The 72,089-nt window shown below is 34.9% G+C and overlaps 3 protein-coding genes and 1 pseudogene across 9 annotated transcripts in view; 3 read left to right on the top strand and 1 right to left on the bottom strand.

The window, feature by feature from the left end:
- Positions 1 to 4,897, top strand: part of LOC115976398 (beta-glucosidase 12-like) — a 10,404-nt gene extending 5,507 nt beyond the window's left edge. For all 7 annotated transcript variants that reach the window (XM_031097663.1, XM_031097681.1, XM_031097672.1 and 4 more), the window contains 7 exons: positions 535 to 790; positions 1,151 to 1,266; positions 3,427 to 3,644; positions 3,744 to 3,775; positions 4,090 to 4,192; positions 4,310 to 4,418; positions 4,537 to 4,897. In XM_031097663.1, the coding sequence (XP_030953523.1) occupies positions 535 to 790; positions 1,151 to 1,266; positions 3,427 to 3,644; positions 3,744 to 3,775; positions 4,090 to 4,192; positions 4,310 to 4,418; positions 4,537 to 4,705 (1,003 nt within the window). In that variant the 3' untranslated portion in view covers positions 4,706 to 4,897. The remainder of the gene's footprint in view (positions 1 to 534; positions 791 to 1,150; positions 1,267 to 3,426; positions 3,645 to 3,743; positions 3,776 to 4,089; positions 4,193 to 4,309; positions 4,419 to 4,536) is intronic.
- Positions 4,898 to 40,962: 36,065 nt separating this feature from the next.
- Positions 40,963 to 53,608, top strand: LOC115976379 (beta-glucosidase 12-like; the record flags this gene model as incomplete). Its single annotated transcript, XM_031097616.1, has 14 exons — positions 40,963 to 41,115; positions 41,270 to 41,339; positions 45,804 to 45,862; positions 47,327 to 47,402; positions 47,567 to 47,644; positions 47,733 to 47,820; positions 48,310 to 48,568; positions 48,988 to 49,103; positions 49,835 to 50,052; positions 50,150 to 50,181; positions 50,762 to 50,864; positions 51,010 to 51,118; positions 51,247 to 51,412; positions 53,582 to 53,608. Coding segments are annotated over exons 1-14 (1,554 nt in total), but the record flags the coding sequence as incomplete, so codon positions are not given.
- A 13,290-nt stretch (positions 53,609 to 66,898) lies between these two features.
- LOC115994366 lies at positions 66,899 to 68,005 on the bottom strand. Its single transcript, XM_031118490.1, has 3 exons — positions 67,619 to 68,005; positions 67,453 to 67,503; positions 66,899 to 67,273 (listed from the first exon to the last, which is right to left on the bottom strand). Exons 1-3 carry the CDS (start codon positions 68,003 to 68,005, stop codon positions 66,899 to 66,901), a joined length of 813 nt encoding a protein of 270 aa, XP_030974350.1.
- A 3,441-nt stretch (positions 68,006 to 71,446) lies between these two features.
- Positions 71,447 to 72,089, top strand: part of LOC115976386 — a 7,404-nt pseudogene continuing 6,761 nt past the window's right edge.

Here is a 72,089-nt window from a genome sequence, read left to right as displayed (position 1 = left end):
ATAGTGACGTTTTTAAGGACTTATAGTGACATTTTAAAAACCTATAGTGACGTTTTATAACTTGATATCCATGAAATCGAGTTATAGGCAATAAAATTGCCTATAACTCGATTTACAAAACGTCACTATAGGTCTTTATAAACGCCACTATATGGCTTAAATCGATTTTGAAAAACTTGATTTTCAAAAGAGGGGTATATCCCTATTTAGTTTGGGAAGAAGGGCAAAAGGCTAATTAATTTGCCCCAAAAGGGTAGAAGCCCATTTTGTCCTATATTAACCACATAATATGTAATTATGATTTTAAACAACTCCAATTTTAGGGTTAAAAATAAAAGGAAAGATTGAGGACATCGATATTAAAGTGATAACCTACCAGGACATCGATATTAAAGTGAGAACCTACCATTTGTGTCAAAACATTAAAGTTTTAAAATTTTCCATTATTTTGACATTTCATGTATGGATTTCAAATCTCCCTAATAAATGGGGCCCATTCTTCGGTGGTGCCTAATATGCGCGTCTAATATTCAGTGATGATTTTCGGGACTATGCGGAACTTCTCTTCAAGGAATTTGGCGATCGGGTAAAGCATTGGATCACACTAAATGAGCCATGGAGCTATAGCTATGGTGGTTATGCAGCAAAAGCGTTAGCGCCAGGTCGATGCTCTGCTTGGCAAAATCTAAATTGCACTGGTGGGGATTCAGGGACAGAGCCATATTTGGTGTCACACCATGAGCTGCTTTCTCATTCAGCTGCTGTTGAATTGTACAAGAAAAAATATCAGGTTCGACTTACAAAACTTTAACGTATTAAATCCAAATTTTTTTTTTCAAGTTATACTAAATGGTATTAAATGTATGTCAAAAGCCTTGTACCTCAACTTATATCTCCTTGTGTCTCAGTGGGAGACATTTAGGATTTAAATCACCCTCTCCATTGTAACTATATCAAATTTATAATTTATTTGTTTTTTTAAATAACTCCTAAATGTACATGGTTGGTTAAACTTGCTTTACAAATGATACAAGAACATATGAATAGCAATTTCTGAGACTGCTTTGAACAATTGTAATGAAGTTTAACTTAGATAAATATACAAAATCTCATGCATGATCTTTGAGTGTAAAAAATGTTCACCATGCAGGCAGCACAGAAAGGAGTGATAGGGATAACGATTGTGAGTCACTGGTTTTTGCCATTCTCTAATGCAAAGAGAGACCAGAAGGCTGCGGAACGTGCTGTGGATTTCATGTTGGGATGGTAAGTTATGCTTTATGCCTTTATGGTTTTTGTTTTACATTTTCTAATTCAGCACTTGCCATTTGAAGGACGTAATTAGTGTGTAAAATTTGTTAATCCTGCCCAAATCACAAAATTTCTCAACCCAAATGAAGGGAAAATCAAAAGTAGATCTCCAAATGATTAATTATATACTGAAGTCAGGGGCAAGATCCGGAATTTGTGCTAGGGGGTAGGTAGCACCTATGTATATACTTTTTTTTTCTTTTTTCTTTTTTTTTAAGGATAAAGTCGTAATTTTTTTAAAATACTAGAGCATTCATGTCGGAAGAGCTAAAAACTTTAGCATTTACCAACTTAAAAAACTATTTTATCTATTTTAACACACAATTTCAGAACACACCTTGCATCAATTCTCCTATTTTTCCATCATCCAAATACTATTCATTTTTTTTTATTCATTTTTTCTCACTTTCTTTCACTTCCTCTTTGCCACAAAAACCTAAAAAATATAATAAAATAATATATATATTTTTTATTCCTTATTGTTACTATGAATTGCTAGTCTTGGCAGTTCACTGTAGCAAGTTGCCAAAAAAACTTTAGCTTTGGCAATTGATGTTGGGCATTTTTTTTTTGGAGTTTGAGGTGTTAAAAATAGCTTTATAGCTTCTTAACACCTCTATTGCTGATTAGTCATCATTCATAATAATAGTGAATATAAAATTTATCAAAATAATTAGGTCTACAAAACAATCCTAAAATGAACTTTATACTTGTTAGGTTCTAAAGACTTAGGATTTATGTATTTAGAACTCTAATTTGTATTGTTGGCAAACCATGATCAAAACAATGTGTTTAGAAGTGTTTAAGTCTAGCTCAAAGTTGTGCATCTATGTAAAGTTGGAATCGAGTTATAGCAGGAAAGGATTGTGCCTTTCGGCCTAGCTCAATCGATCGAAAGACAGGCTCGATCGATCGAAGCTCGAGCAGAATGTTTTTCTGCAGAGTTTTCCAACTCAGCCCTAAGTGTTTTTAAAACGTTTTTAGGGTTTCTTATTTGTCCTAAGTATAAAAGGCAAACCCTAGCCACGTTTTAGTGTTGCTCATAATTGCGATTTGTGTAAATCTCTTGTGAGATATAGATGAGCTTTTCTTTACACAAACTTAGGGTTTTCAAGGAGAATATTTGTCTACGCCTTGATGATCAATTCAGTTGCTGCCATTGAAGCTTAAAGAAAACACAAGTGGGTGTGCTTGTATCTGGTGGTGAATCAAAGAAAGAAGGAGTTCGTGGATTCAGAGCTTGCACGTGGTCGTGTTAGTAAGTTCTACTGGTTGGTAGCAATAAGAATTCGAGCGTGGGGGCTTGTAAGTTTTATTGTATGAACTTCCATTCTTTCAAGATAGTGGATTCAAGTTTACCTTAAGGATAGCTAGGTCAAATCCTCCCCAGGTTTTTACCGGTTTGGTTTCCTGGGTGATTATATCTTGTGTTATTTATTTTCCGCTGCTTTGCATGATTTGATCTTTGTTATTGTGATAACCTAGACTTGTTTAATTGGACTAAGTAACAACTTGACTAATTACCTAGGTTAAATCAATTGTTTAAGGGGTCTAAAAACTATCATATTTTTTTAAATTCTAATAAATGTACAAAATTTATCTAATTTGATATAGATAACTTTTTATTTATTAAAAAGAATAATTCTTTTGGACTTTGGAGGGTCCACTCATTCTTAGTGGTCAAATAATTCTTTTTCAGTGCCTAAGTACTAAAAAGTTTAATTTCCCTTTTCCTTTTCCTTTTTCTTTTCCTTTTCCTTTTCCATGTTGTTTGACCTAAGGGTTCATTTGGCAAAGTCCGAAAAAAAAAATAAAATAAAAAGAACTTTTTAGGATTTTTGAGCTTAATTTGATGGACTACACCCTAAAAAAGTTATTTTTACCCCTTGTTTTTTTATTATACTTTTAGCAAATAAGCAATCACCCAATTATGCATCCAAACGCACAATATTTCTTTTAATTTTCTTTTTTGGCCATTAAGATGAAGTTGTTGCTTTCCAATCGAATCACACCACCTTTTTGGTTTCTTTCTTTAGAATTTGTTCAACTTAAGTATGTACAAATTTAATAAATTAATAGTATGCATAAATTTTAAAATTTTCATTGTTGTTGCAGGTTTTTGAACCCATTGATAAATGGTGACTATCCACAAAGCATGAGATCTCTCATTAAAGATCGATTACCCAAGTTCACCAAAGAGCAATCCAAACTGGTAAAAGGTTCATTTGATTTTATAGGATTAAACTACTATACTGCTAATTATGCAGCTTATGCCCCTTTACCAAATGGTGATAGAGCAAGTTTCTCAACAGATTCAAGTGCTAATCTTACTAGTACGTACAAATTCAACACCCAAAGCCATGCTTATGAGTTTCTTATGTATCTAATATGGTAATAATAACATGACCATTTTTTTTCTTCTTGTTTTTCAGCTTCACGGAACGGGATCCCCATTGGTCCACCGGTATGTAGAAGTTAGCAAAATACATATCAACATTTTTGTTCTAGTAGTTAGAGGGAAAAGACAAACAACATTTTTGTTTCAGTATATTGATGTTACTCAATGGCCTAGCCTTCTAGAAATTTCATTAAGAAAATAGTAAAGCTACAATCAAATATATAGGAAAAAAAATCATTTTAAATTGACGCGGTAATAAATATGGTTGATGTCATATCATTGACATAATGAATATCTTAATTTTTTTTAACTTTTATCTTGTAATTAAAGATAAACACATTCTGTTTTACCCTTACGTTAGTATCCGTAAAAAATCTCAGGCTGCTTCAAGTTGGCTCTTTGTTTATCCTAGAGGATTTCAAGACCTTTTGCTCTACATAAAGAAGAAGTACCACAATCCACTAATTTACATCACTGAGAATGGTGATTTCCTCTAACTTCTTTTTTCTTTTATTATCCCATAAATTCATGAAAATCGGTATGTTATTGGTAGTTATTAGATTTCCATTTGAGGCTAAATTCCCCCAACTATATTTATAGGAATTGATGAGTTCAATAATGCCACCTTGTCGCTCAAGGAAGCCCTCGTTGACCCCCAAAGAATTGACTATTACCATAAACATCTTTTGTATCTTCATAGGGCTATCAAGTAAGTGCAATAGCTCTCTCTCTCTCTCTCTCTCGCTCACACACACACACACACACACACACACACACACAATTATAGAATTCTAACTAGATTTCACTTCTTTCTTTGGTATATATAGGGATGGTGTAAATGTTAAGGGATACTTTGCATGGTCATTGTTGGACAATTTTGAGTGGTCCTCAGGTTACACTGTTCGATTCGGAATCAACTTTGTAGACTACAAAAATGGGAATAAAAGATACCCTAAACATTCTGCCCGTTGGTTCAAGAATTTCCTCAAGAAGTAGACAAGAACTATGCTCAAATTATGAACTATCTATTAGCATTGGACAGTCTCCAAACAATAAATTGAAGATTATTTCTTCTCCATTTTTATGCTCTTTAAATTATGTAACTTGTATGGAGTACAAGACTTTAATGCAAAAATGCTTGTTAAATAGTATATTATCATATGAGTTTTAAACAAAAGATTTTTTATTTTTGTTTTTATCTCTCACTAATGACCGACTAGTGTGTAGCCTTGAGCATATGTACGGGTACAATTAAAAATAATCACAATTATATGGTTCAAATTATACATGGCATTAGCTTACAGTTTTTTTAAATCATACAGTTCTAAAATATGTAATGGTTTCTCATATATATGATTTAGAATTTAATTGATTTTAGATTTTTTGGTTTTTGTACTCAATAATTCACTTGCCACAAAAATTAAAAACTTAGATGGACATGTGATGGAAAATTGGACTCCAATTAAAATCCAATTTAGAATCTGATTTGATTTGGACTCTTTGATTTATACACTCAATAATTTGGCACAAAATTAAAAATTAAATGGAACACGTGGTGCAAAATTGAGAATTCTATTAAAACCTAATTAGATTTTCTCGGATATATATATATATATATATATATACATATTACCCAAGTTCACCAAAAGAATCCAAACTAGTAAATGGGTTATTTGATTTTCTAGGGCTAAAAATGCATGCTACATATCAAATTCAGAAGCTAATTGTGTACAACTGCCACGTGACAACACCCCTCCAGAAGGGATTTTAGAAAAAAGAAGAAGTTATGTTTGAGAGTTTTAATTAGAAATCGTGGGTTTTGATAAGTGAAGGATTCATCATTTATTTATTATTATTTTAAAGGGAAAATAGAATAAGAAATACAAATATTTTTTTATTTGATTGAGTCAATGGATAAGAAAAATGGTCTACGTCCACCAAGGATGAATTCGGAGGTCAAATTTAGCCATGGAAAAGTGTGAGACACTTACGCACGCCTGGTATGTTTACCAATCTCAACAAAGTAAGTAAGGGATATTTTGATATTCAATTAATTAATCGATGGACACAATATTATTAACTGAATTCGTTACATCAATTCAAACAAATGGTAAATTTTATGATAAGGTGGCCTAAAGCTAAATCATGTGACAAAATAAGCGATAATAATAAAATTAGCATGATAATGATAGAAACAAGGTAATAACAATGAAATTAACAACAAGATCAAGCAACTGAAATAACAATTATATTATATAAACCAAGTCTAAACTTAACTCTTATTTTCAATTTTTATTTGGGAATAGAAAATTTAAATTTATTTTCACCTTGGAATTTATTCTAGAGAAAATATACTTTAAAAGAGATCAAACTTGTTTGTTAAAAAACGGATCAGCCCATGAACTAGTTTCGTTTTTCATTTTCTTTGCAATGCACGTGCTCTTTTGTTTTACCTAAACTCTTACTTCAATCATGGCCTAAACTACGAGACTAGCTTAAAGAGAACCCAACCCGTTGACAAGTCTATAATTAAGACTATTGAAGACTTCGAAATCTCCTTGTTTTTTCTACTCTTAGGACTTTCTTTAAAAAAATTTCAGTGGAGCCTAATGATCAGAGATTCTCTTGAGACTCTCTCCCTTAAAGATTTTCCTCTTCGAAACTGGAGAGCCTCCCTAGTCCCCTCACTAGCATCACTCATTTCACTACAAAACGCGAGGGCATTGGGCCGCGTTTTTTTAGGCCGCGGCTATAAAAAACGTGGCCCCAGATGGACTAAAGCCGTGTTTTTCAAAAATGCGGCTTAAAGGAAAAACAAAAGTCATGTTTTAAATGCGAGGCCATAGAAGGGTTCTGAAGCCGCGTTTTTTTGAGCTTCAGCCGCATTTTTGAGGGTGGAGATATGGCCGCGTTTAAAACACGCAGCTACAGCACCTGAGTATTTCATTTTTTTTTTTTTTAATCTTAACTATGGCCGTGTGTAGAAATCGTGGCTCTAGCTTTCCTAAAGCTGCATTTTTTAGCCACGGTTTTAATTTTAGTCTGAAGCCGCGTTTTTTAGACGTGGCTTTAAATTTAGTCTGAAGCCATGTGTTTAAAACCCAGCTCTAGTTCGAGATTGAGCCACATTTTTTAAACGTGGCTTCAGATTTTCCCTATAGCTGCATGTTAAAAATGCGGCTTTAGGGCAAGTATAAATATTAAGGTTAGAAATTTCCAACCCTCTCCCTTCGCGCATCATCAACCTCCATCTCTGAAGCCAACCATCTGATCTCAACCCTCACCCTCCATCCGATCTCAAGCCTCCATCTCTCAAGCCCTCACCCTCCATCCGAACAGAACCTTAGGCCGCGTTTTAAACGTGGCTATAGCTTTTACCTTAGGCCACGTTTAAAATGCGGCTAAAATTTGTCTCAGAAGCCCTCACCAAGGGAGCTATGGCCGCACTTTTAAAACGCGGCCTAAGAGCAGTACCTATAGTCGCATTTTAAACGCGGTTTAAGGTGAAAGCTATAGCCACATTTAAAACGCGGCCTAAGGTTCTGATCTTAGGCCGCGTTTTAAGCGTGGCCTAAGGTTAAATTTGTAGCCGCGTTTTAAACATGACCACAACCTTAGGCTGCGTTTACAACACGGCCTAAGACCAAAACCTTAGGCCGCATTTTAAACGTGGCTATAGGTCTTGGTCTTGGGCCGCGTTTGAAAAAGTGTGGCCATAGACCCATCAGTCCTATAGTCACACGTTTTAGGCCACATTAGAAAACGCGGCCTAAAAAAGCGCAGCTATAGGCTATAGCCACGTTTTTTTGACATATAGCCACATTTTAAAAACATGGCCATAGAACCTTTTTTTTGTAGTGTTTTTGTATTATTGTCTTTTTAATTTTCTTTCATTTTTAAACACTAAAATCAAATGTTGGACAAACGAGTGAAAAAATGATTTGTGATTAAACTTTGAAATAAAACACAATTAATTTAGATTAAAAAAAGTGGGATTTTTTTCATCAGAAATAAAATTTGAACATTTCTATATTTTGAAATTGAGAATTTGATAAAATAGAGGTCAAGAATTATATTTATATGAGTAAAAGTAAAATTAAGGGCAAAGTTAACACAACAAATGAGAGTGTTGTGGTAGTAGAGCGCAATGGGATCCCCATCAGTCTAGAGGTGTATACAAAATATTGATATGGATCCTAAAATGGTTACAAAAGTTTGATGCAATTTTTTTTTTTTTTTGGATAATTACACTAAACCCACTTGTGGTTTGGGCGAAAATCACTTTGCCTACCTGTGGTTTGAAAAGTATCACTTAACCCACCTGAGGTATGATCCGTTTGTTTTCCGTAACCCACCTCTGTTAAAATCAGGGGTAAATAGATATTTTTGCTCAAATTTTATGTCTCTCTCCTCCCAAAACAAAAAATAGCACAAAAATATAAGAGAAACAAGATCAAAAAGTGGTATTGATCTCTCTTAATTCACATAAATCTTGAACATGAAGAACATATCCAAAAAAATAAAACCCAAATCAACCTACATAAATAACCAAACTATACAATATTTCCCTTCAAAATAGGACTCTTGTTTCCTATATTGCACTGAAGTATACTTCTTTCTTCGACAGTACCAAGCCCCAATGTGCCTGAGTAAACCCAAATAAACATCATCATTCACAATAACAGTCAAAACCCAGTTCAGGAAACCTCAAAATCTCTTCAATACTCACATGGCACAGAAGATTTAAATCAAACACATCCCATACCATTTCTATGAATCAAAATGAACAAAATTTTCGAAACCCAGTTCAAATAAAACTCAAACTCTTTACAAAAAGCAGCCAATACCAACAAAAAACATCAAAACAGGAGCTATAAATCAAAATAAAACCCAAGACATCTTGAGTGTCGTCGTCACTCCTATGACTTCAGCTCCCTCTGTGACCGCACCAAGGACATCTTGAGTGTCGTCGTCGCTCTCCTCTTCGGTGTTGGCTGCGGAGCCCTCACCGCCGCCACCATGTACCTCACTTGGTCTCTCTTCTCCCATCGCTTCTCCTCCTCCGACTACTTTGCTTTCCCCTCTTCTTTCTGCCTTTTTGGCTTCTGTACTTTACAACTTGTGGCCTGCCACTAACGCACAAGCTCTTCATTCTCTACCCACCCTTGATTTTCTTGATCTCCCCATATCACCCTCCTTTAAGCAGTACCATCTTCCCTTGGTGTGGCACCTCTATAACGAATCCAACCCCAAGACCCACTTCATCAAAGATGGTGAAATTTTGAGAAAACTCTAATTACGTGGGTGGGTCGCGATGAACAGCAGTCACACATACCTTGCCTAGCTTCGATGATGCAAAACAAGTGTTTTCTCCTCCTCCAAATGCTTCAAACCACAAAGAACAAGTTGATCTCACCTCAGGTCCCTCTCTCAAAAAGTTTTTGATTTTTGGGTATTTTGATTCGTGTTATGTTCTGTTTTGGGGTTAAAAGGTGTTTTTGTAACGGTAGAGACCGAGGTGGGTTATGGAGATTGACGGAAACATACCTCAGGTGGGTTAAGTGACACTTTTCAAACCACGGGTAGGTAAAGTGATTTTCCGGAGCTTGCATGTGGTCAAGTCAGTAAGTTTCTACTGGTGGATAGCAATAGGATGTTAGTGGTCTAAGTACTATTGTAAAATTTCAATTCTTTTATAGTGAATTCAGGTTTACCTTGAGGATAGTTAGGTTAAATCCTCCCCAGGTTTTTACCGGTTTGGTTTCCTGGGTCATCATATCATTGTGTTATTTATATTTTCACTACTATGCATGATATGATTGTTTGATTGTGATAACCTTGATCTGGAATTTAGACTAAGTAATAACTTGGCTAATTAACTAGGTTAATCCAATTGTGTTTTAAGGGGTCTAAAACCTCACAAGTGGTATTAGAGCGGGTAGCTCTCTTATTGTTGATCTTTTGATCACTGAGCTGATCCTTGACCCCTATTGTCATGGAACATGGACATTCTCTTGTTATTCCTCCTTACTTTGATGGGAATAATTATGCTTATTGGAAAATAAGGATGAAAGCATTCCTAAAATCAATTGATGTGAGAGTCTGGAACTTCGTCGAATACAGATGGGAGAAGCCTACTACTCCTATTAGTGAGTGGCAAACTTCTCAAAAAGAAGCAGCCGCGTTCAATAGCAAATCTATGAATGCTATCTTTAACGTTGTTTCTATGGAGGAATTTAAGAGAATCTCTAATGTTGAGGTTGCTCATACTGCTTGGAATATCCTCCAGATTGTGCATGAAGGCACAAAGGCAGTTAAAATTAATAAATTGCAACAATTAACTTTTAAATTTGAAAGCATTATGATGTCTGATGATGAATCTTTTGATGAATTCTATGCTAAACTCAATGATATTGTTAATTCTGCATATAACTTGGGTGAAATCTATGATCAACCTCAAATTGTTAGGAAGATTCTTAGATCTTTGACTGAAGATTTTAGACCCAAAGTGACTGCCATCACTGAGAGCAAGGATGTGGACTCCATCCTTGTTGATGAACTTGTAAGATTTCTTCAATCCTATGAGTTGGACCTACCTAAGACTATCAAATCCAAATCAATGGCTCTTAAGTTAGTTGATGATGTTGATGTTGGTGGATTTGATGATGAGCTCTCTGCTACAAAGATTGCTTACTTTGCCAAGAACTTTAGGAATTTCCTTAGAAACAACAACAGAAGGGTGAGAGATAAGAACACTGCTGAACCTAGAAACTTTAGGAAGAATGATCCCACTAAGGTTAACAACATTGATAAACCTAGAGAAAAAGTAGTTCAATCTTCAAATAGTTCTATGGTCCTCAATGTTTTGGATGTCAAGGGTATGGTCACATGAAATCTGAATGTCCTACTTACTTGAAGTCTAAGGATAAGGCTATGGCTGTAACCCTTAGTGATGGTGAAGTTTCTGATGATGAGTCTGGTTATGATGAGGATGGAAACTTCATTACTTTCACTGCTACAGCTGTAGTCAATGAAAGTGTATCTACTGAAGAGAACCCTTCTGATGGGAAACTCTTTGAGGATGAAAATCTTCAAGAAACCTACAATAAACTTTGCAAAGTTGCTGCAAAGGATGCTATGAATGTTGAATTAGGCTTGAAGAAAATTGCATCTCTTGAGCTTGATAAGAAAAATTTGCTTGTTAAATTTTTTGATGCTATTGAACTTTTGAATAATGTGAAGACTGGGAACATGCTTTTGCTTGATAAAGTTAAGAATTTGGAACATGAGCTTTCTGTTGCTAGAGAACAATCTAATAAGTCTGCTAGTTCCAAACTTGATCATATGCTTAGTGTTCAAAAGTCTCATTCTGACAAAATTGGGTTAGGTTTTGTAGAAAGCATCAATGTGTCTGCACCCAATTCCACTATCTTTGTTCCTTCATCTTCTTCTGAACCCCCTATAAGTGAGGTTGTCAAACCCTTAGAAGTTACATCTCCTAGGAAGATTAGGGTTGAACTGAAAGAGTCTAAACCTAAGCAGTCTACCCTTTCTAAGGATAAGTCACATGATAAGCCTACATGGGTTTGTCATTTTTGTGGAAAGTCTGGACATATTCGTCTAAACTGTTACAAGCTGCAAGCTGTTAAGAGAGCAAACAAGCCAAAAGTACTTGTGCCTCAAGCACAAGATCCTATGGTACTCATTGGTGAATTGGTAAAGGCTTTAAACCTTTATTCCACTCCTGGAGTTGGAACTCATTCCCATGTGAATAAGAACTACAATGCTCATGGTGCATCTAAAAAGTTTTGGATGCAAAAGGCTCAATCTAATTGAGTCATTTTGACATGGTCCTTGTGCTTCATTGCTATATTCTTTATGACCATTGTTTTTTTTTTCTTTTTCTTTTTCTTTGTTTCTAGGAATTGCATTGCATAACATTCATGCATTTCATTCTAAGTTGTTTTTTTTTTTTTTTTTTTTTTTTTTTTTTTTTTTTTTTTAAATAAAAAAAAAGGAAGCAAATTGTGTTTTGCACTATTTTCTTGGTTTTGAAAACAAAGTTGGTCAATTTATTTTCACATAACATGTCTTTTGTACTTTGTTTAGTTTTGATAAGCTTATTTATTACACTTTACTAGTTGAAACTTTGTAGTGCATGTTGTGTGGGATAGATATTTATGGTTTTGATCACTTTGTATTGATCTTGAAGTCACATGTTTTGACTGTCAAACTTGAACCTTTTGAGTAAGGCATAAATAACCATTTTACCACTGTTCACTAGCCAATCATGAACACTTTAGTGCATATCGTAAGATTTTGTGCTCGAGAAAGTGTAGCACTTGCACAAAAAGATCATAAGGTGTAGCCTCGGTTTATATGCTAAAATTGGTGTGTACATTATTAGACTTAAAGTTAAATAAAATAAATGCTAAAATTGGTGTCTACAATATGAGGCAAAATCAAGAAAGTTAAATGATTGCAAGCTTATGATCTAAGAGATGTAACTCTTTAGGTGATAGTCTCTTTCAAACTCTATGTGATGAATTTTGTAGACCTTGTGATTGATTGCTATTCACATATCACCTCACATGTATCTCAAGCTTTTGCTAGTTGCACACACCACACAAGTTACTCGTTGCTAAACATCGTACATGTTATTGTGTGTTTTTTGTCTAACCAACCGAGTTTGCAAATACTTTGAGTTTTTATGCAAAACGGATTTGATGCTTGAGAACTTATGGAAAATGTTTGAAAATCCTAATTTTGGAAAACTGGGTTTAAAATTGTTGTTTTTGAAAAACATTTCATCACATACTCATGCATTTTGTTCATCAATTTCATTGCCTTGAGGTGTTTTCTAAAATGTGTCTTGTTTTTTTTCAAAATTGTGTTTTTCTCAAAATTTTGTGAGCCTCTGTCTGTTTCAATTGATCGAGTCTGTTTTTCGATCAATCGAAATTGTTTTTAAAAAATTTAAGGGAGTTCGATAGGCAAGTGAAGCATGATGGCTTTACGAACAAGTACTCTTTTGTACTTAATCAATGATCAATCACTCTTGTACCATTGACACCGCAGCAAGTATACGAGGATCAAGTAAGATTGCAAAAGGAGAGTGATCAAAAGAAAAAGAATGAGCAAAAGAAAAAGAGTGAAAATCAGAGAGAGGCCGAGAAAAATGAGGGAGAAAAAGAAAATCAAAGTTCGGCCCTTGAGAGAAAATTAGAGAGAAAACAAAAGAATTTCTATGCAAAAGTGAGTGAGATCAAGCAAGTAATGTTTTCAAATAAGCTGATGATTGTACTTTTGTACAAAGAGGCACTTTTAAACACTAAAGAACTTGACCTTGCTTGGCCTAGTTCTATTGTTTCTCTTTTGCAGGAGTACGAGGATGTCTTCCCCGAGGAAACACCACATGGGTTACCTCCAATCTGAGGGATTGAACATCAAATTGATTTTGTTCCCGGTGCAACCATTCCAAACCGACCAGCTTATAGGAGCAATCCCGAGGAGACAAAGGAGCTTCAACGGCAGGTAAGTGAATTGTTGGAGAAAGGGCACGTGAGGGAGAGCATGAGCCCATGTGCAGTTCCGGTCTTACTTGTACCTAAGAAGGATAGGACGTGGAGAATGTGCGTTGATTGCCGAGCCATCAACAACATAACGGTAAAGTATCGTCATCCTATCCCACGCTTAGATGATATGTTAGATGAGCTGTATGGTTCTTGCATATTTTCTAAGATTGATTTAAAAAGTGGTTATCATCAAATTAGGATAAAAGAAGGAGATGAATGGAAAACCTCCTTTAAAACAAAATATGGTTTGTATGAATGGTTAGTTATGCCTTTTGGTTTGACTAATACTCCGAGCACCTTTATGAGACTTATGAACCATGTTTTGCGTGCATTTATAGGCAGATTTAGATGTGCTAAGGAAAGAAAGGTTGTTTGCTAATTTAAAGAAGTGCACTTTTTTCACCGATAAGCTTGTATTTTTGGGATTTGTTGTTAGTGCACAAGGTATACAGGTTGATGAAGAGAAGGTACATGCAATCCAAGATTGGCCGAGACCCACAAGTGTAGGAAATGTTCGTAGTTTTTATGGACTTGCTAGTTTCTACCGGCAGTTCATGAAGGACTTCAGTAGCTTAGCCACACTGCTTACCAAAGTGATCAAGAAGAACATTGGATTTCGGTGGGGAGAAGAACAAGAGAAGGCATTTCAATTAATCAAAGAGAAGCTGACTAACGCACCTTTGTTGTCTTTGCCCAACTTTTCTAAAACGTTTGAAATTGAATGTGATGCTTCAGGTATTGGTATAGGAGCCATTCTTATGCAAGAAGGACAACCAATTGCTTACTTTAGCGAGAAACTCAGCGGGGCAGCCTTAAACTACCCAACTTATGACAAGGAGTTGTATGCATTGATTCGGGCTTTAGAGACGGGGCAGCACTACCTATGGCCTAAGAAGTTCGTGATTCACACCGATCATGAGTCCTTGAAACACTTGAAGGGCCAACACAAGCTAAACAAAAGGCATGTGCGATGGGTGGAGTTCATAGAGATGTTTCCATGCGTCATTCGGTACAAGCAAGGTAAGGAGAATGTAGTCGCTGATACACTTTCTCGCAGGTATGCCTTACTCTCCACACTTGATGCAAAATTGCTTGGTTTTGAACACATTAAAGAATTATATGCTGAAGACCATGAATTTTGTGAGGAATATCAAGCTTGTGAGAAAATCGCTACTGGTAAGTTCTTTAAGCTTGATGGATTCTTATTTTGAGAAAATAAGCTATGCATGCCTAATTGTTCTATAAGGGAGTTATTAGTGTAGGAATTACATGGTGGGGGATTAATTGGACATTTTGGAGTTGCAAAGACTTTTAGCTATTTTGCAGGAACACTTCTATTGGCCTCACATGAAACGAGATGTTGAACGGATTTGTGGTAGATGTGTCACATGTAGGCAAGCTAAATCCAAAGTGCAGTCCAACGATTTGTATACTCTTTTACCAATTCCTAGTGAGCCTTGAATTGATATTTCAATAGATTTTGTGTTAGGATTTCCTAGGACTAAACGTGGAAGAGATTCAATTTTTGTGGTCGTGGATAGATTTTCTAAAATGGCACATTTTATTCCATGTCACAAAACGAGTGATGCTTCACATGTTGCTGATTTGTTCTTTAGAGAGATTGTGAGATTACATGGCATGCCTAGGACAATTGTTTCAGATAGAGATGCTAAGTTCTTGAGCTATTTTTGGAAGACTTTGTGGTGTAAGCTAGGTACTAAGCTATTGTTTTCCACTACTTGTCATACATAAACTGATGGTCAAACTGAAGTAGTAAATAGGACTTGTCTACTCTATTGAGGGCAATCATTAGAAAGAACATCAAAACATGGGAAGAATGTTTACCACATGTCGAGTTTGCATATAATAGAGCTGTTCATTCTGCTACCAAATTTTCGCCATTTGAAATTGTGTATGGGTTTAATTCTTTAACTCCATTGGATTTATCTCCTTTACCTTTGACGGAACACGTTAATTTAGATGGCAAAAAGAAAGCTGACTTTGTGAAGCAGATTCATGAGAAAGCAAGACTTAACATTGAGCGAAGAACGGAACAATATGCCACACAAGCCAACAAGGGATGTCGTAAACTGGTTTTTGAACCCGGAGATTGGGTTTGGCTGCATATGAGAAAAGAAAGATTCCCGACGCAAAGATGTTCCAAATTGCTCCCAAGAGGAGATGGTCCCTTCTAAGTCCTCGAGCGTATCAATGACAATGCTTACAAGCTAGATTTACCTGGTAAGTACGATGTAAGTGCCACTTTTAATGTTACTGATTTGAGTCCTTTTGATGTAGGTGATGATTTGAGGGCAAATCCTTTTCAAGAGGAGGGGAATGATGGAGATCAAGGCACTAATTCGAAGGATCTCGTTCAAGTACCAACTGGGCCAGTTATAAGAGCACGAGCAAAGAAGTTGAAGGATGTACTCAACGGACTTATCCAAGAGTTATGGGCTTAAACAAATTCATGGAGGCCCATTGAGCATGATCCACGTGAGCAACAAAAAATCATCACCTTGATTCAAGTTCTAGAAGGATCCGGTCAAGCCTAACAAATTGGCATGAAATATTTTGGGTCTATGTAAAAAACGTTATTCTAGGTTTAGGTGATTTATTTCCTTGTTTTTAGGTGCATTTAATGCTTTTTAGGTCAAACTTTATTCCTAATATGGTTAGGTATCAATTATGAGTTATTTTAGAATATATTTTCTTGTTTGTCAAGTTTTAAGGAGCCCTTAAATAGTCATCTAAGTCTGTAAATGTTTTTCAGACATTATTAATAAAACTTGTGAGGTTTATTCTCTTTGGTTCTTTGAAGAACTACTCGAACTTATCGGGAATTCCCGTGGTGTTCATCTCGACTTATCAAACGGAGTTTCCACCACCGTTTGTGGCGTTTTCCTTATACCGAGGTTCTTATTTGTCATAAACAACGGGTCGAGGTGTCAAGCCCCAAACCCGATACCCGGATTTGTGACCATGACCGGCATGCTAATATCAAGTCTAAACCTGATATTAACAAGAACCAACTTAACTTTTTGAAAACTTTTACAAAAGCTTTCCTCATTCTTTTCATTTTTGTTCTTTACTTAAATTATATAACCTTTCACTTGACATTCAGAGCATCTACATTGTACTCCAAAGAATAACATAATCCACCAATCATTTAAGTTCCACAATTTCACATAATACATCTCTTAATACTTTAAGGTATACACTTTCAATAGATCCTAAAATACACAATACTACAAAGCTAAACATAAAATTGCTAATTTAGGATCTATACATATAAAACTAAAACTAGCTCCTTCCAAACTCGACTAAGGCTCCCTCTGCTCCAAAATAAAACCTGCTAACTGAAAGAGTGGAAGGGGTGAGCTACACAGCTCAGTAAAGGTAAGATATATGAGAATTCAATAAGGATGCATGTAAATTAGATCATTTCATTCTATGAATATTCGAATAGGAGAACATCTTTTCATGCATAGTATTTAATACTATTCATAATAATAACTTATACGCTCTTCATAGAAAACAATTTTTCTCCTTTTCTTATTAGGTTAACATTACCAAACCTTTCAAATTAAACTTCTTTCATTTCCTACAAAGTCGCCATATATATATTCTCATTACAAAATACTTATTTTAACTTAAATCAAATAATCGGCAACTTTGTATTAAACTAGAAACATCTTGACTAATAAGAAAACTTTTCCTTATAAACTTCTTCTCATAGAATACTATAACTTTCATGATCATAAAACTTAACGTTTCATAAAAACAGATATCTGATAACTTTTAAACGTAAACTTGTATTTTCATCAGAAGCTTTATCATTATAGTACAACAGAACTTCAAAAACTTTTATCTTTAATGAACAGCTTTCTTTTTATCAGAAACTTCTTATTTTCATGAGAGCTTTTAACTTTTCATAATGCATTTAAACAAAATAATTCTCTCATGATTAATAACATAACATAGCTGTTCATATCATATTGGTTAGTCCATTTCTGATAAGCTGTACAGAAAAGGCCTCATCACATTTGGGTGCCCCCGTGTGTATGATATTGTCCCCTTTGGGAGGCCTGATGGCACATCCCCTCCAGGTTTTGTTCCTCCCCGCCGTCCGTACACATTGGGGAGAAGGCCTTAGTCAAACTAGAGTTACGGGCAACCCCATTTCCTCTACTTTAAATGGCCAAACATATAACATTTTTCCATGGAAAGCTAGTAATTAATCCCTACTAACCGAGTTCAGATTACCAGAGGACATAACCCGAAAACATTTCATACTTTACATCATACTGAAATTTCTTCTTTTGCATAACATTTCATAATCATAGCATTTCCATTCTTTTCATTAAACATCATGTTCGTGGAACCAGTAATAGCATCAATATGCTTAATCATATACATAAGTTTTTCGAAAGCTCACGAACATATCTTTGTCAGAATAATGAATATATGCCATATCTCTAATCAAAAACATTTTAATGCATAATATACTTTAAAATAACCTCATGACTTACCAAATGCCCATATAACTTATCCCTTACCTGAAAGCAGAGGAACTGAGAGCCTAAAGTTGAAGGAGCTTTGACTTGGATACTGGTAACACCTAAACCAAATATCAAAGCTTATTACTATCTATAATTCCTTATCATAAACTTCACATTCATCTCAAAGCCTATCTCTTAGAATCAAGGAAGTCCTAATCCCACCTCAAAGAGGTTCCCACAAACACAAAATGCATTCATCAGACAACATGATGTACTAAATCATAGAGGAACCAATTCGTAAAATTTATATATGATTCTAACATACCAAAGGATGAGCGTATTAAAATATAGCTCAAAACATACACCCTAACTTGAGAATTAAATCCACAAAGTCGGGTGTAGCATATGTTGTTCACTGCTCATTCCAGCAGCATATGCCTCATTTGTAAAATACAAATGGGTTGTTCACACATATCCAATTGTCATGAAAATTTACAGAACTACTCCCCTGTATTTCCAGTATATACCATAAAAATTTTGGAGTCAAAGCATAAACCCATGATTTACTAAAAATCGTGCAAGACAGCATACTCAAATCTGTCCTGACAGGATTTCATGCAAATTATAAATTAAACCATTATTTTTATATTAATCCAAATTCTGTGAGACCAATTCAATAACAACCACAAGTGTCTTAGGTTTCATAGGAATTATCTCTAGCATCCAAATTCACTATATACAATTTAATACATAATTTAACATGCATGAACACAGAATCTGTCACAGTGACAGCTTTGCAACGTTTTATCGTAAATTCATAAACAATTATCAAACGATGGTATTTTCATATGGGGATTTTTATACACTCATAAGACATGTTATAAAACAGTTACATATAGTCATTTAACCATTTAGAGCAAAAATACACACAACAAAAATCCCAGCAGCAGCATCAACAATACTCATCCTAACTTTTTCTTACTTCCTTAATCATACAAAATCATTAATTAATAAAAACCCTAATCTACCTTCAACAAATCACCAACACAATTTCAAGGCTTCTTAAAAAAGCATATATATATATATGTAGACTTAGATGAAAGGATTTCCTTTTCCTAGTGGCTAGACCAAAAGTATTAGAGGTAGAGAGCTTGAGAGAGTTGAAAGAAGCTTCCTTCTTGCTGCTGGACTTGTAGGTGTGGAAGGGAGAAAATAATTGAGAGCTTTTCCTTCTTTTGTTGTTGGATCCGTAGTAATGAAAGGGGGAGAGAGCTCTTAACTATTCTAGTTGCTTTTAAAAGATTAGAAAGAAGAAAAGATGATGAAGCCTTATCTCTCTTTTAATTTGTTGACCCATGGCCTTGACAAAGTGGACCTAAGAGAGCTTCCTAGCTCTTTCCTTAAGAGAAAAGAGTGTAAAGTGAGGTGCAAATTTCTGATTTGCATGGATCCGTGGGAAATGGGAGCAAAAGAGTTTCTTAAGTATTTTTTTTTTTTTTGAGAAAGTCAAAGAAGAGATAAAGGTGCAACCAATAAGAACAAAGAAGGAAGAAAACAAAGAAGTAAAGCAAGAATGACCAAGGGAAATTTCTGGTGCAGCCAAGAAGTCCAGTAAAAATATCTTGGGTGAACTATCTTGGGTGACATACGTATATTGCTAAGGAAAGGGAGGATAACTCATCTTTTCAACTTTCTTGCATTCACACTCACTTTTCTACCAAAATAATATCATTTTGCATATACATACATATATATATATATATATATATATCTCATAACTTAACCACCTAATATAGTTTTGTACATGCTAAGTATATATTTATAATACAAATAGTCATTTCAATTGTTTATAATCTTTAAAATTCTTATTCAATGACATTACAAAATAATATGTTTATTAAATACTCTTATATTAATTTTTGTAAGTAAGTGGCTTAAAATATTAATAAGACTTAACCACTTAAACACATAGTTTAATTATAAAAATTGGGTTGGGGTGTTACACGAGGTCTCCCATTTGAATCTGTCCATAGAACGATCTTGGATTCCTTTTCGTTGTTGGGTCTCGTTATTCTTGACGGGGTTCACATCAATTTCATCACATACTCATGCATTTTTTTCATCAATTTCATTGCCTTGAGGTGTTTTCTAAAATGTGTTTTGTTTTTTTTCAAAATTGTGTTTTTCTCAAAATTTTGTAAGCCTCTGTCTGTTTCGATTGATCGAGTCTGTTTTTCGATCAATCAATATTGTTTTTAAAAAATTTAAGGGAGCCTCTGTCTATTTCGATCAATTGAAACTCACGAGTTAGGTTTTTTTAAAATTGAGTTGACTTGTTCAAACTCACTTTTCAAAAGTTTTTCAAACTTTTCTCTCTCTCTCCAATTTGGACAAGGCTCATCATCAATTTTTTTTCGTTTTCCTCCTGTCTTTTTGCAAGGTTTTCCTTTCTCTAAGCTGGTAAGTCTATTATACCCTTCCTTTTGCATTTATTTTCATGTTTTCATGCATTTATTCATGCCTTTTGTTGGGATTTTCGGACCTATTCAAATTTGGGGTTTTTGATGATTCAAGTCTTCTTTTCTGAAATTGATCATTGGGTTTTGTTCCTATAATGTTATAAACATGATCTATGATGTTTAATTTGACCAATTTGGTGTTTTGTGAGAAATTGAAAATTCTAGGGCTTGTATTTATCCGAATTGGGGAGTTTGTTCAATTAGGTCCAAATTGATAAAATTGGCTTGTTGGATTGATGTATTTGATCATTATAAATTGTATTCTATCTTATGTGATGATCAATTGATCAATTTTTTTTTTTTTTTTTCAAATTGAACAAGTGGTTTTCTAAAATTTTTGGGGGTTTTTGTTAGAAACTTTATGCTCAAGCCAATTTTGTGAATTTGAACTTAATTTCACTGCATTAGAGCATGCATTATGACATTTAACTGTTCATGCATCATATAGATTTTTGTTCTATATGTTTTTTGTGCTAACTTGCAGTTTGCCCTTGGTTTTTCTTTCTATTTTTTTGTGTTTTGTTTTGCTTTGTGTCTTTGTCCTTATCCTAGCACCATGCCTAGAAAGACTAGAGCCCATAGGACACCCTTCACTTCCTCTGAGTCTCCCTCTAGGAGTGAGTTGTTTCGGAATGACAAAAGCATAGAGGTTTATGAGAAGCTGAACAGTAAGAGAAAGATTTGGGCTGAGCGTTTTGTTGTGTTAGATGAGCTTGATCCTACCATTAGGGCAAACTTTGATAGTAGAGGCTGGTTGTCTTTGTTGGAGGTAGATCATCCACCCCCGACCACCCTGATTAGAGAGTTCTTCCCGAGTCTCTCTTGCCACATCTATGATTCCAACACCCTTGTTAGGAGTTGGATACGAGGTGTTGAGTTCACAATTACCCCTAGGATAGTGGCTGAAGCTCTTGGGGTTACGGTCATTAGGGAGCCTGTCTATCCTTATGAGGAGTCTCCACCCTTGATGACGTTATGTCATACATCACTGGGTCTTCTATCCAATGGGGTTCTGATCCTCAAATCATGTCCGCTGAGGTTACTAAGACTACATATCTTTTCTTTAGGATAGCGTGTCATTTTTTGTGGCCTATTTCTCATCTCCACACCATCCCTCTTGAGCGATGTGTGTTTTTATACGCCTTTGTTTCTGGTGCGTCTATCAGTTTTCCTCATCTATTTCTTTGTTCTTTGAACAAAGTTCATAGGAGTTCTGCTATCGCTCATGCTCTTATTCATCCAATTTTTATTCATAGGATTTTGTTGTTTCTTAGTTTAGTTGACTTCCCTGTTAGTGAGCCCGTACATGTTATAGCCCCCATAGGTACCACCTTCCTTAGGCAGAGGGCTGCTCACTTGAGAGTTGGCTCTTTGTGTCCTAAAGGAGAGTCTTCTGGTGCTGTACCTCCTCCTTCTTCTTCTACAGGTGCTGCTACGACTGAGGCGTCTGGTGGTGGTGCTGCTGCTACTGATGTTCCTCCACCGACTACTTCGGATGATTCAAACATTCGATGTATGTTCGATCATGTCTTGACCATTCAGGTGGCTCATGGACAAATTTTGGTGGCCGTGCTCGATGAGATCCGTGCCTTGCGAGCAGAGTTGGCATTGTTTCAACAATCCTCACCATCACCTCCTTTTGATGATGGATTTTGATTGCCCTTTGGCATTCTGTCACAAAAAGGGGGAGTACTTTTAGGACACTTGTAGAGGTTTTTGTTCTCAGGGGGAGAGTTTTTTGTTTGTTGGAGTTTGTGGAGATTAGATTGTATCTAGGTGCTTCACTTGGTATTTGTTTTGGCTCTTGATGTATTTTTGTTGGGCTATTCATGATTGGGGGAGTTACATTTATTGTTTTATATGTTTCTTGTTTCACTGCTTATTGATTTATATTTATGAGTTATTCATTGATATATGTCTTTATTTTGTGCTGAGTAAAATCAAGAATTTATTTTGTTTACTTGTATTTTCCACACATGCAGTTATGCATTTTGTTTAAGTGTTTCAGGAAATATACAGGTTAATTGAATTGAGCTACTGTCTACACTTGCAACTAATGGATAATAGTTAGAATTGAATTTGTTATATTGAGAAATTTTTTGTAAAGGGCTTTTTTTTGTAAAGGGCTTTTTGTTAGGTTCTAAAGACTTAGGATTTTATGTATTTAGAACTCTAATTTGTATTGCTGGCAAACCATGATCAAAATAATGTGCTTAAAAGTGTTTTTAGTCTAGTTCAAAGTTGTGCATTTATGTAAAGTTGGAATCGAGTTAATGTAGGAAAGCATTATGCCTTTCGGCCTGGCTCGATTGATCGAAGCTTTGGCTCGATTGATCGAAGCTTAGGCTCGATCGATCGAAGCTCGAGCAGAATGGTTTTCTGCAGATTTTTCCAACTCAGCCCTAGGTGTTTTAAAATGTTTTTAGGGTTTCTTATTTTTCCTAAGTATAAAAGGCAAACCCTAGCCACGTTTTAGTGTTGCTCAGATTGTGGTTTGTGTAAATCTCTTGTGAGATCTAGAGGAGCTTTCCTTTACACAAACTTATGGTTTTCAAGGAGGAGATTTTATCTACACCTTGATGATCAAATCGGTTGCTGCCATTGAAGCTTAAAGAAAATACAAGCGGGTGTGCTTGTATCTGGTGGTGAATCCAAGAAAGGAGTCCGTGGATTTGGAGCTTGCACGTGGTTGTGTCAATAAGTTCTACTGGTTAGTAATAATAAGAAGTCGAGCATGGGGGCTTGTAAATCTTATTGTATGAACTTCGATTTTTTCAAGATAGTGGATTCAAGTTTACCTTGAGAATAGTTAAGTTAAATCCTTCCCAGGTTTTTACCGGTTTGGTTTCCTGGGTGATCATATCTTGTGTTATTTATTTTCCGCTGCTTTGCATGATTTGATCTTTATTATTGTCATAACCTAGATTTGTTAAATTGGACTAAGTAACAACTTGGCTAATTACCTAGGTTAAATCAATTGGTTTTAAGGGGTCTAAAAACTGTCACTTTTATTTGTAAACTTTGAGTTTTTAGTTGTGTTTTGTCACGGATTGCCAAATGGAGAGTTTGTTAGGTTCTAAAAACTTAGGAATTAATGTATTTAGAACTCTAATGTGTATTGTTGGCAAATCATGATCAAAACAGGTTGTTTAGTCTTGTTTAGACTTACTCAAAGTTGTGTCTTTTATGTAAAGTTGGAATCGAGTTGTTGCAAAAGTATTAGTGCATTTTGGCCTGGCTCGATCGATCGAAGAACAAGCTCGATCGATTGAATCTCAGGCAGAATGTTTTTTCTGTAGATTTCTCCAACTCAGCCCTAACTTATTAAAACGGGTAGGGTTTTATGTTTTGCCCTAAGTATAAAAGGAAAACCCTAGCCACGTTTTTCTATAGCTCTATTTGCTGTGTGTGTGAATATCTTGTGAGATCTAGAGGTGGTTTCCTTCACACATGCTTAGGTTTATCAAGAAGGAGTTTTATTGAGAGCTTAATGATCATTCAGTTGCTGCACTAAAAAGCTTAAAGAAACACAAGCGGGTGTGCTTGTACTTGCTGGAGAATCCAAGAAAGAAGGAGTCCGTGGTCTCGGAGCTTGCACATGGTCGTGTCAATAAGTTTCTACTGGTAGGTAGCAATAGGATGTTAGTGGTCTAAGTCCTATTGTAAAACTTTGATTCTTTCATAGTGGATTCAGATTTACCTTGAGGATATCGAGGTTAAATCCTCTCTAAGTTTTTACTGGTTTGGTTTCATAGGTCATCATATCATTATGTTATTTATATTTCCGCTACTATGCATGATATGATTGTTTGATTTTGATAACCTAGATCTAGAATTTGGACTAAGTAATAACTTGGCTAATTAACTAGGTTAATCCAATTGTGTTTTAAGGGGTCTAAAAACTCACAAGAACAAATCAAATAAACTCAAAGAATGTACAACTATTACAAATTAAATCATTGATTTGTAATGGATGCACTACAACAAACAATGCCTATAATGACAAAAAATTTTGTCACTATACATACTATATCATCTCCTAAGACATACCAAACTGGGTCACCAAATGTCTTAGCGATGAATTTATTCATCACCAAATTGTTTAATAATTTTTTTAAAAAAAAAATATATATATATATATATATATATCAAGATAATATAACAATAAGTTATTTAGATTTTGTTCCATTATTAGTAAGTTAAAAAATATCAAGATAATATTAATAATTTTTATTTAAATATTGGTGACCCAACAATATCTACACCATTTTTTTTTCCAGCTAGATGTATGAGACTATTGAAAGTTCAAATAGCGTATAAAACATTATGAGCGTTTAGACCCCCAATTAACAAATTACTAATTCAAGCTTAATATCAAACAATCTAAACATAAGCTTAATACAGAATTAATAAACAATCTAAACCAAATAAAATCACATCCATAGTAGAAATTAAATGGTAAAGATCAAGGGAAGAGAAATGCAAACACAAGGACAACACAACGATGTGTTATCGAAGAGGAAATCGAAGCCCTCATCGTAAAACCTCTCTGCCGCCTTCCAAGTGGTAAATAATCCACTAAAGAATGTAGTTGGGATATATGAACAGCAGAAAACCCTCCAAGCCAAATCTACCCAATGTACCTAAGCCTTCCAAACTTCTACTCCAACGAGGTTACGCCGACCCTATTTCTTCTTTAACTTACTGGATTTCGCTACTTGACCATAGCATCAACCAATATGAAATTGGTCCCTTCTTAACTGCTTCCCAAAACACCAAACAGCTTTCTCACAGATATGAGTATGGTGAGAAAAGGTTTTGGTAATGTATCTCTCAAGGATATAACAATGGAGAGGAAGAAAGTAGAGGAATTTGAAGAGTCTCTATATGAAGATTGTGGATGAGTCAATCTTGTTTTTCTCTAGGGTTTCTCTCTCAAAATTCTCTCTAGAAGCTCTCTACATTTCGTGGGTATAAAGGGTATTTATACTAGGGTAAGAGTGGAATGCGAAGAGTCAGGTTTTTCAAAACAAAGCTGGCTGGCGGCTTGGCCTCGCGACTTAACTGAGTCACGAGTTCAAGCCACGAGTTAACAGAACGGTCAGGCTGGACTTTTTGTCCTGTAGTGCTCCAACTGGCATGACTGTTCATATTTTCTGCACGCTTCACTCGTGTGCTACAGTTGGTGGCTTGCCAGTCGCAAGTCACCCGCGAGTCCCAACCGCGAGTCTCTACATCCATGCACAACTTTGAGCATTTCTTCACACTCTCTCACTCACTACCCTTACATCACTTAAATATAGGGTTACTAATTGCTAAAATACAAACAAATTTGGCACAAAATAAAGCCAACAAGATGGTTCATAAAATTTCAACCTTACAATCTCCCCCTTTGGCTATTTCGTGACAAAACCCTAAAACAAATTCTAGATTTAACATGTGAGTTGGGAATAGTTGAACAAAACTCACTCACACCTAACTCTAGAATCTGTGTAGCTCTTGAATCATATGAACAAGAATCTCCTAAAACACAATAACACAATATGATTATTGTATGTAGAAAAACTTGTAATGCATATGAGGCAAGCACAATGCGATCAAGCAAAATGGAATAAAGTAATAAATCATGGCTTGACCATATAAGCAATCACTATAAAATAGTGACCATAATGCTCATTCACACTTGGAATGAACATCCGGACATATAAGCTAACAAGCTAAATGTAAATTACTTGCATGTCCAACACTCAACCAATGCACAATACAGAAAGTATATGCATCTAGGAACAATATCCTACTAGGGCATAAGAGTGAAAGTACTTAAAGAAAATGCATAACATTTAGCTAGAAGTACTAGACAACAAAACATAAAGGCTGCATAAGTATGGTACAAACCATAAAAGCCTACAAAACATGTGGAAACAAACCCTAAAAACTTACAAAAACAACATGGGTACAAAACAAAATACTGAATATAAACTAAGACCTATGATAATAATAAGCAAAACATTAAACATAGGCAACTCCTACTCTTCAATATCAATACTCTCTCTTTGATGAGTCATAGGAGCTGTAATGAACTTGGAACATATATACCTGTAACCTGAAACCTGAAACACTTGTACAAAACACATTAGACCCTCAAAGGTAAAGCAAGTAATAAAAGAACAAGTATAATGTAACAAGTAAATTGCGATCAAGTAAACATGATGGAAACATGTGAGCAACTTGATCATACACCAAAAAAGTCATATAGAAATGACTACAATGATCACATAACAAAGCAAATGATCATCCGAATATGCATTCAATGAAGCACAATAGCATAGGGATATATGCATGTCCAAAACACAAACATGATGCGAAGAGAACAACAAAGCATAACTCAAAGCACCATAAAGCCAACAAGAAAACAAACAGAACAAAGTTTTCTAATTAACACAATGTCTTCTCCCCCTTGGTATATGCATCTCCCCTATGAAATATCTCTCCCCCTACAAATGTGCACGAGAAATAGAATTTCTCCCCCTAAGGATGTGCACAAGAGTCATATAGAAATGACAAAACTCTCTGGTATACTACTCTAGAGTATACTCTCCTCCTTTTTTACACGAATAGACAAAGGGGTCAAGGAGAAAAAAGGGCAAGAGATGAAGGTATGAACAATGATAATGATGTATGAGGAGTGCGAAATGAATGAGAAAATGAAGCTTAAACCTAAGACAAAGTAAAATGTTACAAAGCATAAGGTAAACATGACATGCTAGGATGAAAAAGCAAGGTATAGACCAATGCATGACAAGGGTAGCAAATGTGTGTGCAAGAGGTGGCTATTTGCAATTTATGACCAATGTATGGAAAAAGCACTTGTGGGGCAATTTGTGTTAAATACACAACTAATGAACCAAACATGTTCCTTATGAGAAAACATGAGAAACTCCAAAGTTTGGTACTCATTAGAGTCCAAACAAGTGAGAAAATGCCTAAGAGACATTTTATCAAACACTTAACGTGCACACTATGAACAACAAAGTAAGACAATGCATGAACATCATGAAATTCACTTTTAATACATGTTCTTTTTGTTACAAAGGGCCAACATCCAATGCAAATCAACAAAAGAAACCAATCCCATGCAAAAATTTGACAAAAATTAAGTTTTCCCAACCCTTATGATGAAAATCCCAATCAAGAGCACAAAACTCTCCAAAACATATTCTAAAGATCAAAAACAATGAAAAGAGTTTAGAATTACCTTAGAGATGTTAATGGAATGAAAAACCATTCAAATTGATTGGGTTTTAATATAAAAATATTGAAAGAGGGGTTTAAAAGAGGATGTGAGAGGTTTAAAACAGGTTTCCCATGAAAAAGCTCTTTAAAAAGCTGTTTCTAGGCGTTTTGCGATTGGGCAAGTCGCGAGGTTCAATCGGGGAAATTTTCGCGAGTCGCGAGTAAGTCGCCAAAGCTTCTGGATGAACTTGCAACTGGGGTTTCATGACTGGCGAGCCATCAGCTGAGTCGCGAAAAACTCTGACACCTGTTTTTCAACACAGAACATGTTTAAACAATGAAAAACAAAGTAAACACTAAACATGAACACAAGAGTGATAAAAATCACTTCAAAAAACATATAAAATGATCAAAAATATTTTTGGATTAATCCATATATAGTTGAGCACACACACATCACATTTAGACAAGTACAATATAACAAATGAATAAGACATTTATTGAACATTAGGAATGTGTGTTGTGTGTGTGTATCAAATGTGGAATAGTCCTTAGTCTAAAGTGAAACTTCAATGATCAATTCAATCAAGTTATATATAACTAGTACTAAGTCAAGTAGTCTATTTCAATTATGGAAATGAACATATATGACCTCCCACAGGAAAATGATTACATACGATGAAGCTTTTCATATGGCTTCTTTACAATTCATAACATTTGATCATTTTGAATCAATACATCTCATTTTGAGATCGATACCTGAAATTTTTAATATTTCAATTTAATGAACAAGTCTTTGGCTTTTTGGGCATCATACATTTTCATAAAAGTCATTTTCTCTTTTTCCTAGTCGAATACTAGTATGTGCGACGACTTTTGCAGCTCATTATCTCTTTTCATTTTGAGATTTACATTGGTTGAGCTCTTTAAGAAAAAACATAAAATAAAAGAGTGGGAAGATATATAGGCATAAGTCTACACATGTATCAAAACCAACATGACTATTGACTAATCATTCATGACAAGCTTGAAGATCGATTTACAACAATCACACATAGATGTCAAGAATTTTCCCACAAAGATATAAGTGTATAAAGAACAAGCTAAACTTGTAAATGCATAAAGCCATTTGTACGAAGGTACAAGGCAAAACTCACATGTGATATGTGCTCAAACATATACGATCAAATTTTTTGAATTTTTCACTTTTTATGTGATTTTGGATTTTTACTCACACAAAACAAAAACATAAAAGTAAGATAAAAACAAAAACAATGCATATAAAGAAATGCAAGATGCATAAAATGCATGAAGATATGACACTTAATGCATGAAAGATCCTACAAAGATCAAAAGAATTAGATCAAGGACCAAAAGAGCAAAAGCTCAATCATAGGAACCCTTCCTCATCCAAACGGATTGATTGTTTGGAATAAGTATCTTATGAGAAGTGAGATGACAGTTGGAAGAATGAGAATTGGAGATATACATAGACAAGGAGTTAAGAGCATTAAACACTTTCTTTAACAACATGCTATTTTCACTCAAAACCGGTTTACCCTTTTTAGCACAACTTTCAAGAAGCTCAAGTTTCTCTTTTCTTTTAATTCTTTTAAGAGTATGAAACTTAGAGCAATGAGGTCTTAGATGACCAAAAGCACCACAATGGTGACAAATAATGTGTTTATGTCCACTAGGCTTTTTTGAAAGGGATCTAGCAACATGATTTTGTTCTCTCTTCAACTTATGACATTAAGGTCTTATATAACTAATCACACCACAATGGTGGCAAGTTGGAACAAACTTAAATCCATCCAAAGCCTTAGGTTGAGACCTAAACGGAAGCTTTGACTTAACAGCTTTTCTCTCCACCTTTTGATTTCTTTTATGTGGAGGAATGTACACCAATTTGTCATTTGAGGTAGAACCCACAATAGACACAAAATCGGGTACCACAACATGATTGCAACAAATATTTTCATCCTTTTTAACAATAGGTTCAGCAATCAAACACTTGGCATGCATCTTAAGAGATTCATTTTCACATTTTAACTCATCAACAAGTTTGTTGGACAAAACAAGTTTAGCATCCAAGTCCATATTCAAACATTCAAACTCTTTCAGCTTTTCAATAAAATTTTCAACAAGTTTCTTATATTTTTCAACTAATTTGTTGGATTCATTGGCCTTAGCAATCAAATCATCATTTTCACAAAATAACTTGCTCAAATCCTTATTAAACTTCTTAATCTTTTTCTTCAAGAGTTTAATGTTAGGAATATCAACAACATTCAAAGATTCATGTAACATAGCATCACAATCATGAGGATTATCACTCATAGAGACATTTTCACAAGCACATGGCATGTTACATTCATCATTAACCAAATCATACAAAGAGGCATACAAAACACTATCCATGGCAAATAAACACAAGGAGTCAAGGATCACACTTAGGTATTTAAACCACAACAAGTGCACCCACTCTAATACCAATTGAAAGTTCAAATAGCATATAAAACACTATGAACGTTTAAACCCCCCAATTAACAAATTACCAATTCAAGCTTAATATCAAACAATTAATGTGCGGAATATGAATATAAGCTTAATACATAATTGATAAATAATCTAAACCAAATAAAATCACATCCACAGCAGAAATTAAATGGCAAAGATTAAGGGAAGAGAGATGCAAACACAAGGACAACACAATGATGTGTTATCGAAAAGGAAACCGAAGTCTTCAGCGTAAAACCTCTCCACCGCCCTCCAAGCGGTAAATAATCTACTAAAGAATGTAGTTGGGATACATGAACAGCAGAAGACCCTCCAAGTCTAATCTACCCAATGTACCTAAGTCTTCCAAGCTCCTACTCCAAAGAGGTTACGCCGAACCTATTTCTTCTTTAGCTTACCGGATTCCGCTACTTGACCATAGCATCAACCAATATGAAATTGGTCCCTTCTTAACTGCTTCCCAAAGCACCAAACAGCTTTCTCACATATATGGGTATGGTAAGAAAAGGTTTTAGTAGTGTACCTCTCAAGGATATAACAATGGAGAGGAAGAGAGTAGAGGAATTTGAAGAGTCTCTATGTGAAGATTTTGGATGAGTCAATCTTGTTTTTCTCTAGGGTTTCTCTCTCAAAATTCTCTCTGGAAACTCTTTACATTTTGTGAGTATAAGGGGTATTTATACTAGGGTGAGAGTGAAATGCGAAGAGTTAGGTTTTTCAAAATAGAGTTGGCTGGCGGCTTGGCCTCGCGACTTGATTGAGTTGCGAGTTCAAGCCGCGAGTTAACAGAACGGCCAGGCTGGACATTTTGTCCTGTAGTGCTCCAGCTGGCGTGACTGTTCATCTTCTCTGCACGTTTCACTCGTGTGCTGCAGTTGGCAGCTTACCAGTTGTGAGGTACCTACGAGTCCTAGCCGCGAGTCTCTGCATTCTTTCACAATCTTGAGCATTTCTTCACACTCTTTCACTCACTATCCTTACATGATTCCTACCTAAATACAGGGTTACTAATTGCTAAAATACAAGCAAATTTGGCATGGAATAAAGCCAACAAGATGGTTGATAAAATTTCAACCTTACAACTATGACGGTGTTTGAGCCTTTGAGGATACTTATACAGAGAATTGATTTTTTAAAAAGAAAAAAAAAAAAAAAAAGAACAACAACGTAAAATGTACAACTTTACATTCCTATATCTTTTGGTATTTATTTTTCTTCCTAAGACATACCAACCGGGGGCGCCAAATGACTTGGCGATGAAAATATTCATCAGCAAATTTTTTAATAATTTTTAAAAAATATATCAAGATAATATAACAGTAAGTTATTTAGATTTTGTTCCATTATTAGTAAGTTAAAAAATATTAAGATAATGTCAAGATAAGTGTATATGTATATGAAACTCTATTCTAGAGACTTGAATTTAGGCTCTTACCACTTCTATATTCCCCAAGCACTTATACTTGTGGAGTGACCATTACGCCAATAATATGCAGTGGTCTAATTACTAGTTCTTAAATAGTAAAAGAACAAAAAAAATCCTTTGATGTACTCTAAATACAATATTAACTTACAATGAAATTGCAGATTGGATAAAGGATGGAAGTAGTGGAGATGTAGCTAATGATCAATATCATTACTACAAGGTATATATGCTGTTTCATGTGCTGTTTCGTGTTCATACTTTATAATAAAAATTGGAAAGAAAACCACTCATATTAATTAGCAACTAATTACCAAGAGTCTTGTAGCACAATTGCATAGTTTATTTTTTATTTTTTTTTAATGGGGAAATTGCATAGTTTGGTTTCCAAGTATTAGTTTTTGTATATGGAACCCCTCATAAATGCTTTGTCCTTATGAAGGATTTGAAAAATTGTAAGACCACATAAAATGACACAACTTGTACCACAATTGTCCATGTAGCAGACTGTGAGTGGTGAAAAAATGTAGTGAGACCATATGAAATATACAGGTAGTTAGTCACAATTTAACACATAAGATAGTTATGGTAAAAGTTGTAGGAAAAATAAAAAAGATCTCCCAAAACAATAGCTTTGACAACGAGAAAAGGGGGAAATAATTACACAGTAATATGACACAGTTTTGACTTTTCTACATTTTTAAGGCCCATTTATATTTTCCACATGGTTTTTACTAATAGTTGAGCATGTGTAACCATATACAAGATAATCACAATATAAGAAATTTTCATTTCAGATTTTTCTAACAATTTATATATGTTGTGATTATACATTACAGAAAGATGTTCGGATTATGAAAAAGATGAATTTAGATGCATATAGATTCTCCATCTCATGGTCTTGAGTATTGTCAAGTAAGATTATCCTTTTCATAATCACATAAAAAGGTTAGATCCATACATTGAAAAGGACATAAAAATGGGTACCATCATGTACACATCTTAGGTTGGAAATTGGAATGCATTGGCTATTGTTTTGTGACCACATTATGTTCCTAACAATCCCATACATTGAAAAGGACATAAAAATGGGTACCATCATGTACACATCTTAGGTTGGAAATTGGAATGCATTGGTTATTGTTTTGTGACCACATTATGTTCCTAACAATCTCATTTTTGGGACTAATTTCAAAAGGAAAACTAAGTGGCGGTGTTAATCGGGAAGGAATCGAGTATTACAACAAGCTCATTAATAGGCTTTTGGGCAAAGGACAAGATTCAATATTAAAATTCCAAAATATCATTAACTTATTTTACATTTTATAATTCAAACTTTATTTTTCTATTACTGAATGCAGGTATAGAGCCCTTTGTAACAATATTCCATTGGGATCTTCCCCAAGCCTTAGAAGATGAGTATGGTGGTTTCCTAAGTCCACAAATTGTGTAAGTGAATTATTCACCAACAAATTAACCCCCCCCCCCCCCCACCCCCCAAAAAAAAGAAAAGAAAAGAATAATTCACCAAATAATCCAACCGCTCCATTCGATTATAGATGTTAACCATGTAATATATAATTATGATTTTAAATGACTCCCATTTTAGGGTTAACTCTCCATTCGATTATAGATGTTTTACATATATTAACCATATAATATATAATTATGATTTTAAATGACTCCCATTTTAGGGTTAAAAATTATAAATAAAAAAAATAAAAAAAAAAGTAAGTCACTATTTGTCCCCAAATGTTATTCTAACATATGCGTCTAATATTTAGTGATGATTTTCAGGACTTTGCCGAACTTCTCTTTTCAAGAAATTTGGTGATCGGGTAAAGCATTGGATCACAGTAAATGAGCCATGGAGCTATAGTAATCTTGGTTATGCAGAAGGATTGTTAGCACTAGGTCGATGCTCTGCTTGGCAAAATCTAAATTGCACTGGTGGGGATTCAATGACAGCCATATTTGGTGTCACACCACCTGTTGCTTGCTCATGCAGCCGCTGTTGAAGTGTACCCAAAAAAAAAAATCAGGTTCAACTTACAAAACTATAAAATATTAAAACAAAATATTTTCAAGTTACACTAAATGAAACTAAATGTACACTAAGAGCCTTGTAGCTCAACTTATATCTCCTGGTGTCTCTGTTGGAGACGTCTAGAATTTAAATCCCCTATCCATTGTAACTATATCAAATTTATAATTTTTTAAAAAAAACCCCTAAATGTACAAGGTTGGTTAAACTTGGTTTACAAATGATACAAGGCCGTATGAATAGCAATTTCTGAAATTGATTTGAACAATTGTAATGAAGTTTAACTTAGATAAATATACGAAATCTCATGCATAAGCTTTGAGTGTAAAAAAATGTTCACCGTGCAGGCAGCACAGAAAGGAGTGATAGGGAGTCGCTGGTTTGTGCCATTCTCTAACACAGAGAGACCAAATGGCCGCGCAACGTGCCATTGATTTCAGGTTAATTGGGATGGTAAGTTATGCTTTATGGTTTTTATTTTACGGGTAATTCTAGGGCACCCTTTCTGTTTTTTACATGGTACCGTACCTACAAATAATCAACCTGCTATAACAAGTACTAAAATTTCACATTTGATAGTTCTATTTTCACATTAAACAGTACCAATATTACATATTACCGTACTTTTGTCATATTTAGTGGTTCCATTTTTTTTTTCTTCACACATGTGATAATTCCATTGTTACATGAGGCCATATCAGTATTACATCTGGCCGTACTTTCGTCACATTCGGTGGTTCTCTTATTTTTTTTTCTCACATTTGATGGTTCTATCTTCACATTGGATAGTACCAATATCACATATAATTGCATTTTAGTCACATTTAGTGGTTCTCTTATTTTTTTTCTCATATTTGATAGTTCTATTGTCACATGAGATAATACAAACATCATATCTAACCATACTTTTGTTATATTCGATAATTTCATTATATTTTACTCACATTTAATAGTTCTATTGTCACATTATGCAGTACCCACATCACATATTACTGTACTTTTGTTACATTCGATGGTTTCATTGTCAAATTTGTCATATATGATCATACCATTGTCACATTTGATAGTTTTTTTATTTATTTTTATAATAATATTAGATAATTTCAACATCACATTAGACAGTACTAACGTCACATATAATCTTACCATTGTCATATTTGGTGGGTTTTTTTTTTTTTTTTTTTAATTTAATTTTTTAGTCACCTTGGATGGTACCAATATCACTTTTTTTTTTCAATAATGATGTCATAATGATCACAAAACACTGAAGTTTTCTAGGCCTTGATTCCGAATGGGTTGAACTTGACGCGGATGGTTATGGTAGAGAGAACATGTATGTTTAGGCCCATTGACCTAGCATGTATGGGCTTCAATAAATTGTATATGAGCCCATAATTTCAAACTCAATTAAGTTAGCCCAACACTATAATAATATTATGTAGAAGTCCAATGTTGTAATGATGGTTTCCCTATATTTCTCTCTCTAAAAATGTTAAATGAAATTTCTAAGGTAACTAGCTTTAAATGAAACTTTAATACTAAATATTTCAATTAATTAAAAATATATTCCCATTATTAATAACATTTTTAAAGATCTAGTACAAGTTTAATTATTTATTTTTAATGATTTTTATTTCTACTTTTGTACACTCCTTATTAATTAACTTGTGTATTACGTTACTGTAATTTTAATTTTTGATAGTATATCTATGTCAATTTGAATCTTTACAAAGTCTAAGCCATTAGACCTCAAACCTCCAAACCACAAAGACCAACCTAAAGCAAAATAAACCCCTACACAAGAACAGGGGAAACCCAACACAAATTCAAAGTCTTATCTCTATCAAAAAATTTTTTTAACAAACAATCTTTTTAAGTGTAGGGGTTGGGATATATGGTAGTCAATGAATGTGGATTGCTCTAGTTAACAACGGGTAGTATAGACCATTTTTGTTGTAATAGGAACACAAATCTAGAGTACTAAAGAAAATTAAGGCACCACCGCATACCTTTGGTGCGATGGTCACTCCACAAATATAAGTGCTTGTGGGGTGTGAGGGGTAAGGGCCGGGGTTCAAGTCTCTAGGATGGAGTTTCACACACATATACACTTAGATTAGACTAGAGTAAAATTTCTATCATGTATCAAAAAAAAAAAAAAAAAAATTAAGGCTTATATAATTTAGTTGTAAAGAGAACTACATATAAATCCAAATATATGTAGGAAGGCGATTTCTCCCAACAGGCCACTTCCAACAAGCAATATGAATCATAAATTCATAATACTTAGAAGTCCTAGTCAATATATTTCATGCACTTTAGAAAACTGAAGAAAATATAAAAATTCAAATGAATGTAGGAGGGTGATCTCTTGGCACTGCTAGATATGGCATCTATGCTACCAATACTGCCTGATAATTTTAAGGGATAATTACACATAACCCACATGTGGTTTGGGTGAAAATCAATTTGCCTATCCATGATTTGAAAAGTATCACTTAACCCACCTGTAGTATTTTTGTTTGTTTTCCGTAACCAACCTCTGTTAAAATCAAGGGTAAATAGGTATTTTCGCTCAAATTTTATGTCTCTCTCCTCCTAAAACAAAAAATAGCACCAAAATGCAAGAGAAATAAGATCAAAAGGGAGGGTTTTGTGATAGAGGTAGTTGAAGAAGAAGAAGAATTAGTAATACAATTCCAAGGGCCTGGAACACAAAGTACAGAAATACTTCCTCTTAATCTTGAAGCAAATGGGCAGAAAACAGAAGTTCCACTGCCTCTCAACATCCATAGCTTGCACTTTACCTCTACAATAAGGGCATGATCTAGGTGCTTGCTGCCTCCCCAACTCCCTCTCTTCCTCATCACAAACAAACAGAAAGCTTTTGAAGGCCACACATCCGGGAGATGAAACCCATCAACTCGCATACTTGAAACAAAATCGAACCTGACAAAACCAGACTCCAAAAGAACCGCATGAATCGCAATCACCATGAGCTTGTGATCATTACCATCGCCACCACCCAACTCTTCCCTCAATACCCTCCTCAAAAAATAATGCTCAAAATACTTCTTGCGAGACAAAACTAAAGACTCATCATCCAATTCCATGGTTTCAGCACCAGAAGGTCCAGACCCAGACCCAGACCCAGACCCAGATATTTCTCCTCCTAGGGTTTCTTCGTTGTCTTCCTGAAGAAGATTCGCTATTGTTAAATCACTCATATCAACATCAGTCTCAGAATCTGAGATTTCATGCTATGGGGTTTCTTGATCTAAGGGAGTAATTTTAGCCTTTTAAGACATGTTTTAATTTGGGGAATTAGGGTTTGGAGGTTGTTGCTGTACGGAATTAGGGTTCTTCAACTACCTCTATCACAAAACCCTCTCTTTTGATCTCGTTTCTCTTGCATTTTGGTGCTATTTTTTGTTTTGGGAGGAAAGAGACATAAAATTTGAGCAAAAATACCTATTTACCCCTGATTTTAACATAGGTGGGTTACGAAAAATAAACGAAACATATTACAGGTGGGTTAAGTGATACTTTTCAAACAATGGGTACACAAAATGATTTTCACCCAAACCACAGGTGGGTTATGTGTAATTACCCCTAATTTTAATTAACCAAATAAAATAAAATGTAGAATAATTATTTTATTTTATTTTTTTTTTGGTGTGTGTGTGGAAAAAAGATAGTAGAGATAATTTTAATTAACCAAATATAGCACCGTATGGTCCATATCTTCAACCAGAACCTGTAACTCCAATTCTGCTTGATGGTTTTTATTTTACATTTTATAATTTAATCCTTTCCGTTTGAGTCTTCCAATAAATATATATATATATATATATATATATATATATATATATCCTTTCTGTTTGAGGGACGTAATTAGTGTGTACAATTTTTTTTTTTTTTGAAAATATGTACAATTTGTTAATCCTATCTAAACCACAAAGAGTAGTGGGTATACAAACTATTTTACAAAATTTTTATAAACTGCTAATATAACTTTAGCATTTTTCAAATAATAATAATTATTACTATTTTTGAGAGATTTTTTGATCTATGGTGTCTGTTCTTAATTATAGCTATTTATCATCAAATCAAGACATTAATCGGTTTTTGATGTAAGCGAAAATTGAACCCTATATCATGATTTTGAAACCCAAACCGGACCGTACGATCCGACCGAAAAAACCTCGAACCGCTCATCTTTGCGGTTCTTTTAACTCTAAGAACCATTCTATAGGAAAAATGCATGAAATTGCTCGAACCGCGATCAAACCGTACGGTTCTGAGAACCGTGGCCAATTTTAGAGGTTCGCACAGTTCCATTTTTTTACTATATTTGGTCGGAAAATTGATCTCAGCCCATAAAGAATTTGAATATAAAAAATACAAAAACAAATTACAAGAGAGAAAAAGAAAACAGAGAGCGGGCCTTACGGCTCAGGCCAAGCTCTTAAAAAAAAAAAAAAAAAACACCTAACCCATCGCAGACGACGCAGCTCCTTCTTCTTTGTTTCTTCACTACTTCTTTGTTCTTCTTGGTCTCCTGCCTTCAGTTTAAGTAGATGACTTCTTTCAACATTATTTTTGCTTTTTAGTTTGGTGAGCCTAGCACATGTGACATGACAAAGCCTTGGAAATGATAAAAATGAGTTTTAAAGTTTCTGACTCATTGCCCCTCCCTAACGTGAATATTAACTGGACCCTTAATACAATGCATCCATCTATTCTTTACAACCACATGCCATAAATATAGTCAAGTAAAGTATGTAGGCTAGGCTTGAATAGGCTTTGAAGATGATTGCCAGCTTGCTTTCTGTCAACCACTCTTTTTAAAATTTCATTGGGCTCCTTATTTAATCAATTTTGTATAGCTTTAAGTCTTTATCAGGCCACTCCTCTAGCTTTTGTTTATTTTTTTATTTTAAAAATTTTCATAAAGAGTTGAATATTCAAATGGGCTTTTGCATTAAACAATTGATAAAACAATTGATTGGATGGTCTAATGGGCTTGAGCATAACTTGAGATAATTTAGACATAAACTCTTATAAAAAGATTAAAAAAAGGTAAAATATTGAGTTTTATCAAACAATATTTATGTTTGCTTAAGATTTCATATTTTTTATTTGCCTTATGAAAGTTGTGATATAAAAAAGACATTTGAAAATTAGATCTTTATTTTTATTTAGACTATTTTAGTTCATTTTTCTACTTATATTAATTTAATATATTAATTCATATTTTAAATAATTATTAAATTAATTATGACGTCATTACGGTTCGATTCCGGTTCGAACTCGGTTCGACTTTAAAAACCTTGAACCTCTCCCTTTTACGGTTTAATGAACAATTCGGGTCTGAAAACCCTGCCCTATATCTCTTATTCAACCATAAGAGATTTTACCAGTTGAGTTAATTGGAACCCACTTTTCTAAATAATTATTAGTAAGCAAAAATGTGATATTAGTGGTAGACCTATATTAGAACTAGTAAGAATTTGTCACATCAATAGTTTATAAAATAATTTATGGGGGTAGAATCACAAAATTTCTCAACCCAAATGAGAGCAAAAATCAAAAGTAGATCTGCCAATGATTAATTATATATTGAAGTCAGGGGCAAGATCCGGAAATTGCGCTTGGGGGTAGGAAACACCTATATATATGTTTGTTTGTTTTGTTTGTTTTTTTTTTTTTTTTTTTAAGGATAAAGTCTTGATTTTTTTAAAACAAAAAAATTAAAATAAGTCATTATTCATAAGTATAGTGAATATAAAATATCTACGTCTACAAAACAATCCTTATTATTGATATAAATTCTAATAAATATACAATAATACAAAAGTTATCTAATTTGATATCGATAAATTTATATATATATATATATATATATATAATCTATAAAATGTTAATGTGGCTAACCTCTTATTGGTTTTCATCTAAATCCACAATTAATATCATATTTTCATTTACTAATAATTACTCACTACATTAGCAGTTTGTAAATATTTTTGTAATATAGTTTGTATCTCTAGCATTGTTTATCTATGAAAAGGGGTAATTTGATTTTATAGGATTAAACTACCATACTACTTATTATGCAGCTTACGCCCCTCAACCAACTGGTGATAAAGCAAGTTACACGACAGATTCTAGTGCTAATACTAGTAAGTACAAATTCAAAACCTGAAGCCATGCTCATGACCCTTTTTTTTCTCATCTTTGCAGCGTCACGGAATGAGATACCCATTAGTCCACCGGTATGTACTTGCTAGCTAAATACATATCAGCATTTTTGTTCTAGTAGTTAGAGGGAAAAAAGTTAGAGGAAAAAAAAAAAACATTTTTGTTTTAGTATATTGATGGTACTAAATAATTATAAATATGATTGATGCTATATTATTGACATAATGAATATCTTAATTATTTTTTTAATCTTTTATCTTGCAATTAAATATAAACACATTGTGTTTTGGCTATGTTAGTATCCCTAAAAAATTGCAGGCTGCTTCAAGTTGGCTCCATGTTTATCCTAGAGGATTTCAAGATATTTGGCTCTACATAAAAAGGAAGTATCACAATCCACTAATTTACATCGAGAATGGTGATTTTCTCTAACTTATTTTTTCTTTTATTATCCTAGAAGTCATGAAAAATTGGAATGCTATTGGTAGTTATTAGATTTCCATTTGAAACTTTCCCCCAACTATATTTGTAGGAATTGATGAGTTCAATAATGCCACCTTGTCACTCAAGGAAGCCCTTGTTGACCCCCAAAGAATTGACTATTACCATAAAAATCTTTTGTATCTTCATAGGGCTACCAAGTAAGTGCAATATCTCTCTCTCTCTCTCTCTCTCTCATTGGTGACCGATTACCCAAGTTCACAAAAAAGCAATCCAAACTAATAAGTTCTTGTCTACTAGTTTATTTTTGGAGAAGAGGCTCTCCGACTTATTTTGGCAATCATGTACTCGAATGCCTTAGAGGCCAAAAAATATATACTAAATTTAGGCTTACTTAAATAAGTCTTACTAAGTGGATAAGTGGATGACAGATTATACCTTCTAATCCCATTCTTATCTTAATAGAGTATGAAGAGATAGACAATTATAAAAATTAAAAATGGGTGTTTTGAAAACATGATTAAAAAAATATATAGAACAATTTTTTCACGAGTGAATATGGATGGTCAAAGTTTGTAACTTGGAGGATATCTATAATTCTATGTGGTAAGTACAATGTCAAACATCAGTTGAAGGACAGCTATGATCACTTACATTAGCATGTCCTTTTCCATTTTTTTTGTTCCTTTCATCTCTACTTTTTTTTTTCTTTACTAAATAAATTAGACTATGTAATGCTCCTCTATAAAAACCAGCAGATTAAACCTAGTGCTTCACGAAATGCCATAATCAATTATGGCATTTCGAGGCTATCCAGACTTAGGCCTCCTAGTTTTTCTTGCCTTATTGACTAATGTCATTGCTGTTTCATCAAGTCATGACACTTCATTCAGCCGGACCAGTTTTCCCAGAGGTTTTATTTTTGGGACAGCGTCAGCGTCTTATCAGGTAACTAAGTCTCTATTTTCTCTATGTTAATTTGTATCATAATATATATATATATATATATATATATATATATATTTTGGTTTCAAATGTCCTGGAATGTGAAGCATATGATCAATATTATTATGTGCACATGTGTGTTCTTTCAAATTTGCAGTATGAAGGTGCAGCAAAAGAAGATGGTAGAGGACCAAGTATATGGGACACCTACACTCATGAACATCCAGGTCTCTTTCTTTTTCTCTCTCCAACAATATGAAACTTGAAAGTATGAATTACAAGTGAAATATTATGCAATATTATGATGAAATTTAATTTTGGAAAATATTAATTCAAGTCTTCTCCATTTCATTCCTTTCACTATTAAACTTTTATTTAGATTCATCAATGTAAAGACTATCATGTTATTTAAAATTTTGAATAACATAATAGTCTATAAACTTTTAGATTTATAAAATTTATTGTGAATTACAAAATTTAAAAGCATACAAAATATGGAGATTATTTTGGGTAGGATTCCACCCACAATGAGGTGTGTTTTTGACTTGTATCTATAAGAATGATGGTACGAACAAAATATTTTCAAAAATTTCTCAATAAAACTTAGGTAGTAAACTTATAACGGTCAGTAATAAAGCGATTTAAGTGGTGAACCTAAATGAGAAATAATAATAGCTTTGTTGTAAAAATGTTCTGCCTGTTTCACTATTAGTATTTATATTTTAAAAAAAAGATTACACACACAATTCCCTAAATTGTAGGGATCAATTTACAATTACAATAAATCATCTCAAAACGATTTACAATTAGAACAAATCAACTAAACTCACGGTATGTACAACTGGTAAAGTGAGTAAAGCTATAGCCACATACTATTTTACAACATTTTTGCAAATTGTTGTTGTGGCCAACTTCTTATTGGTTTTTATTTGAACCCACTATTAACATCATTTTTTCATTTACCAATTACTACTTATCACATCAACAGTTTGTAAATTTTTTTTTTTGTAAAAAGTTTATATTTCTAGCATTTTTCGTGTTACAATTTAAATCATGAATAATGATAGAGATACAAACTATTTTATTAAAAAATTTACAAACTGTTGATGTAGTGAGTGATTATTGGTAAATGAAAAAGTGATATTAATGATGAGCCTAAATGAAATCCAATAAGAGGTTGACCACATCAACATTTTGTAAAAATGTTGTAAAATAATTTGTGATTATAACATTACTTTTAAATCATTGATTTGTAATGGATGGTTTGGAAAGAATTAATGGAGTGATATTTGGTAGCCTATTTTTAACTGTATTTGAATTTGAATTAGACTCATTAATCATCTTATTATCAAAATTGATCCATTTCAAAGGGAGAAGATCGTTTTTCTTACTTGAAAAAAAAGAGAAGAACAAAAACAAAAAACACTATTGGGGTTGATATGAGGCTCGAAAATTGAGATAACTATGAGGATTTAGGATTAGGAGTTTAGAAGGACTTGGATCAAAGCATCTAGTATAGGACCAAGCAAAATAGTAGCTCAATTCTCTGTCCAAATAGTGGCAGTACAAAATTCTTTTTACTTCCTGTTTTACACTGGATGTCACTTTTTCTGCTGAACTAGCTCTGGGAGGCTAGAGTCTTCGCTCTTGCTTGCCAGATCTTTTGTAGATTGTCAAAACCTGTGGGCCAAATTAGTATTGTAAAGCTCATGCAGACCATGTTCTATCTTATGAAAATTTTGGTGTAATATTTAATTTTAACCATGAAATAATTCATTCTATCTAAGAGGATCTTAATGTTGTGTATTTAGTCAAAATCTTTGTAGCTTAACTGGTTGACATTTGCTAGTAATTCTAAAAGAGACATTCAAAAGGACAAAGTTTTGGTCGAAACATATTTGGAACTTTGGGCTCCAATCACCATAGGAAGATGACATTTATTCTTATTATGTGTAATGTGTGTGACTAACTTAGCTCAACCAACCGAGTCATGCGCATTGCACATGACAGGTTGCATGCCATCTTTCTAATAATGGTTAGAGCCTTGGATTCCAAATAAGTTTGGAGCCAAACTTTTTCCTATTCACAATTCAAATTTCATCTTCTCCAAATATCAAATTACTATTATTTTTAAATGTCATTTGATCTTCTTGTTTATGGTTGTTTATGGGTCGTAAAGCCAATGATCCAATTTGTTGCTATTAATAGTATTTGTTAGTGTGTGAAAATTCAGGGCCCAACACCGATAGTCTTATTTAGTAAGCCAAGATTCTCTTTCTTTCACTTTTATTTATTTTCTTGGTTGATACATTAGTAAGCCAAGCTTTTATTTTTTTATTTTTTTCTTTAGAGTTTCAACCTATAATATCCATTCCTACTGATCGTTCTGTGTAGGCAGGATTTGAACTCTAAATTTTCTATTCAAGTATAAAAAACTTTATCAATTGAACTAATTAACGGAAACCCACTAGTAAGCCAAGACTTATGCATTCATGCATGAAGTAAATGTGGCAATTTAGTATAGACAAATTAGTAAACTTTTTTTTTTTTTTTTTTTGAGAATCCTCTTTCTTTCACTTTTATATCTATTTATTTGGTTGATACTGTATGTTTTTAGACCCCTTGAAACACAATTGGATTAACCTAGTTAATTAGCCAAGTTATTACTTAGTCCAAATTCCAGATCTAGGTTATCACAATCAAACAATCATATCATGGATAGCAGCGGAAATATAAATAACAAACGATATGATAACCCAGGAAAACCAAACCGGTAAAAAACCTGGGGAGGATTTAATCTACCTAGCCTTAAGGTAAAAAGCAAATCCACTAGAAAGAATCAAAGTTTTACAATAGCGACTTAGACCACTAACATTCTATTGCTACCCACCAGTAGAAACTTATTGACACAACCATGTGCAAGCTCCAAGACCATGGACTTCTTCTTTCTTTGGCCTTTGCAAAACACAAACACCCATGTTTGTGACTTTGATGTCCCACTCAAAGGTTTAGCAACACAAATTCTCATGTTTGTGACTCAAAGAGCACCCTTGAAGGTTTAGATCATCAGCACCTTTGATGACTAGAGAAGGCAACAACTTCTACAATACCGAATCTTGAGATTCTTCAAAGAATAACACCGGTAGAAGATATAAGAAAGCTTTTTAGGAACAAAACCCTAAATACAAAAGAGACACACTCTTTTCTCTCTGAAAAGTCACATAAAAATGTGCTTAGGGTTTCCTTTATATACTAGGAGAAGTAGATTAGAAACCCTAATCCTTAATGAGCTTGAACTGCTGTTTGGGTTTAATTAAAATTCTGCAAATATGACTTTCGATCGATCGAGCCTGACTTTCGATCGATCGAGCCTAGCAACACAAATTCTCATGTTTGTGACTCCAAGACCACCCTTGAAGGTTTAGATCATCAGCACCTTTGATGACTAGAGAAGGCAACAACTTCTACAATACCGAATCTTGAGATTCTTCAAGGAATAACACCGGTAGAAGACATGAGAAAGCTTTTTAGAAACAAAACCCTAAATACAAAAGAGACACACTTTTTTCTCTCTGAAAAGTCACATAAAAATGTGCTTAGGGTTTCCTTTATATACTATGAGAAGTAGATTAGAAACCCTAATCCTTAATGAGCTTGAACTGCTGTTTGGGTTTAATTAAAATTCTGCAAATACGACTTTCGATCGATCAAGCCTGTCTTTCGATCGATTGAACCAGACAGATTATGAAATCTTCTTCCTGTAGTTTGTATGTTCTTGAATCTTGACTTGAATCACCTTGAGCATTGTTTAATAATACCTATAGACTCTAAGATCCATATCTAGACAAGTTTGTGTTCACGATTTGTCAATTGTTCTAAACATTTAGAACCTAACAGATACATTAGTAAGCAAAGACTCGGGCAGTCATGCATGAAGTAAATGTGGCATTTTAGTATAGACTAATTAGTAAACGCATGAAATTGGACACTGTTGTTGGTAAAACAATAACACCTCTCCCTTTACGGCCTAATTTGAATATAATGGAATTCATTGTCTTAGTGTGGAATGGTAAATTAAAAAAAACTGACTGCGGAAAGGGAGCACCATTGAGATTCTTAAAAATTTTTAGGGTAACTTCATTAAAAGATTCTAAAAATTTTTAACAATAAGTTATTAGATATTGCTATATTATTAATAGGTTAAATGAATATCAAAATAATATTAATAAAGGTATATTTAAATATTGTTAAAATTTTTAACAATAAGTTATTTAGATTTTGCTCCATTATTAATAAGTTAAAACTGTTAAATAAATATAAAAATAATATTAATAATACTTATTTAAATATTGATTACTTAACAAGATCTATGACAGAGTTTGAGGATACTTGTCCCCAATTGATTTTTTAAAAAGAAAAAAAGAAAGAGGAAGAAGAACAACGTAAAATGTCACATTCCTATCTTTTCGTATTTATTTTTCTTCATTTTCTCCTCTCTTCCTTTTTTTTCTTCCATAACTGAACTCCAAACTAGAAATAACTTGTATATGTTATGCTTGTGACTTGAGAGGCTTAATTACTAGTTCCATTTCTCTTATGGCTCTAATTACTAGTTCATAAATAGTAAAAGAAAAAAAAAAGAATCCTATGGTGTTCTCTAAATACATTATTAACTTAAAATGAAATTGCAGAAAGGATAACAGATAGAAGCACTGGAGATGTAGCTAACAATCAATATCATCGCTACAAGGTATATATATTTTGGTTCATGTTCATAATTAAAATTGGAAATAAAACCACTCATATTAATTAGTAATTAATTACCAAGAGTTTTGTAGTATAATTACATAGTTTGAAAATTAAGGGTTCAAGTGGCCGTGCACACACACACACACACACATACATATATATATATATATATATATGTATGTGTGTGTGTGTGTGTGTGTGTGTGTGTGTATTCTGAAGTATGAAAAAAAAAAAAAAAAAAAAAAAAAAAAAAAAAAAAAAAAAAAAAACAAAACAAAACAAAAAGGTGCCCAAGAAACCAGCTTTGACAATCAGAAAAAGGGAAAAACATTACACAGTAATACAACATTGAGGGATTCATTCACCCCACTTTTTTTTACCAAGTTAACATCACATTTGTTTTTTCCGACTTTTATCTTGTCCCACAATTTTAGCTCTCGACATTTTGAATGTTATCCAAAACTTTTTCTTTTTTTTTTTTTTGATTGAAAAAACTTTTTCTTTTTCACTGAATTTCAATTGATAGCTAGTGGACCTTGTATTTTATTCAAAATAATTTTTAAAAAATAACTATTGTCCTTGTACCGTACTCAAACACTAAAGCCTTTACTATATTGTTTTCTCCTTCATCTCTTTGACCATTTTGTTCTATACTACGGGTTTTTTCTATCAATCCAAATTTAAATTCTTTGAAGAATAGAGGAAAGAAAAGGTTGAATTCAACAATTTTTCTAAAAAGCAATCGAGGTAGTGAAACAAGTAAACCAATATATCACTATAATCTATCAAATTAGATGTCTAAATTTTATGTATTTGGATTAGTCTTTTGTTTTTGATTGTTAGTAACTATGAAGTAGCTACTTTTGTTTTTTTTTTTTTTTTTTTTCTTTTTAATTTTAGTGGTATGAAATATATAGCTGTAGTTAATTAACATTATAGAGGACCACGAGTGTAATAATGAATCTAAATTGAATTCTAAATTAATTCCTATCGAGGTAGATTTTACAAATTTTTTTACAATTCCTCTTTTTGAAGATAATTTCAAAATATATGAAAAATGATCGAGAGCTATTGAGATAATTAAACTAGGTTTGAAAAAAGAAATTATAATTTATATTTACAATTTTGTATAACAATTATAGTTGTTTACAATTGTTTGTTCATTTTTTGTTATAATATTGATATTTTTTAGGTTATTCTTTTAAATATTATTTTTAAATTTTGCCCTCGATTTGAAATCCTAATTCTGCCACTAAATTTATATATATATATATATATATATATATGCTAGTTTGTAATTAGCCGTTAACAACTTTTCTACATTTTCAAGGCCCAATTACGTTTCCACATTTTTTAAAACAATTATTGAGCATATCTAACCAAATACAAGATAATCACAATATAAGAAATCTTCATTTCATATTTTTCCAACAATTTATATATGTTTTGTAATTATACATTGCAGAAAGATGTTTGGATTATGAAAAAGATGCATTTAGATGCATACAGATTCTCAATCTCATGGTCTCGAGTACTGCCAAGTAAGATTATCTTTTTCATAATCCCGTAAAAGTTTAGATCCATCCAATGAAAGGGACATAAAAATGGGTACCCCATCAAGTACACATCTTAGGTGGTATGGAATGGTTATTGTTTTGTGACCATATTATGTTTTTAACAATCTCATTTTTGAAACTAATTTCAGAAGGAAAACTTAGTTGTGGTGTTAATAGGAAAGGAATCAATTACTACAACAAGCTCATCAATAGGCTTCTACGCAAAGGTCAGATTTCAATATTAAAATTCAAAAATATCAAGATCTTATTTTACATTTTATAATTCACACTTTATTTTTCTATTTCTGAATGTAGGTATACAGCCTTTTGTAACAATCTTCCATTGGGATATTCCCCAAGCTTTAGAAGATGAGTATGGTGGTTTCCTAAGTCCACACATTGTGTAAGTGAATGATTCACCAAATATTTACCCAAAAAAAAAAAAAAGAAGAATAATTAATCACCAAATAATCCATGCCTCTTCTCCATCCAATTATAGATTTTTTACATATATTAACTGTATCATATATATAATTATGATTCTAAACGACTCCCATTTTAGGGTTAAAAAGAAAAAAGAAAAATTGAGGACGTCGATATTAAGTTATAACCTAGCATTTGTGTCAAAACCTAAAATTATTAAATTTAATCATTATTTTAACAATTTCATATATGGCATTAAAATCCCTTTAATAAGTGGGGCCCAATTCAATGGCTGAGCCTAATAGGTGAAATTTTTAATTTTTTAAAAATGGGACATTGAGTGGAGAGACAAGTTCAAACTCAATACCATTATAAAATTAGTAAGTCTCCATTTGTCCCAAAAGGTTAAGTTATCAAGAAAAAGTGAATTTATTTAGCGATTATTCTAACATATGCATCTAATATTTAGTGATGATTTCCGGGACTATTCGGAACTTCTCTTCAAGGAATTTGGTGATCGGGTAAAGCATTGGATCACACTAAATGAGCCATGGACTTTCAGCAACAATGGTTATGCAGGAGGATTATTATTTGCACCAGGTCGATGCTCTGCCTGGCAAAATCTAAATTGCACTGGTGGGAATTCAGGAACAGAGCCATATTTGGTGACACACAACCAACTGCTTGCTCATGCAGCCGCTGTTGAAGTGTACAGGAAAAAATATCAGGTTCAACTTACAAAATTTTAACATATTAGATTTATAATTAATTTATAAAAAAAAAATAAAAAATAAAAAATAAAAATAAAAAAAAATAAAAAAACCTAAATGTACATGGTTGGTTTCCAAAAGGAAAATACTAGAGATACAATTTTTTTTTTTTACAAACTACTGATGTGGTAAGTGATTATTGGTAAATAAAAAAGTGATGTCATTGGTGGGTCCAGATGAGAACCAGTAAGAAGTTAGCCATAACAGCAATTTGTAAAATAGTTTGTATATGTAGCATTCCTCTTTTTGAAATGATACAGTTCCACATAAATAGCAATTTCTAAACTGATTTGGACAATGATAACGAAGTTTAACTTAGATAAATATAAGAAATCCCTTGAATAAGCTTTGAGTGTAAAAAAATGTTCACCATGCAGGCAGCACAGAAAGGTGCAATCGGGATAACGTTACCGAGTCACTGGATAAAGCCATTGTATCATACAAAGAGAGACCGCGGGGCCGCACTACGTTCCCTTGATTTCATGCTTGGATGGTAAGTCCTGCTACATGTTTTTTATTTTTTATTTTATAATTTAATCTTTAGGCAAGACTTAGGTGTTGTTTCTTTGGTTTCTTTTGTAAGATTCTCCTATGTGGATTTTTTGTCGTGGGATGAAAGTATATTGAGGTCAGGGGCAAGATCAAAATTAGATCTCTTAATGATTAATTATATATTGAAGTCAGGGGCAAGATTTGGAAATTTTGCTATGGGTAAGTAGCACTTATATATATGTTTTGTTTTTTAAAGACAAAGTCTTGAATTTTTTTAAATACTAAAATAAGTTTTTCTCAAAAAATAAAATAAAATAAAATAAGTCACTATTCAAAAGTAAAGTGAATATAAAAGTTAACTAATAAATATACAAAAGCTATCTAATTTGATATTGAAATGTTTAAAAAAAAAAAAAACAATCACTCTTTGGACTTTGGAGGGCTATCTCATTTTTAGGAGCTATTTGGTATCAAATGATACTACATCAGTAGTATCAAAATCTAATAAGTAAAAGACATGTCTACAAAAAATAACTATTCACTAATAAATGAAAGACATTTATTAGTGTGTAGTTATTTTACACATATCTATTGTTTATTAAATTTTAATACGGATGACGTGGAAGTATCATTGATCAAAATACTATTTCCATTTTTAGGAGTCAAAGAATTTTTTTTCCAGTGCCTAAGTCTTAAAAAGTTTGATTTTAAATTTTTCTATTGTTTTTGCAGGTGTATGGACCCATTGACAAATGGTTACTATCCGCATAGCATGCGATTTCTCGTTGAAGACCGATTACCCAAGTTCACCAAAGAGCAATCCAAGTTGGTAAAAGGGTCATTTGATTTTATAGGATTAAACTACTATACTGCTTATTATGCAACTTATGCCCCTCAGCCTACTTTTGATAGAGCAAGTTACACGACTGATTCTGCTGCTAATCTTACTGGTAAGTACAAATCCAACACTTGCAGCCATGCTTATGAGTTTCTTATGTATCTAATATGGTAATACTAACTTGGTCATTCTTTTTATTGTCTTTGTAGCTTCACGGAATGGGATCCTCATTGGCCCAGCGGTATGTACTAGCTAGCTAAATACATATCAACATTTTCGTTCTAGTAGTTAAGAGGAAAAACAAACAACCTTTTTTTTTGGATATCAATGATACGATGAATATCTTTTATATATATACGAGGACAAAATGGGCTTCTGCCCTTTTCGGGCAAATTAATTAGCCTTTTGCCATTTTTCCTAAACTAAATAGGGAAATGCCCCTCTTTTGAAACTTGACTTTTTCAAAATCGAGTTAAGCCCTATAGTGAAATTGCCTATAACTCGATTTCATGGATATCAAGTTATAAAACGTTACTATAGGTTCTTAAAACGTCACTATAAGTCCTTAAAAATGTCACTATAGGGTTCTAGAAAAAAAAAAATTAACTCAATTTTGAGAAAGTCGAGTTTCAAAAGAGGGGCATTTCCCTAATTAGTTTGGGAAGAGGCAAAAGGCTAATTAATTTGCCCGAAAAGGGCAGAAGCCCATTTTGTCCATATATACGATGAATATCTTATATATATATATATATATATTCTATCTTGCAATTAAAGATAATCACATCATATTGTCTTATGTTAGTATCCCTTAAAAATTGCAGACGGCTTCAAGTTGGCTCTATATTTATCCTAAAGGAATTCAAGAGATTTTGCTCTATATAAAGAGGAAGTACCACAATCCACTAATTTACATCACCGAGAATGGTAATTTCCTCTAACTCCTTTTTTTTGTTTTGTTTTGTTTTATTATTATTATTATTATTATCCCACAAGCTCATGAAAAATGGGAGCGTTATTGCTAGTTATGAGATTTCCATTTGAAGCTAAATTCTCCCAACTATATTTGTAGGAGTGAGTGAATTCAATAATGCTACCTTGTCGCGTAAAGAAGCCCTTGCTGACCAACAAAGACTTGAGTATCACCGTGACCATCTTTGGTATCTTCTTAGGGCTATCAAGTAAGTGCAATCTCTCTCTCTCTCTCTCTCTCTCTCCCTCTCTCTCTCTCTCTCTCTCACACACACACACACACACATAGAATTGTAGAATTCTAATTGGATTTCACTTCTTTCTTTGGTATATATAGGGAAGGTGCGAATGTGAAGGGATATTTTGCTTGGTCATTGTTGGATAATTTTGAGTGGTCCTCTGGTTACACTATTCGATTTGGAATGAACTTTGTAGATTATAAAAATGGGAATCAAAGATACCTTAAACATTCAGCCCGTTGGTACAAGAAATTCCTCAAGAAGAAGATATGGACTATGCTAAAATTATGAAATATCTATTAGCATTCAATAAATTGAAGATATTTTCTTCTTCATTTGTATGCTCCTAAAATTATGTAATTGGTATGGAGCTCGACTCCAATGTAGAAATGCTTGTTAAATAATATATTATTTTATATTTATACTATATAGAAAACAATCCATTGGTTTGAATTCCAAGAAGATGGAAACTTCTAGAACGACTATAAATTTTATTATAAAAATCTTATAAAATGATGTGTCAAGAATATAATTGGTGTCATTTAAAAAAAATATTATGTGAATATTTAAATGGCTTTTGTTAATGGTTGCATTTGTGCATATGTTAAGTAGGAATTTAATGTTCCCCACTGCATTGGAAAGCCAAGAAAAAAAAAATCCCTCTTTAGCCGACAGATGTGCAATTGTACCAAAAAATGTGATCAATTATAATTAAAAATTAAATGTTATCTACTATCTTCAGACACTCATTAACAGGACCTTATTTAATTTTTTTTTGGGATTTGTGACATATTAATTAATAAGCACCACTGCGCACCCTTGGCTTGATGGTCACTTCATATTTATAAGTGCTTATAAATGTGGGAGGGTAAGGGTCGGGGTTCAAGTCTTCAAGAGAAAGATTCACACACATATACACTTAGATTAGACTAGAGTAAAATTTCTATATTGTACATAATAATAATAATAATAATAATAATAATAATAATAATAAGCATCTCTAACATACTTCACCTCTTCCCAAAAAAGCATTTTTGTCTCATATTTTTCTTTAAACAAAAAAAAATTATTAAAAAAAAAATAGATACTAAATGGACTAACTTCTTTTATCTAAAGGAACAAACTAGTAAGACTGAAAATTTTGACTTTTTGCTAGTGTCGATACCGTATTTTGTTCAGCCTTGATTCACGTTTCAAAACAAAGGCTAGAAAATCAAAAAATTGAAAAATGGTGTAAAATTATAAGTTTCAAAGCCAAAAAGGGTAATAAATATATAAATAAATAAATACAATATGATTGAAATGTTAAATACCAAATTGACACGACATTGAAATGTTAGAGACCAAATTAACTAAATTGAAACATTAAGGATAAAATTGAAATACGGTATAAAAGATATGGATCATTTATATAGTTTACCCTTATATTTTTCTCCATTATTAATAATTTCAAATAAATATCAAAATAATATTAATAATTTTATTTAAATATTGATGACCTTACAATATTTACACCATTTATTTTGTTTTAACAAGATCTATGACAGAATTTGAGGATACTTATACCCAATTGATTTTTAAAAAGAAAGAAAGAACAACAACAACAACGTAAAATATAAACCTTCACATTCCTATCTTTTGGTATTTATTTTTCTTCATTTTCCCCGCTCCACCTTCCTTTCTTCCATAACTGAACTCCAAACAAGAAATAAATTGTATATGTTATGATTGTGAGGCTTAAGTTCGATTTTTCTTATGGCTCTAATTACTAGTTCTTAAATAGTAAAATAAAAAAATAAAAAAAAAATCCTTTGTTGCTCTTTAAGTACAATATTAATTTACAATGAAATTGCAAAAAGGATAGCGGAAAGAAAATCACTCATACTAATTAGCAATTAATTACCAAGAAGCAGCTTGTAGCACAGTTTCATAATTTGGTTTACAAGTATTAGTTTATTGTACATGAAGACCACCTCTTTGGTGGCTTTCTTTAGAATTTGTTCACCGTCAGTAAGCACAAATTTAATAGATTTATGTATGAACTTAAAAATTTCATTGTTATTTCAGGTATTTCGACCCATTAATAAATGGTGACTATCTGCAAAACATGAGATCTCTCGTTAAAGATCGATTACCCAAGTTCACCAAAGAGCAATCCAAACAGGTAAATAGGTCATTTGATATTATAGGATTAAACTACTATACTGCTAATTTTGCAGCTTATGCCCCTCAACCAACTAGTGATAGACTAATAGAGCAAGTTTCTCGATAGATTCTGTTAGGACATATGTGATTCAATGATAGGAACATATGTCACTATTTTATGTAATTGGCTAATCCTTTGACAAAACGCACTTTACTTGTAATTGGGTAGATCTAGGATGTGTTTAATGCTTTAAGAAATAAGGTTTCAAGTTCAAGTGTTAAAACTATGCAAGTCTGTCCAAGAATCAAGTCAGAAAGTGTTGTTCATTAAAGCTCAACAGCTAGCATCTATCGAGGTTTAAAAGCTGCTGAAACTCGTGGCTCTACAACTAGCTCAATAGATGGCTATCTATTGAGGTTTATGAAACTCAGTTTTTCAGGACTGTTTTTCATCCAATCCGTGAATGTATGTTTAGACTTTCTTTTCTCACAACCCTAAACATATATAAGAATTATTTTAAGGGCCGTAAAAGGTTACAAAAGTTGCAAAAGAGCACAGTTGCAAAAGTGTGAAGAAGAGTGTAACCAGAAACCTAGTTTGCCCTAGTTCATTCTCTTCAAGAAGCTATACACCATAGAGTTTTGTGACCAAGCAACTTCATGATCTTTATCGTGTGATAAATAGAATAACTTTGCAGCCAACATCCTTTTTAAGTTGGTGATCAAGTCACGTACTGGGATCCGCGCAATTGGTTAGTCACGTACTGGGAGCCGTGCATTGAAAGGAGAGATTGTCACTACAGAACAAGTCCAATTAGGTATTGGAAGGGTTCAACTGTAGGTTGGTATAAGGTACTGGGATTCCTTTACTTGTAATCGCTTGTTTTGATAATAATGGATTCTCGGGAGTGTTAACCTTAAAATCACCTGATGGGGGTTTTGCCATGTAGGTTTTCCCCATTCGTAAACAAATCATCTTGTCAATTTATTTTCCGCTGCATACTTTAGTTAATTGGTGATTTGTTTGTGCTGCCACGTACAATTGCGTGTTAATTTGATTAACTAATAAACTTGGCTAATTAATCAATTAATTCATCACAAGAAGTCAATACGTTTTTGGCCTATCAGATTCTAGTGCTAATCTTACTAGTATGTTCAAATTCAACACCCGAAGCCATTCTTATGAGTTTCTTATGTATCTAATATGGTAATAATAACTAGACCATTTGTTTTGTAGCTTCACGGAATGGGATCCCCATTGGTCCCTAGTATGTACCAGCTAGCAAAATACATATCAACATTTTTGTTTTAGTAGTTAGAGGAAAAAAACAAACAACATTTTTGTTTTAGTATATTGATGGCACTAAATAATTATAATATGATTGATGCCATATAACTGACATGATGAATATCTTAAAAAAAAATTTAATCTTTTATGTTGCAATTAAAGATATACACATTGTTTCCTAGAAAAAAAAAAGAAGAAAAGAAAAGATGAACACATTGTGTTTTGGCCTTAAGATAGTATCCCTAAAGAATTGCAGGTTGCTTCAAGTTGGCTCCATGTTTATCCTTGAGGATTTCAAGATCTTTTGCTCTACATAAAGAGCAAGTATCACAATCCACTAATTTACATCACTGAGAATGGTAATTTCCTCTAACTTCTTTTTTCTTACATTATCCCATAAGGTCATGAAAAATTGGAATGCTATTGGTAGTTATTAGATTTCCATTTGAAACTAAATTCTCCCAACTATATTTGTAGGAATTGATGAGTTCAATAATGCCACCTTGTCACTCAAGGAAGCCCTTATTGTCCCCCAAAGATTTGACTATTACCGTAAACATCTTTTGTATCTTCATAGGGCTATCAAGTAAGTGAAATAGCTCTCTCTCTCTCTCTCTCTCTCTCTCTCTCTCTCTCAAACACAATTACACAATTATAGAATTCTAACTGGATTTCACTTCTTTCTTTGGTATATATAGGGATGGTGCAAGTGTTAAAGGACACTTTGTGAAAGAGATGTTTTTACTAAGAACCAGACACGTCATACAAGAGTAACCGCCGGTGCCTACAGGTCCATCGGTCCTTCAAGAGCAGACGGAAGGACTAGAGCACTGGCATAAAAAGCGACAAGGCCACACTAAATCCTGACAAGGCATACTATCCGAAAGGCAAATGAAAGGACAACGGGGGGAATTGAGAGTCGACGGGTTTGGCATGGCCTTACTTGACCCTCACAAAAATTCACATAAGGAAACATCTTGCTAATCACGTAAGATGGACCTGCTACAGATTCATATCTCCCTCATATGGAAAGACACCCTAAAATCTTGAAAACCCTAATACTAGATCTTCTCCATAAGGAAAAATCCACACTCTCAAGGGATCTTGGTTCCCACCAACTACTATATAAACACCAGACCTCTACTTTTCTCAGGTACATAGAAACTCTCTAGCTCTCACTATAAAGTTCATGGAGATTTCTCATTCACTAACTTGACATTTGGAGAGTTTTTGGCCGGTACCACACTGGTGCCTTCTGTTTGGTCCCTTTGTTCTTATTCACAGGTACCTATTGAAGCGACTTGGAGCCTACAACTCACTAATGATTTCATAACATCATCAGTTGGCGCTGTCTGTGGGAAACGAGTGATAAGCCATATCACCGTTTCAAAGACAAAGAGTTGTATGGTCCTGACACGATCAATGGCCACTACCAACCAAGAGACCGGGAACCCGCCAAGCATATTGGAGAGGTAGGTACAAACCTTTGCTGCAACGGTTGAATTGCTCACTCAGCAAAACCATAAGTTGGAATGACAGCTAGAGCAAAAAAATGATCAAGAGCAGACAAGATAGGGACGAACGTGACAACAATCATCCCCCGATGAATGATCACCAAGAAAGGGATGACCAAGAGGAAAGCAATGCCATTAGTAGATGAGATCAACAGGATACTAGTCGTCCCTTCGAGCTGGAAGTCGGCGTGTTGCGCATGGCACAAGAGATGCAAACGACGAAAGAAAAAATGGACATGATGATGAATGCCCTGAGAGGACAAGCATTCACCAACTTGGACGAACTAGTCTAGCGGACTAACTCACCCTTCACTACACATGTGACTTCTTTCCCCATTCTGGCCAAGTTCCAAATGCCATAGGTGGAGGCATATGATAGTCGCAAGACCCACTAGACCATTTGGAGTCGTTCAAAACCCTCATGTACTTGCAGATGAAATAATGTGCAGGACCTTCCCTACTACTTTGAAAGGGCCAGCAAGGGTATGGTTCAGCAAACTTACCCCAAATTCTATCTCCACCTTCAAGGAGTTGAGTGGACACTTTGTCACGCACTTCATCAGGGGACAAAGATACAGAAGATCCTCAGCAGCCATACTAAGTATTATGTAGTGGGAAGATGAAAGCCTAATGTCATACGTAACCTGTTTCAACAAAAAGGCCCTCCTAATTGACAAAGTCAACGACAAAGTCCTTGTCACTGCCTTCACCTGTGGGTTATGACTAGGGGAGTTTCTCTTCTCCCTCCACAAAATGATCCAAAGACAATGGCCGAGACGCTATACAAAGCCACAAAATACATGAATGCCGAAGACGCGATGATAGCCTGAAGGGACGAGCCAAGGAAAAGACAATGGCAAGATGACCTTCGTCTAAACAAAAGTAGAAAGGTAGCCTGGCCGAATGAGTGAAGGGAAGATAGGAGATCGAAACCCGATGGGAAGGATGGTAAACTTCACCCCTTGAATACCCTGCTGGATCAAGTCCTTAAGCAGATAAGGGATGATGCAGTGCTGACATGGCCAGAAAAGCTGAAGGGTGATCCAAGCAAAAGGCCCCGAAACAAGTATTGTCGCTTCCACCGAGACCATGGGCATGACACCTCTGAGTGCTATGACCTCAAGCAGCAGATCGAAAACCTGCCAAGGGACCCCGAGCCCAACCGACGGGCTGAAGAAAGGCCCAAAGCCTTGCTCGGAGAAATAAGGATAATTGTAGAAGGAAACACCATAGGAGGATCATCTAAAAAGGCAAGGAAGACATATCTACGTATGGTGCAAAGCGTCCAAATCTCCAGATGGCCTCCAAAGCTAGCAAGGGTTGACAACCCAGTCATCAGTTTCATAGAAGACGATGCTAGGTGACTACACCACCCTCATAACGATGCCTTGGTTATCAACCTGTCAACTGCAGATTTCAATACCCGACAAATTCTAGTAGATAAAGGGAGCTCAGCAGATATCCTCTACTACCCAGAATTCCAGTAGATGAGGATTGACAGAGAATGCCTCCTACCATCAGACACAACATTAGTAGGTTTCAGTGGCACCAAGATCTTCCCTATAAGGACCATCACCTTGCCAGTAACCATTAGGACATACCCTCAACAACTCATTAGGGAGGTTAGTTTTCTTGTAGTTAATTGCTCCTCTGCCTACAATGCCATCATTGGTCGACCCACGCATAACATATGGAGGGCAACTACATCCATATACCACCTGCTAGTAAAGTTCTCAGTGAAGTATGAGATAAGGGAGGCACGAGGGGACCAAATGGCCGCTCGCGAATGTTAAGTCTCCATGCTAGAAATGGATGATCACCTATAAGCGTTGAACATTGAAGAGAGAAGGGTAACAGTAGAACCCATGGAAGACCTAGAGGAAGTCTCCTTAGACGACAACATCCCAAGCCGAACCACGTGTATTGGCACACAAGCCGACCCTTCGGTTAGTGAAGAGTTTGCCCTCTTCCTGAAGACCAATTGAGATGTCTTTACTTGGAGTCACGAGGACATGCCAAGGATTAGCCCTAGTACCATGGTACATAAGCTCAATGTATGCCTGTTCATCCACCCAGTTCGGTAGAAGAAGAGGGTCTTCGCCCAAGTAAGGGATAGTTGAAGAAGTACGCAAACTACTGGAGGCAGGTTTCATTAGGGAAGTCTACTACCCCGAATGGTTGGCCAACGTAGTCATAGCCAAAAAAGCAAATAATAAGTGGAGAATGTGCGTGGATTTCACTGACCTAAACAAAAGCATGCCTGAAGGACAGCTATCCACTCCCACGCATTGACCTCCTTATGGACTTGATGGCTGACCACCAATAGCGGAGTTTCATGGACACCTTTTCTGGATACAATCAAATCAGGTTGGATGAAGCAGACCAAGAGAAAACCTCATTTGTCACGAGCTAAGGACTCTTCTGCTACAAAGTCGTGCCATTTGGATTAAAGAATGCAGGGGTAACGTACCAAAGACTTGTGAACAAGATGTTCACACAGCAAATTGGGTGAAATGTAGAAGTATATGTAGATGACATGCTCGTAAAGAGCACACGAGAAGTAAGCCATTTAGACAACCTTCGAGAAACATTCAATACCCTTCGCCTCTACGATATGAAGCTCAACCCCAGTAACTATGTGTTTGGCATGGCATCAAGGAAGTTCCTGGGCTTTATGGTGTCACAGCATGGGGTGGAAGCTAATCTCAACAAGGTTTGGGCTATAATGTAGATAGTTCCTACAAAGAACATCAATGAGATGCAAAGCTTGAATGGCAAGGTTGCAGCCCTTAACCGTTTTGTCTTTAGGGTAATGAACAAGTGTTTACCCTCTTTAAGGTGCTAAGGAAGGCTTTCGAGTGGACCGACAAGTGCTAGGGGGCATTTGAAGAACTGAAGGCATACCTCGCATCCCCAACATTGCTCAGTTTGTCTAAGCCTAGTGAAGAGCTCACCCTCTACTTAGCTGTATCCCCAACGACCGTTAGTTCTTCTCTTATACAGGAGGAAGATTGGGTGCAATTACCCATATACTACACCAGTCGGGCACTTTGGGGAGCTGAAGGGAGATATCCCCCGATGGAAAAGCTGGCCTTCGCACTGATCACAGCTGCTCAGAAACTCAGGCCGTACTTCCAAGTGCACACCATAGAGTCCAAACAGATAAGCCGCTGCGAAAGATGATGAACAACCCGGATGCAACAGGACAACTGGTTCTATAGGCGATTAAGCTCGACGAGTTTGATGTCCAATATTGACCCAAGACTGCAATCAAAGCACAGGCTTTAGTTGATTTCATTACTAAATTCACGACAGGGAAAGATGAAGAGGAGAAATCAATGGCATGGATGATATGGACAAACAGTTCATCTAACCAACGAGCTGAAAGAGCTAGGGTCATGCTACGATCACCAAAGAAAGATACAATAGAATGTGCGGTCCGCCTCCAGTTCTCAACAACCAACAATGAGGCCAAATACGAAGCAGTCCTCTTAGGCCTTGACTTAGCTAAAGCAACTATCATACACTACGATTCACAAGTTATGGTTGGATACATTAATGGTGATTACAAGGCAAAAGGGGAACAAATGAAAGAATACTTGAGCATGGTCAAAAGCAAGATGAGCGAGAAATTCTCAGTTAAGTTCATACAAATCCCAAGGGAAGAGATGAATAGGTAGACCATTTGGACAAAGTAGCATTCGCTGAGTATACAGATGTCATTAGTTAGGTACTATCCTTCATCCAATATTCCCTTGCCATTTACAAAATGGAAGTACAAGTATCCCCCTCTTGACTGGATGACACTGATCATATCCTACCTTAGGAATGGGACATTGCCAGAAGATTACGACGCTTCTCATAGGCTGAAGATACAATCTTCACGTTTAGTCATGATGGGAGATGTCCTTTACAAAAGGGGTTTATCTCGTTCGTATCTAAGGTACCTGATCCCTGATGAAACAGACTATGTCATGAGAGAAGTACACGAAGGGATATGCAGGAACCATTCGGGAGCATACTCGCTGGTTTATAAGTTGATACGAGCTGGATATTATTAGCCCACTATGTAGAAGGATGCCCAGTCCTACGTAAGGACGTGTGACAAGTGCCAATGCTTCAGCAATATCATATGGCAACCAACCAAGGAACTTACACCGATGAGCGCCCCTCAGCCTTTCGCCTAGTGGGGATTGGACACAGTTGGACCCTTCCTCATCGCCATACAGTAGCTCAAGTTCCTCCTTATAAGGATCAACTACTTCACCAAATGGGTCAAGGTAGAACCATTGGCCATTATTATAGAGAAAAATGTCTGAAGCTTCAAATAGAGAAGCATCATTTGCCACTTCAGAATTCCCAGGGTCATCGTCTCTGACAATGGAAAGCAATTCGACAATGATGCATTTAGAGATTTTTGCCAATAGTTGGAGATCAAGAATCATTACTTCTCTCCTGCTCACCTCTAGGCCAACGGACAAGTTAAAGTCACAAATCGATCCCTACTGAAGATAATCAAGATTCGGCTTGAGGGGGCAAAGGGCATATGGCCAGATGAGTTACCCGGTATCCTGCGGGCTTATAGGACAACGATTCACACACCTATAGGAGAAACACCTTTCCGCCTCGCATACAAACACGAGGCCGTCATCCCGACAGAAGTAGGACTGACCAGCCATCGAGTATCACATCATTATGAAGGAAGTAACGAAGAAGGGATGCACCCACAGTTAGATCTTCTTGAGGAAGTCAGAGCAACGGTAGAATAGGGGATGGTTCGTTATCAGGACTTTATGGCAAGGCACTACAACACCAAGGTTAAGTCTCGTCATTTTCAGATCGGGGACTTGGTCCTAAGGAAGGTAACAATAGCCACCAGAGATCCCTCACAGGGTAAGTTGGGCCTCAATTGGGAGGGACTCTACAAGATCGCCAACTGCCACAAGAAGGGGATTTACTACTTGGAAACCCTCAACGGGAAGAGGCTTCATCACCCGTAGAACATCGAGCACTTAAGGAAGTACTATTAGTAGTCGGATGCAACTTATTTTATCTCTTTCTTTTCGTTTTTCCATTTTTATATCAAAAGTTAAATGTCAAAAGATGTCGAGTTTCTTTTTAGATATTTTTATTATTAATAAGACTTGGTTGCATTATCAGAAATGTTGCTCTACTCTCTACCCTTCAGTGGACCATCTAAACCACGCTAAGTCCTACTTATGGGGCGGACGAACGACCAAGGATATTGACAAGTACCTAGTTTTAGAAATTCTACCAAGTCCTACCTACAGGGTGGACGGACAACCAAGGATACCAACGGGTACTTGGTTTTAGAAATTTTACCAAGTCTTACCTACGGAGTGGACGGACAACCAAGGATACCAATGGGTATCTAGTCTTAAAATTTTTTATTAAGTCCTACTTTTGGGATGGATGGAGGATTAAGGATATCGACAGGTACCTGGTCCCAAAATTACGTTAAGCCCTACCTACAGGGTGGACAGATAGAATGAAATGTCAATAGTACCACTACAACAGAGGCATACACGATTGAAATGAAGACAAAATATAAGTATGGGCAATGGATAAAAATAGTAAATGTAGCCTAAACAGGTAAATGTTTTTACATAAAAACCCAAAAAAAAGGGGGCATTAATTACTGTCTTACAAATAATTCTACCAAAAAAAAAAACCTTAAATACAAAGGAAAAGAAAAATCAAGATGGAGGAGCATTAGGAGTGGTTGGGTTCATGCTGGGCAGACCTTTAGCAACAGTTGAATTCTCAGCAGACAGGACCATAACAACGTCAGGATCGTCTGGGGTAGGTTGGGTGATGACCACGCCGTCGGTGTCCTTCACCTCCTGCTCAATCATGTGAACAAAGTCAATGGTCTCATCGCTGATGGTGTCATCTCCTCCAGGCTTTGGCAAGACTGTGTTGTTTATTATGATCTGGGAAAAGTTGAGGTTGGGATAAGCGGCTTTCACTTGCTTCAAGCAATCCTTGAACCCGTCACCATAGTAGATGCCACACGCATCAAAGAAGGGTTGAGAAATATGGAACTCCGCCACGGCGTCGACTCTGGCTTTCTCCATCTACTTACAAAAAGTAGCTAACTCCGTCAGTTGGTCTTTGCTTTCTTCGCCTCCTCGAGCCAATAGGTCTCCTCCGTGAACACTTTAGTCTTGGTCGTCAACTCCTAATTGAGGGTACAGACGGCCTCCGAGTATTGTGCTCTCTCCTTCTTCTCAATCTCCTGACATTTGCGGTACTGTCAGATCACCCCTTCACTGGCCACACACCTATCCTGAAGGGCCTTTATATGCACCAATGCCTAAACAAAGCATGACGGTTAAAATCGGGAGGAAATATTTTGAAGTATAAAATATAAGTGATAGGGACATACCCTTGATAGGTCGTAGAGGCTAAAAGCCCCCAAATCCTCCAAAGAGTGTTCACTACAAGGATCTAGGTCCGTCTCCTTGATGATTGAGGTGACCATTTCCGGCATAATCCTTGTGAGTGACTAGCCTTTGGACGGGGTTAGGAGCAACGAGTCCTTTCCTGATCATCAAACCCTTCCCGGCTCCATGACCAGGGGGAGGAGGAGGCAATGGAGCCTTCGGTTGTTGCTCCTCAATCGGTTGACTCGTCCCCTTCTTTGACGGATGGTCTTCCTTGGCATCATTCTTTCTCTTAAGTGTGGCTTTAGGGCCACATTAGGAGCCAACCTTAACGCCTACTCCTTCTGCTTACGCATAGCGGCAGCTTTCCTCACCAATGCTTTCTGCCTTCCTACATCCATCTCTGAAGAACAAAAAAAAAAAAATAAAGACGACGAGAGTAAAACAAAAGTAGATATGCACAACAGGTAAGCAAGTAAAGAGAACTTACGACAGTGGGAGAAGGCTTGTAACCGACAGGCTTCTGGCTTCGGCATTGGACCACCACAGAAGGTGTGGATAGTATCAAGTGTAACTAAATCCTTCCACTTCCTCTGCTTAAAGGGGATCTCCAAGATGCGCCTAATGAAGCTCTCCTACTCGTCGGTAATCTCTGGACGGATCTGGGCTGGAAACAACAAGAAATATATATAAGTATTAGGAGAAGTAGATGACGTAAAAAAGAAAAAGGGGCAGACAACACACCTGACTCCCTAACAATACCCTAGGTATTATTGAACCCGTCGGGCATGCTATCCCACTCTTCAAGTCTACACACCCAATCTGTCTCCTGAACAAAAAATTATCTTTTCTTCCAGTTTCTATTCAAATCAGGTATTTTTGACACCAACCTAAGCGACGTCTTCCTCGCTAAGAAATGATAAATGCCATTTGACAAGGTAATTTATTGGGGCTTACAACAGTGGAAGAAATCGTCAAGGGTAAGGCGACAATTGCCACCACTCAGCTGACCTCATATCACCTCGGCCCCTAAGAATATCTTTCACGCATTTGGGGCTATTTGGCTGACGGATAACCCAAGATAGTTAGCTAGCTGACAGTGCAACTCCATCAGTGGCAACCTCAGACTTGTAGCAAACATGGCATCATACATACCGAGGTCTACTATCTTTCCAGAGTAACACCTTTCTTATTTCCTTGGTAGACAAATGGGAATACTATCTAGGATTTGGAAACGATTGCGAAGTTTGTTAAAAACATTTGGCGACATGGTTGGGTAGAAGTCATTCACCGTCCATATAAAGGGAAGGATGAAAGGCCTAGGACCATCACCAACCTCTTGACGTTTCCCTTCCTTGTCAACACCCTTTGTTGCCCTCATAATTCCCCTCGCGTTCTCCTTCTTCCTTTCCTTCCTCATCCTTGTCACTCATAGCCTTCCCCTTATCTTCTTCATACTCCTCTTCCTCCTCAGCAAGGGAGTGAGCAGACTGTTCCCTTTCTGGGGACGAGGTTAAATATTCCTCAAACTCACAGCCTGACGGAGGGACTAGAGTGCCAACATAAAAAGTGATGAGGCCACATTGAATCCTAACGAGGCGGAACATCCGAAAGGCAAATGGAAGGCCGACAGGGAGAATCGAGAGCCGACGGGTTTGGCATGGACTTACTTGACCCTCATAGAAATTCACACAAGGAAACATCTTGCTAATCACACAAGATGGACCTGCTACAGATTCATATCTCCCTTATATGGAAAGACACCCTAAAATCTCGGAAACCCTAGAACCAGATCTTCCCCATAAGGAAAAAATCCCCACTCTCAAGGGATCTTGGTTCCCACCAGCTGCTATATAAACACCAGACCTCCACTTTTCTCAAGTACGCAGAAACTCTCTAACTCTCTCACTATAGAGTTCATAGAGACTTCTCATTCACTAACTTGACCTTCGGAGGGTTTTTGGCTGGTACCACACCGGTGCCTTCTGTTTGGTCCTTTTGTTCTTATTCACAAGTACCCATTGAAGCGACTTAGAGCCTACAACTCACTAACAATTTCAGAACATCATCACTTTGCATGGTCATTATTGGACAATTTTGAGTGGTCCTTTGGTTACACTGTTAGATTCAGAATCAACTTTGTAGACTACGTAAATGAGAATAAAAGATACCCCAAATATGCTGCCCGTTGGTTCAAGAATTTCCTCAAGAAGTAGATGAAATATGCTCAAATTATGAATTATCTATTAGCAATGGATAGTCTCCAAACAATGAACTGAAGATAATTTATTTTCCATTTTTGCGCTCTTTAAATTATGTAACTTGTATGGAGCACAAGAATCTAATGCAGAAATGCTTGCTAAATAAGATATTATTTTATGAGTTTTAAACAAATGATTTTTTATTTTTTATCTCTCATTGGTGACCAATTATCCAAGTTCACAAAAAAGCAATCCTAACTAGTAAATAGATTATTTGATTTTCTAGGTCTAAAGTACAATAATGCTAATTATGCAGCTTATTCAGATCACTCCAAAGTTGAAAATGTAAGCTACATAAGAAATTCACAAGCTAATTGTGGACACCCGCCACATGACAACGCCCCTTTGGAAGGGTTTTTAGAGGGGGGAAAAAAAAGATGTGTTTGAGATTTTTTATTAAAAATCATGGTTTTTGAAGAGTGAAGGAGTCACAACTTATTTTATTTTATTTTTAAAGGAAAACAAAACAAGAAATAAAAACTCTTTTTATTTGATTGACTCAATGGATAAGAAAAATGATCTATGTCCACCAAAGACGAGTTCGGGGTCAAATTATGTCGTGGGAAGGTGTAAGGTACTCATGTATGCCCAAGGACGGACTCAAGATTTCAAGCTGGGGGCGGGGGGGGGGGGTCGGAGATAAGCGAAAAGAAAATTTTCAAATATGCATCCATATTGTATTAATAAACTATCAACCAAGACAAATACCCAAAAATCATTGTTTCTTAATATATTAAGATACAGTCATCTACCAACAAAAACAAAAGACACAAAGCACTATTGTTTCTTAATACAATCATCTATGAAAAGGGAACTTGACGCTCTTTCAAATCTTCAAAATCATCTACGATTGAATCCAAACTAAATGTCAAAGCTACATCCTTTTCAATGTATAACATCAAAGAGTCCGTCAAAAAATCATTTTCCATTTTGTTTCGAAGATCAGTTTTGACAATCTTCATAGCTGAAAATGCTTGCTTTGAAGTAGCAGTAGAAACTAGAAGAGTAAGCACAAGTCTCACCATTCTATAAACAAGTTTGTAGTGTTCTGAATTTCCAGTTCTCACTAACCATTTACACAACTCAGATAAACTTTTCAATTTTTTGAACTTTGGATCCTGGACTACATTATGCTCAAAATGATAAAACTCCTTCTCCAACACTTATTGTCATAATCTATGAAATCTTGTGGATAGAAATTCTTTACCAACAAAAAAAGATCACTACTTCTAAAAGATTTTAATGCCTCTCGAGGTTCTAAAGCTGAGCTAAGCCTAAGTAACTCCATTGCATCTTCATTAAACTGATGATTTAGTTCTTGTAGTTGAGAATCTATTGCAGCATAAAAAATATTTATTTGATAATGATGCTCAATTGTAATGTTATCTTATTGATTACAAGCTCGACCTTGCCTCCCAACATAAGAAGCATTCATATCTAGGACATCAATGCAATGCTTCTCACAAAATGATATCATAGTGGTGAGTAAGTCATCCCATCCATCATCTCTAAATTTTTGGATAAGTGCTTTTGTATAAGGATGTCAATACCGTACCGGAGGCCGTACCGGTTTGGTCACCGGTACGATATATTTCGGATACCGGTCAATACCGGTGTACCGTTTCGAGTTTATCGCTATTTTTTATATTTATAAATAAATAAATAAATATATATATATGTATGTATGTATGTATGTATGTATGTATGTGTCTGTGTGTATATATATATATATATATATTATAATAACTATAAAAGTTTACCATAAAACATTTTTTCAATTCAGAACTAATTATTCATGGTTTTAGACTTTAGTATCAATTAAAAGGGAAAAAAAAAATAGAAAGCTTAAAAATTACCATTGCATACTAAGAAAACAAATAATACTAATAAGTTAATACAAATAAGTTACCATTCTGTCCTAACAAAAATTCAAAAATTACAAAACTTAAAAAAAAAAAAAAAAAAAACTTTTTTCTGTACCGACCGGTATTGCCCAAAATTGGCCGGTACGGTTGGTATTTTTTCCGGTACGAAACAGGGGGGTCGACCGTATCGGATTGCTGGCCGGTACGATATATTCCGGCCGTACCGGCTGGTACGGTACGGAATTGATAACCTTGCTTTCGTAGATGAACCTAATGCATGGCATTTAAAATGTCTTGAGATTGGCTGTGCAAAGCTTGACAAAGTTTATCAGTGATCTCCATAGTTTCCTTCTCAAGATGAAAGATGAAGACAAATTCAAATGAAGTTAAACCATCATAAGCTGACTCTACTTCTACCTGATGTTCTCCATCACCTGCATCATCAATTATATTTAGTAAAACTTCAACAGTTGAAGTAAACATCCTTAATAAGCTAGAAACTGGTCTAAAATGTGAACTCCAACATGTTTCTACAGGTCGTTGTAAAGTGCCAATTTGATTAAGTCCATTTCTTGTCTTAAGCTCTTTAAGATCAATCAAACGTGCTATTTCATTAGCATTGACAACTTTCAATTGCTCATTACACTTGCATGAAGCATTAACAATTTTGATCACCAAAAGCAATTTAAGAAAAAACCCACTAATGGGGACAACTTGTTTCGATACTTTTACTAGTGCCAATTGTAAGCAATGTGCAAAACAATGGATGTAGTAAGCATATAGGCAATCATTCAAAATCAAAGCTTGTGATCCATTCCACATACCTCACATGTTGCTTGCTCCATCATATCCTTGCTCTCAAATATTTTGTATATCTAGGCAATGTTGAGATAACAAAGAATATATTCCCTTCTTTAGGGTCAAAGCCGTAGTGTCAACAACATGAATAAGCCCAAAAAAACATTCTTTCACAAAACCTTCTACATCTACATATCCAAAAACCATAGCCATTTTCTCTTTCATGGACTCATCACGAGTTTCATCAATCATTACGCAAAACTTTGCATCACCAATTTCTTCCCAAATGGCCTTCTTCACTTTGGCTAAGAAAACATGTAGAATTTCCTTTTGAATCCTAGGTGATGTGTAGGTTGCATTTTTGGGAGTTTTTTCTATTATTTTAGCAACCTTTTCATTCCAAAAAGTCACAATACCCAATGATTCAAAAAAGTTCCCACGATTAGATGAACTAAAACTTTCATCTTGACCTCTAAAAGCTATAGCTTGAAAGGCAAGATGTTGGACAATAAAAATTGAGGTCTTTAGTTGCAACCGATTATTTGCAATTTGTTCAGTAGTGAAATAATTAACTACCATTTGTAAATGCTACCATTGGTTCATCAAATCCTTACATATTTTCTCTGCAAGTCTATGAGCTGAGTTAGGATCTTTTCCTATATGACCTTGAAAATAACAATTTTTGCCCCCAACTTTTCTCCAATTTCTAAATCCACCAACAGTGAATATATTTTGTCCCACAACCCCATTTGGATTATGAAAGACAAAGCAGGGTAGACAATAAGCTGCATCTTTCGTAGGAGAATATTCAAGCCATGTTGAATAATATTCAAACCAAGGAGCTTGAAAGCTACGATTATGCTTTCCACTTTTTTTGTATGTCTCTAGAGGAGGTTGGTGCGGACCATTTTTAATGTAAGCTTGTCGAATTTCATCACGTTGATTAACATGATATTCCCATATTTTTTTGCGTGTTCTAGGATCATAATCCAAAGAATCAAGATCAACTTTTTGAAATTGTGTTTGAGAGATATGGTTATTTTCCGGAATTGGGATATCAGCATTTTCTGGAATTGGGAAATGAATATTTCTTGGGATTGGAACATTGACATTTTCTGGAATTGGGGAATGAATATTTTCTAGAATTGGAACATCCACATTTTCTGGAATTGGAATAGCAACATTAGTTGTTGGCAATCCTACATTGACTTCGGAAGTGTACGTTTTTAGACCCCTTAAAACACAATTGGATTAACCTAGTTAATTAGCCAAATGATTACTTAGTCCAAATTTCAGATCTAGATTAACACAATCATATAATCATATCAATGTAAAGTGCGGAATATAAAGAACACAAAGATATGATGACCCAGGAAACCACAACGGTAAAAACCTGAGGAGGATTTAACCTAGTTATCCTTAAGGTAAACTTGAATCCACTATGAAAGAATCGAAGTTTTACAATAGCAACTTAGACCACTAACATCCTATTGCTACCCACCAGTAGAAAACTTACTGACACGACCATGTGACAGCTCCGAGACCACGAACTCCTTCTTTCTTGGATTCTCCAGCAAGTACAAGCACTCCTGCTTGTATATCTTTAAGCTTTTATTGCAGCAATTGAATGATCATCAAGCTCTCAATGAAATATCCTTTTTGATAATCCTAAGCATGTGTGAAGGCAACCACCTTTTAGATCTCATAAGAGATTCACACACATAGCAAATAGAGCAACCTTAAAAACGTGGCTAGGGTTTCCCTTTTATACTTAGGGCAAAACATAAAACCCTACTCGTCATATGGGCTTAAGGCTGAGTTGAAAATTCTGCAGAAAAAACATTCTGCCCGACTTTCGATCGGTCGAGTCTAATTCTCGATTGATCGAGCCAGACCGAATTGCACAATGAATTCTACAGTAGCTCGATTCCAACTTTACATAAAACACATACTTTGAGCAAGTCTAAAACAAGACTAAAAACCTATTTTGATCATAGTTTGCCAACAATATAAATTAGAGTTCTAATATATTAGTTTCTAAGTACTTAGAACCTAATAGGAAGAATTTGAATCTTTTCTTTTGAAAAAATCAAACAATGTAATTGATTTTTTCATGATCTACAAATAAAATAAGAATCATATATATTATCTCACAAACTGTTGTTGTTACTAACCAAAGACAAATACTAGAATCTAGGTAATATGTACGATGCATTTAATTATAAATTTAGTATTTCTCACTTCTTTTGAATTTATAAATATATTTGATTTAGCATTATGAGTTAACAATAGGCGCAAGTGAATCACTGTAATTTTCTTAAATTTGTGTGACAATTTTCTATATTATATGATTTGTTTTTTTTCTTTTGTCTTTGGTCTTTACCTTTATTTATCTCTTTGTCTTTGTCTTGTCTCCATATTTTAGACACGGACCCAATCCCGCTACCAACATTATAAATTTATTCTGCACTACTAACGAAAACATTTCTTAACTTTACCCCCTTTTATTTTTGTCACTTGTCCTTATTGTTGCCCAACTACCAGTCAACAAAGAACAAATAGACAAACACTACACTAATATATTCTCTAATCTTTACAAACTCTACTCTCTCTCTCTCTCTCTCATCTATATAATACAAGAGAGAGAGTCACAAACACAGAGTCACAGAGAGTCACAAAGCCACACAAAAAAAAAAAAAAAAAAAAAAAAAAAACACCATAGGCAATCAGGGTCGTCAGGCACGAATTCAATTCACAATCACAGAATCACCAACATTAGTTCATCACTCATCAGTAAAAACACAAACACCATAAGTCCACAAGCATAGATTTTAGATCTGAGATTCACAAACATTATATTAGGTTTTGAAGGAAAGGATAGATTGCCTGTTAACTATGAAGGCTGGAGCAGTAGAGCAACGAAGCTGGGCTAGGCTTAGGCAGATCGAGCAACCGGCGACGGCGGCAAGATAGGTCTCAACATCTCGCATGGCAGGGTTGGTGTGGCCATTTCCGGTTTAGGTATGTGACAACTGATGGCGGCATGGCTACTGAGTAGCAAGATGGGTCTCTCTCGCGTGGGCGTGGCAGCGGCGTCACGGTGTCACGGCGTACTGGGTAGCAAGAGAGTATGGTACTCTCTTAGTCTCTCACCTCTCCCTTTCTTTTCTTTTATTTTTTCTTTTTTTCCTTCGTTTTTGGCTTTTCCATTTGGTTTTGGAGTCTTCTGCTTGGTTTTCTTTTCTTTCTTTTTATTTTTTTACTTTTTACATTTTTTTTTAAGGTTTTCATGGGCTCTTGCTCCTAGGTTGGCCGGCTGGGACAGGGATGGTTGAGGTAAGGGGCGCCTAAGCTAAAAACCAAGGGGGGCCCAAGCCTTTTTTTTTTTGAAAATTTTACATACTATTTTTTTTTTTTGGGGGCCGGGCCCCCTTAGGCCCCCACGGTAATGCCGAATGCATGAGAATAAAAAAGGCATGAGAAGGCATTCCGACTTATTTTGGCAATCATGTACTTGAATGCCTTGGAGGCCAAAAAAATATATACTAAAACTAGGCTTACTTAAATAAGTCTTACTAAGTTTTTCTGTTTTGTTTTCCGTTTTTTGTTAAGTGAAGACAAAAGATAAGTGGATGACAGATTAGACCTTCTAATCAATTTTTATCTTAATAGAGTATGAAGAGATAGACAATTATAAAAATTAAAATGAGTGTTTTGAAAACATGATTAAAAATAAAACAGAAAAAATAATTTTTTATGCTAAAATAGATTAATTTTTTCACTAGTTGATGTGGATGGTCTAAGTTTGTAATTTAGAGGATATCTATAAATTTACGTGGTACTTACAATGCCAAACAATCAATTGAAAGACAGCTATGATCACTTACATTAGCATGTCCTTTTCCATTTTTTTTCCTTTCATCTCTATTTTTTTTCTTTTCTAAATAAATTAGATTACGTAATGCTCCTCTATAAAAACCAGCAGATTATACCTAGTGCTGCACGAAAAGCCGAAATCAATTATGGCATTTCGAGGATATCCAGACTTAGGCCTCCTAGTTCTTCTTGCCTTATTGATTAATGTCATTGCTGTTTCATCAAGTCATGACACTTCATTCAACAGGACCAGTTTTCCCAGAGGTTTTATTTTTGGGACAGCATCAGCGTCTTATCAGGTAACTAAGTCTCAATTTTCTCTATGTTAATTTGTATTATAATTTTTATTTTTCAAATGTCTTGGGATGTGAAGCATATGATCAATATTATTATGTGCCCATGTTCGTTCTTTCAAATTTGCAGTATGAAGGTGCAGCAAAAGAAGATAGTAGAGGACCAAGTATATGGGACACCTACACTCATGAACATCCAGGTCTCTTTTTCTTTCTCTCCCCAACAATATGAAACTCGAAAGTATGAATTACCAATGAAATATTGTGCAATATTACGATGAAATTTAATTTCGGAAAAATTATTTCAAGTCCTCTCCACAGAATGTACAACAGTTACTTAAATCATTGATTTGTAACGGATGGTGTAGAGAGAATTAATGAAATGATATTTGGTAGCCTATTTTTATCTGTGTTTGAATTTGAATTAGACTCATTAATCATCATATTATCAACATTGATCCACTTCAAATGAAAAAAAAATTTATTTTTATTTC

The sequence above is a fragment of the Quercus lobata genome, chromosome 1 (assembly GCF_001633185.2).
Source record: "Quercus lobata isolate SW786 chromosome 1, ValleyOak3.0 Primary Assembly, whole genome shotgun sequence".
Classification (NCBI taxonomy): Eukaryota; Viridiplantae; Streptophyta; class Magnoliopsida; order Fagales; family Fagaceae; genus Quercus; species Quercus lobata.
Note: the sequence above shows the minus strand (reverse complement) of the source record. Positions and strands in the feature narration are given on the sequence as shown.

Coding starts and splice junctions, on each gene's coding strand:
- LOC115994366 (XM_031118490.1), bottom strand. CDS start 68,005: ATGGTAGTTAATTATTTCACTACTGAACAAATTGCAAATAATCGGTTG. Junction 67,504..67,618: donor TGGCTATGGTTTTTGGATAT/GTAGATGTAGAA, acceptor AACATTGCCTAG/ATATACAAAATATTTGAGAG. Junction 67,274..67,452: donor TGGAGCAAGCAACATGTGAG/GTATGTGGAATG, acceptor GCTTCATGCAAG/TGTAATGAGCAATTGAAAGT.